The 72089-nt window shown below is 43.5% G+C and overlaps 2 protein-coding genes and 1 long non-coding RNA gene across 4 annotated transcripts in view; 2 read left to right on the top strand and 1 right to left on the bottom strand.

Annotated features, from left to right (window-relative positions):
- The window catches only part of loxl4 (lysyl oxidase-like 4), a 26535-nt gene extending 5037 nt beyond the window's left edge, over window positions 1–21498 (top strand). Inside the window, exons 5-15 of the mRNA XM_037122579.1 lie at window positions 6653–6691; window positions 7435–7648; window positions 7762–7939; window positions 12477–12631; window positions 12723–12890; window positions 13317–13479; window positions 13567–13810; window positions 14785–14900; window positions 15224–15360; window positions 18131–18242; window positions 18831–21498. Of these exons, the coding sequence (XP_036978474.1) occupies window positions 6653–6691; window positions 7435–7648; window positions 7762–7939; window positions 12477–12631; window positions 12723–12890; window positions 13317–13479; window positions 13567–13810; window positions 14785–14900; window positions 15224–15360; window positions 18131–18242; window positions 18831–18901 (1597 nt within the window). The 3' untranslated portion in view covers window positions 18902–21498. The remainder of the gene's footprint in view (window positions 1–6652; window positions 6692–7434; window positions 7649–7761; window positions 7940–12476; window positions 12632–12722; window positions 12891–13316; window positions 13480–13566; window positions 13811–14784; window positions 14901–15223; window positions 15361–18130; window positions 18243–18830) is intronic.
- Window positions 21499–38290: 16792 nt separating this feature from the next.
- On the top strand, window positions 38291–64140 carry crtac1b (cartilage acidic protein 1b). The gene is made up of 15 exons (XM_037122573.1): window positions 38291–38608; window positions 41552–41742; window positions 43824–44020; window positions 44420–44556; window positions 48897–49053; window positions 51149–51283; window positions 51379–51521; window positions 56458–56594; window positions 58833–58915; window positions 59184–59284; window positions 59375–59543; window positions 61558–61703; window positions 62205–62247; window positions 62339–62482; window positions 62770–64140. Exons 2-15 carry the CDS (start codon window positions 41558–41560, stop codon window positions 62895–62897), a joined length of 1905 nt encoding a protein of 634 aa, XP_036978468.1. The 5' UTR covers window positions 38291–38608; window positions 41552–41557; the 3' UTR covers window positions 62898–64140.
- LOC119033004 lies at window positions 60659–71777 on the bottom strand. Of its 2 annotated transcripts, XR_005079113.1 has the most exons (4): window positions 71650–71777; window positions 71476–71515; window positions 61555–61686; window positions 60659–61436 (listed from the first exon to the last, which is right to left on the bottom strand). It is a non-coding gene; the product is annotated as an uncharacterized LOC119033004 (long non-coding RNA). The 2 variants fall into 2 exon arrangements; XR_005079112.1 differs by having other exon boundaries at window positions 60659–61686.
- Between the last annotated feature and the right edge of the window lie 312 nt (window positions 71778–72089).

The raw sequence follows: 72089 nt of genomic DNA, 5'->3' as shown, positions 1-72089 counted from the left end.
GCCAATAGATCCCTCTAGCACTCTGGATCTTTAAGACCAAGTCATTGAAACAGAACTTTCCTAAATTAAGCCCACTTTAAGATTACCACCAATTATAGGATAAAGTTTGGTATTTTTGTCACCTTTTGATAGTCGACGCTAAAGACATGATTCAGTCATTACCTAAAGCAGTGGAAATTACTCAATTGCTTTCTTGCTAAGAGTTAAGTCAGAAAATACCATTCTGAAATCTGTATGGTAATTTAATCGCTGGAGCCATCAGCAGTTAGCTTAGCATAATGACTGACAACGGGGGAAACAGCTAGCCTGGCTCTGTCCAAATGTAACAAAATCCATCAAACAGAACCTGCAAAGCTAAGTAGACACAAATGAAATGTTATTATTTGTTAATCTGGTGGTGAAAAACAAATGGTAAAAACGCGTATTTGCTTGGCTACTTAACATGGGGTTTTGGTCAACTGGTTTTGTTACCTTTGATGGGAGTCAGGCTAGCTGTTTACAGTTTTTTATGCTAAGCTGGTATCAGTCTTCTTATTCAACCCCTGTCATAAAAGCAATTTTGTTTTGTTTCCCTAAAGTGTCAAAATGTTCCTTTTTAAAAGTGTTTAGATTAGATACTGAGGCCATGCATTATTCATAGGTGTCTCCATTTCCCCTTTTGACACATTGCTACACTGCCTCTCCTCCCGATAAAAATAAAACAGAAAAACACTGACAGCGGTTTTTTTTTTTTTTGGAAGGTTCTGCTCTTAAACCACAGTAGGACCACACATTAGCAGGGCATTACTACACTGCTATTATAAGACTGAATGGTGTCTGACCAGTTGGTACCCTGAGTGGAAGGGGGACCCAGTTGGATCGTGCTCCTGGAGAGGAGCCGACTGTAGGTGATTCACTGTTAAACTATTCCTTCCCTCTCCCGGCTGAGGTTACTCTGACTCAGTCGCAACATCTGCTCTGTACTGTAGGTGCTGGATTCCTCTTGTGACTGAAATGCTTTAACTTTTGAGTGGCTAACTTATTTGTTTTATAGACTTTTCTAACTTTTTATTGACTTTACAAATGGCCCGTATTGGAGCACACTCGCTCACTGGAAAGGTCTTGGCATTGCCCTTGAATTAAGCTATCTCCGCTGAACTCTGTTATTGGGAACACAGTGATGCTATAACTGGATTCTATTGTTGGAGGAGGGCATCATCAGGCATCATATCTTCAGTAATAAAAGGTCCTCAGAATGAGCTGTCGTAGAGCAGCCCCTGCCTGACTCTGTACACGATCTGTGCCGTATCATTTATTAGAGTACGGCTTCACCCGCATTGCAGGTGTGATGCTTTTCATGCCTCGCTTCAGTTTTCTATCACAGCACAGTTCCGCCACTTTATGCAAAGAAGGAGAGAGGCACAAGTAATAGTGAAGTGAGGAATAAGATGGGATAGGTTTGTATGACTGCAACATTAGAGATTTGGCTGCTTACCAAGAAGTGAGAAATATGCCAGAGGAGGACAGGGCTGCTGTAGCTTGAAGGACTTGGAGTGAAGCCTGCAGGGAATCAGCTCACTGACTGATTCAGGATGCTGTTTTAAGTCTCCCCCTAAGGTCGAGGAGCAGAAACTTGAGCAGTAGCATAGATGTGGTATTTTTGCCCAGCGTACTGTATTTGCTTCTAAATGCACAGTGATGAAGTCCCATTGTGTTGATTTTCTTTAATGTGGTGTAGCATAGATGACTCTGGCTTGGAAGCGGTCGTGACTGGCTACATCTTTGTGTGCCTGTCCCAGCTATGACCTGGTGTTTTTGCTGTAGCCTCAGGAGCTATACTGGTCCGAACCAACACGATGTGTTTGTTTCCAAATCTGTACCTGTTTTCTATCTCCACAGATGCATATTTGTTCTCTCTCAACATGTGTTTTTGACTTCAAAGTGGTTGTAGGTGTACACATGGCTCAGCGTCTTAGCGGCCAGTGATAGACTGAAGTTATTTTATAGTATTTGGTTTCTAAAAACAGGATGAAACCCCATCTTTGTTATTGTATAAGGATGTTTACAGAAGAATTCTTGAAATACAGGTAATGTTATTTCAGCCTTGACTTAAGGGTAATTGTTAGGATTGCACTCTGACTGGAAATGCCACTGTAATTATGATTACAAAATGTGAGCAGAGTCACAGAGGAACAATTGGGTTTGAAAACAATATAATGTTCAGTTTTCATGTAACATCTTCCACCAACGGCTGCCAGAAAAGCTCAGGATTGTGTTGCATGGCTTGACCAAATTTAGCCGGGGACACTCCCCCCTGTTTCTCCATCTTCACGTCTCTCAGGCCATTCTTAGAAATCCCGGACCGTGCCATGTCTCCCGGCCGCCTGTGTCTCTTGGATGAGACTCTGAAGATGCTGTAATTACAGGTTGGTCACGACCAAGGCTCTCTGGGGTTTCTGCTGAGAGTGAAAAAACACCCCCAATTATAGCTGTGTGTGTGAGCGAGAGTAAGGCAGAGTTAGCGAAGTAAGGGGGAAGAGAGTAACAGGAGAAAGAGGGGATGGAGAGAACGAGCGAGAGCTGCAGTCAGACAAGCCAGATTTTCGCTTGCTTGTGTGAAATATGTCCAATTACAGCTGTAGTTTGCAGCGCGGCCCGCTGTGTCAGCAGCTGTCTGTCTTCCTCTGTCACCGTAGTGATTTGGGGACTTAACTGGCATTTTATGTTTAATTATGTTTCAGCCAAAATGAGGGTATCATTTCAGGCTTTTTGGGTGACATTTTGTGTGACCGAGTCTGGTTTTCCTGTCTGATGTCTATGTGATCCTCCTCAATATCCTTGTCTTTAATTTAATTTTACCATCTTTTAATTTCTGTATGGATGCCGGTGGCTATTTTTATGGCCCGGAGCAGACTGTGGAAGCTGACTTTCAAAACTGAGTTGAAGCATAGTGATCTGTAACAGCTCACTCTGGTCAGTATGGAAATACTTAGCAGCTATTTGACATGCAAGATCCTTTTCATAGATACTTAATATAGGGAAAAACTAAATCCTCTAAAATATTTATGTTGGATTCAGTGTGCTCTATACCAGAAATAATAAGCTGCATCAAGGCCTTGTTTTTTTTTTCTTTTCTTTTTTTTTGGCTTAGCCTTAGGTCCACTATTAAGATAACTTCTTGTACTGCAAAAAATATTTTCAAGCACTTTAATGTCACCTAATGAGCTGAATAAGCACCATGTAAACCAATGTTTAATGATAATATATTTTAGCATGCCTAGTGTTGAATATAAACGGTCGATGCTGCAATTTTCGCAGGAGAATAGTTTTTATAGAGCAGATTAAAGTCAAAGATTAGACTAAATCTAAGGGTTATACCCATTGTTCCCAAACACCCAAAAGTTGCGTTGTTAGTACAAACGAATTACAAATTGAATTGCAGTAAAAAAGAAAAAAAAAACTTATTTATGTGATTTGTATTGTAGAACTTTGTGAATATTTTTACATTAACAAAAGATTCCAGTGAAGTTTTTGGAAATGAAAGCCAGTGAGCAGTGGGAGAGAGATGAAACCCAAACAGTGGTGTAATGCTTGTCTCCTAACAGGCGGGTGGGACTCCCTATCATTAGCCTCTGGCTCCACAACAAGTGCTGGATGCACCGTTTGGCTAAGCAAGGGTGATGAGTGCTTTTAAGGTGGAAAACAAACTAATACTGAGGCTGTCTTTTCATTGCATCAGCACACGGCTTGTGAAGAACTGCCTTTATTCCGGTCACACTGCCTATTGCAGTTACGTGCATTTTTAAAGAATTAGTTCCCTTCACAGCTAAGAGAAGGACCTCCCTCTCACTTATTTGATTTGATATATTAGAAAAGTGACATTTTTGCATTTTACACTCCTTGAATGAAGTTCCATCAACAAACAGTGCAGTCAAGTCAGTCAAATGAAAGACCTGATGGCATCATTTCTAGCCCGTGTAGTAGTCCTGTTGGTCTCTGAAGAGGGAAAATGGTTTGCTGATTGGTCTGTGGTGAGGTCACAAACAAGTCACAGACATGTTTGCCTCATGGGAAAATGTGTGTTTAAGGGTATGCTCCTCACTGTCTATCCCCGGGGAAATGCTGCTGCGGAGCCACATGGCAGACACATTTAAGATATTTTACAAGTGGAATTCAAGACACTGTAAAGACGAAGCGGTAAATTCTATACAACGTGTCGCAATTAACAGCAGGTCTCGTGACATAACACACAGCTTTATGCAGAGCCATGCACGTGATTTAAAGTTATGGGATTTTTTTGGCCATCAAGTCAAATGTTTGATATAGCTTTTGGAAGGCTATTTAAGCTATTCGGATTTCATTCACAGATGTTCACGATTTAAGTGCTTCATTGAGCTCCTCACGGTTGCATCTGTGCTTTAAGTGGGCCTGAGAAACGGCCTGAAGTCCATTTGAAGCTATTTAAAAATAACATCTAACCCTATGTCTCTTTTTGGTAAATGGTTGCTAAGATCAAAGTATACCAGTTTTACTAATATTTTTGATGAGAGTTCCCTTCTGGCTCATTTACCACTCACAGCATCAGGAAACAAGTTGTTATGTGCTTCTGGAAAACGGTCAGTCAGCAGTCCGTGACCAACTACATAACATCATGTCAATGACAATGCTCCTCTTGATTCCAACATCCTCGGTTTGTTTTGCAAAGGTTTTTTTTTCGCTTTACCTTTACGGGAATGTCTAGGGTTCATGTCAGAAATTCAAATATTGACCTGCCTGTGCTTTCATACAAACATCCTCAGACATGTTTGTTGCTGTTAAAGGTCATTTTTTACCTCCACCAAGAAGGTTATGTTTTCTCCCGTCTGTGTGTCAGGTGGTTGGTTTGTCAGCCGATTACACAAAAACTGCTGCATGGATTTCCACAAAACCTTGATGTAGAATGGGTGTCAGCCTAGAATAGACCCCATGCATGTGTACTGGTTCAGATAAAGGGACAGTTCCAGGATTTTTTTGCGTGGATCTTAATGAAAAAAATGCGAGTACAACTAAAAATCTGGATTTAGCAGATTTGAATATGTTTTATCTGATATTGGTTTGGCATGATTGAATTAAAGAGGGCTGTTGGGCCTTGGTGGAGGTATGTGGTCTTCTGAGCTCCCCTCTTGTTTTTAATGTGTTGAGCCACAAAGAATGAAAACGATTTTAGCTTCCCACTCTTGTGATGACATGTTGATGTACAGCTCCTCAGAGAGTAAACTTGAAAATGTGTTTGTGGATGTGCTTTCCTTTTTTCGGAGTTCCAGTTGTAAGTGTACAGTAACTACTGTACCCTGGATGTTGGTTGGATGATCCAGATGTTGTGCCACATCACAAACCACATCACAGTATCTATGATGTACTAGTCTTTGGTGATAATGAGCTAGCAGGGATATATGGCACAATTTCACCTACTGCCTAAGTGCATGGAGAAAAGCCTGAGGGGGTAAAAACTCGAGCAGCACTTGTTGTGAACAGACCAACTTCATTGTCAGATGTTTGAAACATCAGTCAGGCTTTAGCGTGTGTGTCCCTGAGTGTTTTGGTGTAATTGATGTGAATGTCGGTGATGGTGCATGCACTTTGCAGTGGTTTGAGGATGTCCTGGCACGGTCTGTGTGGCATGTCTGCTTTGCGTGTCTGCCAAGAGAACAGAAGGCTTTCCTCTCCACTGCTCCCTCGGGTAAGCCAGCCTACTTGCTGCATAAATCTTTATTTGGTTCTGGCCCTTCTTGGACGTGCAGCGCAGCGTAGTGCCAGAGTTTTTGTTTGTATATCGTGCTTGGTCAAACCCTGTTTTCCCAGAAACGTTGTACATCACTGGTGTTGAATGTCATGATTTTTTTGGATGGCATGCGGCTTTGGAGGTTAACAACACGGATCAAAATATATTGCGTTTTTTTGTCCTTTTATAGTTCTTACATCCTGTAGTCATGTACAAACATTGAAACAGGTCTTGGAGGCTTATGTTCAAAGGGTCTATGTTAGTCCTGAAGGCAAGTACATTTTATTTAATGTAAAGGTGGGTAATTTGGATTGGCAGCACATTCCTGTTGAGCACTTATCCTTATGTTGGTGACAGGAAATGTGTGTTGCCTTTCAGCTCAGGAACATATGATACACTGGCCACTCTTAACATAAACAGTAAATAGCAAGCTGCCCACATTCCAGATGGAAATATATACTACTGAACCTATAAAGCAAGAAAGAGGGATACACTTCCTGAGAGAGAACACGAACAGTGCATTCTTCTTTAAACTATATAAGTCATCACCATCAGTAAACCTATCTATACACTCACCACAAAGCCACATGCGCAAGTCATTCTGGGTTTATATACAAAAGTTCTATTTGGAGCTGCATGATTCATTTTTTCGATAAAGTCAGCGTCTGTGCTACAACTTTTTTTTGCTCCAGCAAGATGACTTTTCTTTATGTGCCTCAGCTCACTGGGGCAGAAACCTCTCCTGTGTGGCCAGGTTACATATTAAACAAACAGCAGATGCTGCAGTATATCCTACAGAGATCACCTCCATTACATAAGAAGTTGGTGGCTATGTGTGTGTGCTGGTAACCTCGACAAATATCCCGGTCTGGACGAACTAACATCCATCTCTGCTCTTTGATTTCACGACAGGAAAATATGGGACACCAAGGTTGCAGATCCTTCGACAAGGTAATTAAAAAAAAAAAAAAAAAAAATCATTCTATTCCTCATGTTGCCATATTTGACCTCACTCATCTTGCAACTCTGTGATACTGGAACACCTAACACGTTGAACTTCATTGAAGGCTGTGAAATTTTTAACCAATTCACCTATTTCATATGAGAAATGTCTGTTTTAGAGTTTCCATCCTTTCTTTTCTCGCTGAGTTGGAGTGGGCGGAGCTCTGTTGGAAAACAGCATTGTCATGTAAAATAATGAGGACATTTACTAACGTTGCGAGCAAAGTCAGTCAAATCTGATCAAACCAAATTTACACCGTCTTGATGAAGCAGATTAGCCAAGTTTTCAGAGTGTTTAACCCTCTTGACTATGATTACTGCCAAATAATAAAGGTGTTACTGATAATATTCACACACAACTTGTGGCATTCTGTCTCCTGCCATTGCATTCTGGTTACAAAAGCTCTGTTGTGTCTGCTCACGTGGTTGTCAGTTTGATGTAGCTGACAAGGCCAGTGCCAAGTGATTCCAACAGCGTTATACTACCTTGAGAGATAGACAAAACAAAACAATTTTGGCCATGACAAACATTGTAAAATTGTAAATTCACAACCACAATACTATTTTTATGGACAAGAGATGCATTATTCTGCACCATTCTACAAGCTCTTACATCTGTTATTTCTAAAAAGATGATCTGTCTACATAAAGATGTTATCAATATGACTTTTAAACACTTCTTTTCTTTATAGGTTGAGCCTCATGGCAAAGAAGAAGGGATTCTGGGTAGAAAAAATTCACTGTCTTGGAACTGAGAACACCCTGTCAGAGTGCCTTGCTCAGCTGTCGATCCCCCGTAGTCCCACCCCTTGTAAGAACGGGAGACATGCAGTGGTCAAGTGCATACCAGGACCTCAGTTTGCTCGCATCTCCTCAGGAAGACCCCAGGCCCCATATCCAGTTGTGGTAAGAATAACAAAGTGAGGCCCTCACTACGACGATTATACTGTAAGTTTATGGACTGAACATAAGCCGAGGTGTGTTCTCTTTTTTTTTTTTTTTTTTTTTGCCATATACAGCCTGTGCGACTGAAGGCTGGCCCCAGGCTGGGAGAGGGTCGCGTGGAGGTGCTCCGAGACGGTAAATGGGGGACCATAGTGGACCACATGTGGCAAAGAACTGCGGCCAGCGTGGTCTGCAGAGAACTGGGTTTCGGTACCGCCAAGGATGCCCTTGCTGGAGCCTTTATGGGTCAAGGTGAGAGAGAAAAGAGTTCAGAGCGAAGGCTTTCACACTGACTGGAAATTCTGAAAACTCCACTTTTAATCTAGTTGTTTGGAGTCTGCAATTTGGATGTTTGAATGTTTATCATGCGTCATGATATTCTAGAGAAGACAGAGACTTTTCCTGGGATTTGCTTATCTTTCGCTTATCTTAGACGCCGCACCCGTCTGCCCTGGCTGATCAGATAATGTATGGGCTTGTGTGTTTGTCTCTGTCTGTGTATGTTACCTTGTGAAGTTGCAAATGTGTTGATTGCAGTATCTCCAGCTGTGATTACACGGATCCTGTGCCAGGGCTGCCAGCTGCTCAAACACCACGCACATGTGCACACTCACACACAAGTTGAAATACTCTGCGGTGGTTAACATCAGCGTTCGGTAACTAAATCCACAGACATAATCTTCAAACTTCAGGAAAGGTTCTCATTCGCTCATTCGCTTATTCCCTCACTGAGTGCTGTGGTCTTTTTTCCTTCGATTTTAAATTTCCAGCTCTGGTGATCACAGATTCAGTCGGTATCCAGCTGCACCGGTGGCGTCCCCACCCTTCTGAAAATGTGAGAACAGCTTCACCACGTCTCAGGCTATGGTGTAGTCTCTAATCATGCTGATCGAGATGAAATGTGGGATGACAGCATGCTGGTGCAGTTGATTATACAAAGGATATTTTTGCATGTGTTGGATTAGCCCCTTTTGCTTTTTAACATCATACGTTGTGTTTTCTGCGGATGATGTCATTTACACTACCTTTCTTTTTGATGAGTCTAACAGAACTCATTTGGCTTAGTTGGCTCTTTGAAGGGGACTTGCATTGCAACCTGCTCCACACCCCTTGTCATCTGGTTTCAATCAGCACCTCTAGTTGTCAGGTCAGTGTTCAGGTCCATCATAGTTCCAGCAGTCTGAGGCAGGGGTGTTTAATTTGTCAGGAGGGGCTGAAAAAGCTTTCAGTTTTCCACCTAAAATAGTTTTTCCCTGATCCAGCCGCAAGACTACATTTATATATTCGCAAGCATGTAAGTGCTAGCTTGGATGTATTGCATGGTTGTGTGTGTGAATGTATGTCATAAAAATCAGTCTAGGAGTTCTAACTTCAAGACTTGGCTCTGTTTGGTTTGAAAAATGGCAGGTTTACCCTCTACTTTTACCTTTCTGTCTCACTCCTGGAAATATATGTTGGTGCCCAGCGGGTGCCCAGATGGGAGGTTAATATAAAGAAAGAGTTGTTGTTATTTTGGTGGAAATGTGTCTAAGATGTTGCACTGAGAATAGATGTCACTGAACCACATCTTTTCTCTGGCTCATTGTCTGACTCAGCTGCCACTGTGGTGGTTTCTCAACAACAGCAAACTAAATACTTCAAGCAAAGGCCCAGATGCTCGAAATACCAACAGTTTTTATGAAACACTCTCCAAATAGCCGCTGCTTTTAAATCTGCAACAGGATGCAATGCCATTATGCACGGCACACACTGTGTGTACCTTTGTTAAATTACGTGTGCACGACATCATGTGTTTCACATTCAGTGTTTAATTCTTGAACAAAAAAGCAAATGCTGCTTTGTCACATTTTAAGTCATCACGGAAACATTAACAACGTGAAATACAGTTTAAGTTTGACTGAAATAGAAACTGCTGCCATCATATAAAATGATTCACCAAACTATGAACTAATTGTTACCATTGATTGTTAAAAAAAACATACACAAACTATCTGCCTTTGGGTGCAGATTTGGGGTTGTGCTTCATCCAGACAACAAAATGATTTACTGGAGAAGCTTCTTTTCATTTTATTTGAGCTATAGCTGTCAAGTTTCATAACAATGAGACTAGTGCCGTGACTGCCTGAGAATGTATTTGTTATTGACCACACACTTCATATCTATATTCAACTTCACCTAGAAGCCTGTTTACACTTTGTACTGCTAAAAAAAAACATATTCTGCGGACCAAAGAACCACTTTGTGTTTGTCGTTGCAGATCTGCAATTAAAACGCATAGATGCATAGATGTACTTACTTTCTCTTTACTTGGAGCCCGTCAAACTCATGTTCATTCACTCACACGCACAATTGTGTGAGTTCAAAACTTTCAAAGTTTTGATGTGACACAGGACTCTCTCGACTTTTCTGTCTCTGTCTTTCAGTTACATACACACAGCCATTACTGAATGATTGGACTTCAAAGTCCTCTCGCAGCTTCCTTTCTATAACATTCAGCCTGTTAGGCATTTTACTGTGACATATAATTTTCTATGTGCTCCAAGGCCACATAAAGACAGGCCTATATGTCATTGGAAAAGGCCTAAATTAGACTCTTTGATAGAAAAAACCCTCAGTGAGAAAAGCCAACCTGAAAGGGTGGTTTATTTAAAATGCAGCTTAGTACTGCTTAAAATCATTACTTCTAAAAAGGCATCAACATTTTGACTCATCACATCGCGCTGCCTTTCATTCAGGTGCACTTGCTCTCTGTTCACATAGGAGAAAGAAACTCCAATCTTTCAGTCAGCAGTCTGTAGCGTCAGGACCCCACAAGAGGTTGTGAATTATTTATGATGAACAAGTGCGATAATGTGATAAAGGTTTTGGTCGAATGGCTGGTTGGCTACAAAGAGTGGCAGACCGCGATCAAATGTGGTCTCTTGAGGCTCTTGCTTGCACATATTAACTTGCCTGCAACTGTGATACACAGGCGCACACAGTGCACAGTATCACAAGTTTTCTCATAAGTTAAGTGTCACCATATAACTTGTTGGCCAGCTTTGAAATCCTGTTGACAAAGTGAAAACGTGACTTTGATGCTGGTTGGTTTCTACCATCGGAAAAGCCCACAGGCAGACAGAGCTATTTACGAACTCGCATGATTTTAGCACTTGGCTAAGAAACAGATCTGTCCGGTGACAGACAGGTTTTGTTAGAAAGAGACGTCCCGTGGAAAGAAAAACACTACAAGCACTCCATTAATGTGCCCTAAACAGAGTGTAATTTCAGAGAGGAAAAGAACAGGGTTTCCCTTGTAACCACTAACCAACTATTTGTGCTATTCTCAACAAGAATGTGACCGATGTTAGCCTATTTCCATCCCTTAAAGTAATTTAATTTTGTAATCTGTCCAAGTGATCTCTGCCAATTCTAATTATATGGTAATTGAGCTTAACCGTTCTCTTGTAAATTCTGAATTGAAGCTACCGCGTTTATATTATGCCGCAGTTTTGCTCTTATAGCTGCAACTGCTGTCAGTCTTAGACATTTAATGTTGAAGTTCTTGGAAATTGATTTCAGGGAGAATGAAAGCGAAGAAAAGCTCGACCAGCCCTCTGACTGCCTTCATCATCACATTTATCATCACCATCAGTGATTTAAATTACAGAGACAGGGTTTCTCTTTCCTTTCTTGACCAACGTTGTTATTTTACTGTGTAATTTTGCCTGTGAACTACATATACATACAGTGTACCATATGTACATAAGGGAGTAAATCACCCTGAATGTCTGTGTGTATGTGTGCATACTTGTGTGTGGCCACTTTCATGGAATTTATTTTGGGTTTCCATGGCTTCCCCAAACTATGGCTCCTCATTTTGAGGATTGCTCCAGTTGGCCCCATGTTCGTCACGTAACTTAAACAGTGGGAGTTTGGATGTAGTTTGTGGCCTTTACCATTCAGATAGAGGCGGAAGTGGTTCAGATGTGTCATTTTCATACGTGTGAACCCACGCTCGGTGACCAGCATGGAGGCAGGCCTGCAATCTGCCAAAACCAACACAGAGACAGTTTGGGTTTGGTCGCATTCTCGTCTCTACCATTTTGTTCATCTTCCTTTTCGCCCCTTTTTTTTTGTTGGTTTTTCTTGCTTTCCCCCCAGTTTGTGTGGTTTTGGTTGTGTTTATTTCAGTGAAACCTCATTTCCAAGTCTGCAGCTTGAGCCTTTTGTTTTAAGAAGCACGGAAGCCGTTGTTTGGTCTGTTTTCATATGCTCCCATCATTACAACAGCGGCAGCTGCTTACTTTAACAACATCTAAAGCTTTCCTTCCACCATCTCTCGTGTTGTTTAGAGATTATCTGGTTTTAAACTACAAACGAACACAAGTGAAAGTCTCTCTCTTTTGTTGATACAGATTTGGTCTTGTTTGTTCACCCAGGGTGGCGCACTACACGCAGTGTTGTTGTTGTTGTGCCTAAAGCAGCAGAATAGTGGTAATGAGGTGTGACAGATCCCCAGAGTAGATGGTGGTAGGTGGTTCTTCTGCTTGGCTTGCAGGAGCATTTTGTCATGACAGCATTTCATTGTTGGTTTGAAGATTAAGTGGAGAAAGAACATTTGAAAGGAAACACGGAGCCTTGTATGTGTGTGTGCTCCTTTGCGTGATAAAGTCTGCTAATCTCATTGTGTCTGTATTGGGTGGGCACAAGCAGAGCACAAGAAATATTGCCACTAAGTTATGTCCATGCCCTTTTGGTTTCTGCAGCATTGTCTTTAAATCTACCATGTCTCCTCCTCCCTCTGCAGGCACGGGGCCTATCCACATGAACAGTGTCCAGTGTATGGGCTCAGAGCGCTCCATCCTGGACTGCTACTTCCAGGAAGTTCAACCATGGACATTTAAACACACCCAGGATGCCTCCGTGCGCTGTAACGTTCCTAAGACTGGCATAGAGAAAACGGTATCAAAGTTACATTATCACAAGACATTCACTCAGCTTTCACTGATAACAAATCACCCAATTCGATCCCTTTGATCCAATGGATTTACAGGTGAGGCTTGCTGGTGGTAGAGTCCCATCAGAAGGCCGTGTGGAGGTGTTGATGGAGGTTGGTGGACGCAAGCGATGGGGCGCCGTCTGTAGTGAGAACTGGGGCATCAACGAGGCCATGGTGGTATGCAGACAGCTCGGCCTGGGCTTCGCTGCCAGCGCTCATCAGGTAATAACTGATCGACATGACATTCGTGACTGACAAAGTGGAGTGAAGAATGTCATTTTCATCTCTGAGTCTAGTGCCAAGGTTAATGACACCAACATACACACAGCAACTTTTCAGATCATCAGTGTTTAAAATTAAGGCTATGATGTCCCGAATAAACAAAGTGGCGCTCCCACCTCTAAACCAATCAGTGTAATTTTAAAAACAATGTCACCATTCCAAAAACAGATTTGTCAAAATCCCATCACTGCTGTCTGAATTATTGATGAAATAACAAACAAAAGATGTTTAAACAAATGAACACGTGGCGGCCAATCCATAGTCTCAGCCCTTGTATTCATTGTGGTGGACAGTGAGCTATGATACTGCTCACTGATTAAAAAAAAACAAAAACTTGTGCCTTTTGACCCCACCCCCCTTTGACAGGAGACTTGGTACTGGTCTGGTGACCCAAATGCAGCTGAAGTGATTCTCAGCGGCACTCACTGCGTGGGCACAGAGCTTTCGGTTCAACAGTGTCGTCGCAACAACCATGTCCATTGTCCTCGAGGAGGAGGAAATAAGGCTGCTGGTGTCAGCTGCTCAGAAAGTAAGTCGAGCCATCTTCCTCTCGCCCCATCTTCTCCTCGACTAAAGTCTAGAGTCCTAACATAACCTCTCATCTGACCTCCCTCAGCGGCACCTGACCTTGTTTTGGATGCACAGCTGGTCCAGGAGACAGCCTACCTGGAAGACCGACCCCTGCACCTGCTGACCTGTGCCAATGAGGAGAATTGTCTGTCCTCGTCCGCTGCCAGGATGAACTGGCCTTACGGCCACCGCCGGCTGCTGCGCTTCTCCTCCCGCATCATGAACATGGGCCGGTCCGATTTCAGACCCAAAGCAACAAAAGAGAGCTGGACGTGGCACCAGTGTCACAGGTAGAGAGAATTTTTATGGAGGTGTTACATCGCTTGTGTGTTGGTTGTTGCAATAGAAGATTATTGAAATACTTACTATTCGTGGGATGTTGCGGTTGCCCTCTTAGTTTAAAGTGTCCTGGACATGATTTAACTGTGGTTTTTAGAGGCTGTCGGAAATATTCCAACAACACCTGCTCCTCATATGAAATTGCTTGTGCGTGCATTAATGACAGCTCCCTCCAGGTAATTTGAGTTATATTTGATTTAATTACATTCAATTGCTACCAGGAAAGAAAACATGCTTAAGTGTGATCTCTGTGCCAGTGCACATGCGGTTTGATGAGGGGCTCTGCAGGTAGCATGCAACATTAAACATAAGAGCCTTTGTTGGTCAGCAGCATTTTGTCCATTAGCTGTCCTCAGGTCTCACATTCCACTCGACCTCTCAGTTTGTTCCCCTCAGTAAGCTGTCAGATGACGAGAGCGCTCTCAGGCCGGTCGCCACGAGAGAAGAAGGAGCCGTTTGAAAGCCACAGTATTGGCTGTGTGAAATGTGTCCCAGTAAGTTACGGGTGGCCTGAAGCGGTGTTGTCATCGCTCCAGATTCATTAGCCGCCCAGCAGCACGTGTCTGTGGAAATGACGGTTAAACCGATCCAGTTACCGCAGGTTGGGTGTAATACAAAGGACAGGGTTAGCCAAGCCCGGTCAGGTCCGCCCCAGTTTGTTACAACAACACATCAGCGCTATGGTGTGTATGTTTCAAAGCCCTCCATTCACTCAGAATGAGTAAACAGCTCGACCAAGCCGGCGCTAAAACAAGCCTCTGTGAGAGGTGTTACGGTGACACCCACGCTCGTGTTCAAGCGGTGAGGTCACTAGGCTGCGAGCCATAGGGAGCCAGTGTTCAGTTTGTGTAAATGCACACACTCATAGATGTGCAGACACGCACATACACACTCTCACCTGGACTTTCCCTTTCTGTCCTCCCAGGCACTATCACAGCATCGAGGTGTTCACACATTATGACCTGCTGACTCTGAATGGCACAAGGATTGCAGAGGGACACAAGGCCAGTTTCTGTCTGGAGGACACGTACTGCCCCGATGGTAATGTTCACCACTATTCATGAGCCCCAGTAAGATACTGTTTCCCATTAGTGACAGGAAATTAATATCAATATTTCAGCTACAGCTATTTAGATTTTTACTTTGTGGTTAATGTATTAGATCACTGCTGTTGTTGTTTGTTCACTCTCCATTTACTTGTTATATCATGGATGAAATAACTCACGAAGCAGCAGCATTCATATGTAGTCTAACATAATGCAGGAAGCTAAAGGCTCTTAAAAATACCAGGGAGTGCTGAGCATTAAATGAGCTTTGATGTTGTGATTGATAATGTTGTTGGTGTGCGTGTACGTGTGTGTTAGGACTCCAGAAGCGCTTCTCCTGCTATAACATGGGTGATCAGGGTATCTCCGTGGGCTGCTGGGATACGTATCGCCACGATATCGACTGTCAGTGGGTTGATGTGACGGATGTGCGCCCAGGAGACTACATCTTCCAGGTTAAAAATCATTTTATATTTCTCACATTTCCCCCTTCGCACTTCTGGTCGTGTCGAGAAAATCAAACGCCATTAAAAACCCCTTCAACACTGGACACAAAAACTAAAAGTGACATCTGGCTTTTGTCCTCAGTAGGAAAGGGTAACATCTGCATTCATCCCCGGGTCAAATGACTCTGCATTAAACATCAAATCTACCCCCAAACATATTTCAACCTTAGAGGCTCCCAACCAATGCACGTTGTCATCTCAGCCACAAATTCCATCTCCAACCCGCTTTGTACTGTTCCCTGTTCTTACACTTTGTTGACACTGCATGTGACACACCGGAAAGATTAAACGGAAAGGTGAGCCACTGGTGGGTTTGCTGGTATTGAATAAAAGGTTTACATGTCTAATTTTGTCATGAAACTTTATGGAACTTTATGTGTAAAGGAGCATTTTCACTTTAAGGGAATTGCTTTTTTGCCAGAAGATATGTGCCACTCTCGTGTCTGAAAGATAAACTAACTGGCTGCTGGCTGTTGCTTCATATTCAGCGTACAGGTATGAGATTGGTATCAATGTTCTCATCTATCTCTAGGCAGGAATTTAGACAAAATATTTCCCCAGATGCCTAGTCCTACCTCTCTAAGGTCCAAGACTTGGTGAACGAGACACAAGTTCACAGGCTCTGGAGGTGGACGTCCACGTGATTTCTTCGTCTATTTCAGTAAAACATCCCAACCCACCTCAACAAAGTCATCACCTCAACCATTCCATGTTATTACTTCGACCAGGGTCAATCAGTCGAGTCATTGTGGCTGGTGCGCGAAAACACATCAAGGACTCCATCTCCTATTATCCTCCATTTCCAGTTCAGACTACTGATCCCACCATGGTGTGCAGCAGTTCTCAGATCCCATGCTGCCAATTACCCCCCAGCTGTGGAAGACTGGTTGCAGTGTAACTCACTGATAATTACCAACGCTGACTGTGAGGTCGCATGCAATCTTTGTAATTACACTTCTCTACTCTCTATTGAAGATGGATTTCATTTAATGTACTCGTTATAGATGTAACACCAACATATATGCGCCGACGGTATTTTCGGCATGCCGAGCAGGGTGTAATTATAAAGTAGTGCATTGCTGCAGCACAATGTGGGGGCGGAAATTGGAAATGAATGATGGAGGAGGACAGAAATGTAGAATTGGTAGAACTACTGAAAGTGAAAAGGCCAGGGTCATTTGAGGAGACCAGCACTTTGGGGACTTGCAAATTAAACTGAGAAGAACGGGAGAGGAAAAAACTGAAAACACTGAGTAAGCTGAGCACGGAGTGAGTTATTCACCAAGGCTGCGGAATTGGACAAATACAAACATCTTTTACAGCAGCTCCCCTTCACTGCTGTGTTCTTTCATTTATCTAGTAAAGTGCAGATGATGCCTGACTTTTCTGATCCCGGGCTTTACAGAAGGTTCAGCAGGCCTTCCCTTGAACCACCCACTGCTAATGAAACACACCAATTACCCAAATTAACTATTGCCTCCCTTTGGTCAAACAGCAGCTAGTCCCCCCTTCCATTAGGAACGGCTAATTTGCCACCAAGGAATTCCTCCTGCCCTGTTTTTATTTTTATTGCCACTTTCTCACTGAGCAATACATTCTGCCGCTGAACCAGACCTCTGCAAAGGCCTCGTACACTCCGGTCCAACACTGTAATTTACCCTGAAAAATTGAGAGAGGCGAGTTATTGTGCATTCACAAAGTTTTTTAAAGTTTGTTTTTTTTGTGTGTGTGTGTGTAACTTGCCTTCTTTCTCCCTGTAGCTGTTTGTAACATGTACTTAAAGTGGGTGTAGCAGTTTACAGAGCAGCTATTAGAGTAAATGGCTTCTCAGTATTATCACGAGACCAGATTAAGAGAATGGTTGTATCAGCAGTTATAGAGCTGCTCTGCAAATGACAGACTATTAGTACAGTGCATGGCAGCACTCAGAATAAGACTGACTTCAGACACATAAACATGCCTATACATAACTACTCTATGGCAACACATCAATTCCAGCGCTTATTATTGCATACCTGTGCTGGTATGAGGAGTGGAGCAGATTGCTGATCTGCAGGAGCTGGGGGCAACACCGTGGTATTACCACATTCCATCAACGTCAGCCCCAAAGTTGCATAACCTCTTCTCCAGCTAGTTATCCTGTTTTGTGTGGGCAGAAGTGTCTTTGTTCATACATGTAATAAATTCTTTTACGATGGGCTTTCCCTGAAAATCTACCGCTATGTTTTCGTGCTTTGCAAAAGTGTTTTTCAGTCCATATGTTTAGCTGCAGGCTGCTAAGTGAACATCTCTCCAACTTCAAGCCCATGAGAACGTAGCGTATAGCGTGTTTGTCTTTCCAAATAGGAATACTGTATGGAAAAGTAATCCAGCTTTTTATAGATGAGAAAGGGACTGACTATAAAAAACAATACCAGCCACGAGCGCTGTTTAATAACAGGCCCTCTAACAATTTTACATCCAACTGCTCTTTATTGAAATGGCTTTCGCAGTGTGTAGAGAGAGGAGACTTGCTCCTTGTTTGACCATGTGCCTGGCCTGCTGGAGATAGTGTTACTGTAGATGAAAATGAGAACAACAAAGTGATAAACTCCCCCTGTTTACTAATAAACGTTTGTCGCAGTGATGAGGTACACCGCTGCAGGTCACCGGGTCAGAGACATGATTCGATGATGACCGATTCGCAGCAGAGGTTGAGTATGACTGTGTCTGTTTGCAGGTGGAAGTCAACCCCTCGATGGACATGGCGGAGTCTGACTTTATGAACAATGTCATGAGATGTCGGTGCAAATACGACGGCAGCAGAGTGTACATGTATGGATGTCATGCAGGTGAGGACAAAAAAAACGTTTACCGCTACCTCACTTTATTTTCTTACCTTCTTACCTTTCCTCACTGACTATGTTTAACTGAACACTAACATTTACACCAGTATTCTGATACTCTGAGTTATGTGGGATATGCCAGTGTTATTCAGGTTTTTAGGAGCATTCTTTGGACATGCATACAGCATGTTTAGCGCATGCGTCTAAGTTGGGTTGCATCACACTCTCCCAACTGTCTATGGTCAGCTCTGTGCGATGCCTAGCCAGCAGTTTGTAAGGATGGGTTAGACAGACATGCACAAAACAGAAGCACACATTTGTGGTCGGAGGGCAGCACACACCTACGTTTAAACATAATGAAAGACTTGGATATCAGCAGGTTTTTGGATTTGCACAAATATGGCAAAAAAAAAAAAAAAAACATATTCAAGAAGTTAGTTAACTGAGTGCGATCATTATTCAAAGCATTTACGGCTGCATATAAACTGGATTATGAGTGGAATATTCATTTTCAGCTTTGGAAAATTGTTACCACAGGAATAATTTGCACATTTTAACGTAGGTGCTTGTTTTTATGTTATTTTCTCCTCATAGGTGATGCATACAGCGCAGAGACTGAAGACCTGTTCGAACACCAGAGGCAAATCACCAACAACTTTATCTAGCCCAACCCAGCGCCCAGTACGAAGGCCTTCCAGTGGGGCCCAGAGACTACTCAGGGTGGGTTGAGGTCGATGGCCCCTGGCCCTTGGGACCTTAGGACCCACAATAACAGAGAACACACAAAATGGCGCCTGTTCATCTTCTTGACAGATGTGGATAAAACACTCACAGCAGCGACCATTACAGAGACTCCACTGACAGACAAGAGTGGAACAGGTGCCAGTCGGCTCAACATGTTTTTTTACTCTAGTTAAGTAAGAAGATATTGGATATTAATTCAAACTATACTGAGTTTTGTGAATGTGGATGACTAGTAACTTAAGTTGGTTATTCAAAACGTATACACACGAATGACCTTATTGTCCCTATAACTTATCCGTCACCAAGACAAGAGGGAAGCCGATGCTTTTGGGAAATCTTATCCCTAAGTTAGGAGATGAAAAAAGAAAAAAGAATTTGATTTCTTGCAAAAAGTACTTTACTGTTGCATTACTTCAATATTGGTGCTCTTTAACAAAACTGTATCTTGTTATATTGACCTCACTATGTTTCAGGCAAACAGTGTTCTACACTGCATTTTTGGTAGTTTAACATCACATTTAATTAGCTACTATTGCTTTGGTTTTAATAAAAATCGTTGTTTTATAAAGGTTTAGTCATGCTACAAAGTTTTGCCTCTCATCTAGAGTAGGTAAGAAGAGGTCAAATCATTTCTATGGAACAAAGCACTTTATCTTTTAAACATCAGTATTCTAGTTTGGCCCCCGTACTTTTTGAACTAGCCACCAAATTGACTTATTTGCATTTGTTTTCTAAAAATTACTATCTCGTGTTTTACACTTCAGAAAGTGAAATATAAGGTTTGTGTTTACTTTTCATATACAATGTACTATTTATGCTGTAACTTTATTTATTCATGGACTTCACACATACACAGCATGCTCAGTTTGTTAGCTAGTGCTTCATTAACAATATGGAATATTTTGTTTTTCTGACATAATTAACGAGGGAGGAAAAAACGATCCCATGCAGTAGTTGCATGACACAGTATGAGACCTTCCCATGATGCAGATGAATAATTGTTGATTCATTTTACTTTAGTTATTAAAACAACTGTAACTGTACAGTTTCACTCTTCCAGTCACTCTGATGGGAGGGAGAACCAGTCCGACAAAACCGCAGTAGTGTGGTAGGCAGGCAGGCAAGCAGGCTGGGTTTTGAGAGCATATAAAAAGCCTTTTAATTACGTATGTTTGGGTTAGACTTAAGGTTATGGTTAAGGTTAAAGCTATAGCATGTGCTTTAAAGAGACACTATGGAATTGTTACTTATGGAAGGAGCGAGAATCTCGACCTACCACCTTACGCAATGTACAAGAGAGATTCTGAGTATCTGAGAGATTTGATCAGGGAGATTGAAAGATTGAAAGAAAGACTGAGAAAGTAAAATAGAGAGAGAGAGAGAGAGAGAGAGAGAGAGAGAGAAAGAGTGAGAGAGAGAGAGAGAAAGAGAGAGAGGTAAGACATTTTCTAGACAGACTTATGCAGACATACAATTTTTACTACCAGATCTGCCTTTTTGTAGGCAGCCATACAGAGACCGCAAGCTGGCATTTTCAGCTCCCCAACGAGAACAACATGTTTGGCTGAGAGAGAAAAATAAACTCCTCAATTCATGCTTCCACTCAGTAAACAGTGGCCTTATTTGTACCAAAGCCGGGCCTGCTGAAACATAATGCGTCTCTCTACACTCTCTTTGCTAATGTTTTAGCTCCTCACCAAACAGTGATGCCTCCAAATCCATTCATTACATTACTTTACAACGTGGAACTTGTGTTACAACCGTGTTGTTGTACCCCATTAATGTGTTTCATGTGTTTTGCTTATGGTCTGAGTGGTTAAACCTAAGATGGGTTTTCTAATGGACAAATTGTGGAAAGGACACGTCACTCATTAAGAGACAATTGTCGACTTGGTTGATGTCTTCAGCAGACTGTCTTCCTCCTCACTGGGCCTTCGTGAATTCAACTCAGCAGAGAAGGCTGAGGAAGAATTTGTGGATCGGTAGAATAATCTTTCATAATCAGGGTCAGCCATTTTATTACAAACTGTTGGAGATGCAACTGTTAGAAGATAGAGCTGAGAGTCTCAAATGAGTGTTTGCTGATATGCTTTTCTGTTGTTTTGTGCTTGTGTACAGTTGCTCTTGACATATAAACATGGTCCGCTCTGTGTGTTATTTAAAATTATATATCAACCCATAGCTCAAGGTGGTTCACATTCACCACTCTCGTCACATTACTGTATTTGTGACCCATGCTGTATGCAGACTGGGACATTTTTTTTATTTTCATGGCCAGTCATGTTTCTATTTTGTCTTTAAAGCTGAGAGTGTGAGCTACATGGTGCTTATCTACGGTCACATTCATAGAAAAGCTGTGCTCTCAGGGACTTTGAACTCATCTAAAGAGTAAAAGAAAAATAACATGTCGTTTTGATGTGATTTAGCTTGCTTTTAGCTGTGATGCATACATGATGACACCAAATGAACTGGAGCTGTTTTTTGTTTTTTTTTTCGTTTTTCAGCGCTCTTACGAACAGTACTCTGTACCCACATGTTTATTTCACAGGTAAAAAATGTAAGGTATGAAGGTGATAAACATGTTTTTTTCCTTGAGGAAAGTTTGGATAACTGTGGATAGACACTGGCTGAGTCAGAGGCAAATTTCAGTTACAGCACGAATCAAAAGCCATTCATTCATCATTACTGTGAATCAATAAAACTTCATCACATACTAAAAATGTCCTCTGCTTCCTGCCTCCTTCTTGCTGTTAATTCATGACACTGCAGAATTTTTGTTGATGAGAAAATGCCTCGAATTGTATGTTTCCTCCGCCTCAAGAAGCAGCAGTTTCCCTCCACTTGCTCTGATATATGTCAGCTATTTTGTGGGAATATCTGATCTGTCCAGGCTGGCTAAGGAGAACTATTGAGCTTTTTTCGTTTTTTTTTTTTCCTTTCCTTCAGTATTTTATAATAGGTTATTGTACGTTTTATTGTATTGTAGGTTCATGTAAAAGATCTTGGAAATTGAAAAGGCCAAAGACCCCGGCAACAGAAACGCCTCTCTCCCACAGAAAACCCTGTTTCTGAAACGCCTCGTGAGAAGTCCTGCCTTTAAATCTGTGACACTGTGACATCGTGCTACGTCACCGTGTCACACATTTGCATAATATATACCTAGGAGGTAAAACAGATTGTTTCAGCAAATGTAAAAGCATGTAAATCTATTCTGGTAGTAAACAGTGTTGGGCAATTTACTTTGAAAATGCAATATATTACATATTACTAGTTACCCGTTACTGGTTACCAATCACTGACAGAATTCAATTAAACATCTTACTGATTACTTTTGTAAAGCCCTAAACCAAATCCTGCTAACAGTCTCACGGTCCAGACTGAAAACAAAGGGGGATTGTGCTTTTATGATTCTCATTCCAACACTATGGAAAAAAAAACTCCCACTAAACTTCAGAGCAGCTGTGTCAGTGCCACATTTAAAAAAAAAAAACAAACAAAAAAACCCCACACCTGTACAGACAAGCGTTTTCATTTGCATACTGTATTTTTCTTGTCTTAATCATGTCATGTCCTGATCTGGCTCTTTTATGCTCTGTCTTATCTATTTGCTTAATTTGTCTTTCTTGTGCTGTATGATATCATATTCTGTGAAGCACCTATTAACTTTGGTTTTGAAAGGTGTATTATTATCATTATTATTACCTTTATTTCAAAGGAATGAATTACATTACAATATTAATGTCTGTGTACATTAATACATTACTTATTACGCTACTTTTTAGTCACAAAATGCTCAAATAACCTATATTGAACAATTAAATAGCCTCTTTTTAAATAAACAAATGGACACAGTGATGAGCAGGCAGATAAAAGGAACACAGTCTGATATATTATGAGACTGGAACCGATATTCTTAATTGTAGGCCCAGTCATATGACACACAATAGACCTTCTATAATGTAGCCTGTAATGACATGACAAGACAAACAGCCCTCTCTCTCTTCTTTTATTTTAGTCCATAGAACAAGGCGTGCCTGTTCATGTGTGATTCAGGAACCTAAACTGAAGTGTGCTCGGAGGATGAGGCTTCATCGTTTGGCCTCCAAAATACAGCTCATTTCAAGCACATAAAGACTGAACAAATAACTTAAAGGCTCAGATATATTAAACTCTCAGAGCCTATATTGATATGGTCATGTTGGTGTGGATGGATCACTTTGGTCGGTAACGCAGATTGTAACATGACATAACTGTGGTAATTTATGACTAAAATGTAATCTATTTGATCTGTCACCGCTACAGTTAATATAATACTGCAGTGTGTTACTTCTGTAACTGGTAGCAAACAAACATTAAACGATGAGCCTGAAAATAAGCACGATATGTCTCCTTTAAGCGCTCTGGCTTCTTTATTTGCAGACACTTAAAAGTTTAGTGGAATACTGTAACTTCTTTTCACAAGGTTTCCCCTAAAATGACTCAGCTACCCAAAGATAACCCTTTCAGGCTGTCAGATTTTCTGTGACTAAATCCTTCGCAAATACCGCCCCTCATGTGGGAAACGAGAAATCAGCTATTTCAGCGAGAAAAACACGCTCGAGTGTCCAGGAATTAATGGCTAAACCCGAGCATATCAGATCTGGAAGCGGTGGGTGGAGTAATCAGCCGCGTCTGGAAAGGGGAAATTTACCCTTAACAAAAGTCTGATTTGATCGCGACTGACAAGTCCACCCAGAAAGAAAACACCGGGGCTGTGAAGTGGTCACTCGCTGGGATGAAACAGCTGCTGGGCAAACAGGAAAGCAACTCTTGAAAGCGGAGCACCTGGGTTCAGTCACACACATTCGGCGTGCTTTCCCGCCCTGTCAGCACACTTCATTCCTGCAAACACACACACGCTCACATGCGCCTGTTGATTAGCTCTGAAAATCCTGCTTTGTGGCACGCGTCTTCATCTTTCCCCTTTGTGTTCCGCTGAGCTGTTTGCCCTTTCAAAATGCAAGTTAGAGATAAAACCACCTGCTCCTCAGTGTAGTTTCACTTGTTCAGTGGAAACATGTCACTACCGTGGAAACAGATCAAATTATCTCATCACACCGCCAGACACTAGATACTAGTGTCTGGAACTTGCTTTAAGAGGCTTTGTCAGTCAGAGATTACATCTGTTGGGAGGCTCGTTCTTGTGAAGTGCGGACATGTGTGGACCGACTTAAACCCAAGCAGGCCGAGTCCCTCCGTCAAGATGAATCGGGACAGAGGTGGGGAGCTATGACCGCTTGCCATTCACGAACACTCGTCCGTGCGCAGGGACTCGTTTTCTACTCACAGTGCCCCGCTTCCTGTTTGCTGCACGTGTTTTTCCTCGGGAGGCCCCCTTTCTGCCACCCCACCCTGAACCCGACGGGGACCACAGACGGCTCCACAATGGAGGACTGTGTGCGCTCTCTGAATGACAGACCTGTCCATACAAGCTGCTTGGAACCCCTCACCCCCCACCCCACGCGGCACAAACAACTAGACTGCATTACAGGGCTTTTTTTTTTCTCTCTTTTTGGGAGCAGTGTTCCATGGTTTACGCGGCAGACAGACATGACGAAGGATTTAAGTGATCGGACTTCAGATTATTGGGCAGGAATGTCTTGACGTGGCAGCTCTGATAAAAGTGTCTGGTTTTACCCTCATGATGACCTGCTTTTTATCACGTCCGGGGGGGGGGGGTGAGCTGTGTAATCAGAAGAGCTGTTGAGAATGCTCATTACGGCTCGCCTCTGCCCGTAATTGATTCACCTGTTTTCATTACTGTGTATTTTTCACAGTACATGAGTGTGTTTCCGGTGAGCTCGTGGACGGCCGGGCGCACGTGGCCCTCGCTCGTCACCTGGGATTGTAAATATTTGCAGATAAGGACGGCGCTCTCCTGAGTAATGAATGCATTTGCATAATTGTCCCATCCCGTTGAGTGAAAAAAAACACATTATGAGACGCGTTCAACTTCCACGTCTGGCCCATTGAGAGTGTAAATGAATAGGCCGTGCGATATAAGAGCGCTTACAAATTAGCACAATGACGTTTCTTAGGCGCTTGGGCAATTTTATCTCCTTCTCTATGTGCCTGAGTATTGTTTAAGCATTGTTTATAACTGGATGTGTCTTTATGTGCGTGCAAGTGCTTTCGTGCACGTACACATACGTCCATCCACCACCTTTCCCCACCCCGATCCTCTCCCTCCGCTACTAGATTTATTGCAAAGCAGCCCTGTGAGAGAGTACACATGCTCTGCCCAGTCCCCGTACTGCACCCTGACAATTACTGCTATATATACCACTCCAAATGAGAGCCATGAACCGGCGTGATTACAGGGTGGAGCAGAGGCAGAAAAGAGGGAGAGGGGGGGAACGAAAGAGTGAGGCGAGCCAGAGAGAGAAAGGGGAGGAAAGGAGGAAAGAGAGGAGATACAAGAGGAAGTGAAAGAAGTCTGCTCTAAATTGTATTGTGCATCCTTCATAAATCACAGTGCATAAGACAAGCTGTGTTTTAGTCTGAAAGGCTTCCTTCTCCAAACAGCGGAAGTTGAGATTAAAGGGACTAGAAGCATGTAGGGAATGAGCTGGAAAGGTCTAGATGATGACCTCTGTCTGCATACCTCTCCTCCATAGATTACACAGCAGAGCGTGAAGCAGGGGGATGCTGTGTGTGGCAGGGGTTAGAATAACATTTGGTAAAGAAGTGCTGCCCTCTCCTGGAAGTGAGGAAAACCAAATATATGGAATGTGAATGAGACAAAAAAAAAAGAAAGTGACGAGACCAGAACAGACTGAAATCACTGGGTGCACTGTCCCTATCTCGGACTTACCGTCCAAGGTTCCAGACAGAGAGACATTTCTGGAAGCCTGCCGCAAAGACACAAAATGAGAGAACAGCATCTGACACAACCATCCTGCTAGGTGAGGAAGCTCCCACGGGCCACAAACAGTCAGCCCCCCACCTCCTCTACATCCATCTCTCACTTTCCCGGTGGCTCTCCAACGCCGAGCCTGTCACTTCATCTGCTGTCAGTCACGGGGCTGCCCCCGACTGTGCCGTCACCTCCGCCCCGGCTGTCTGCTGACATCAGGCTGCTTAAAAAGAGGCACCTGAGGAAAAACTGATAGCACAGGAACTGATGTCACAGCGAAAAAAAATAAAAAATAAAAAATCCTCACACATGACGCATGGAGCTGCTGGATGTAATAGATGCAGTCTCATGTCCCCAATGTTTAAACCATTTACCGCATAGCCTTCCCTATGAGGTCATGAAACTGTGGTGAACTGGAGAGTGTTGAGTATAGAAATGGCTGTTCTTTTAATCAAGCCCCCCCCCCCTCCTCCTCCTCAATGAGCGGAAACCCTGTGGGGGGGAAAAGCGGAGGGATCACATTACCTGTCGACCAGTTTTCATCGCACACAAACCCACGCTCTGCCTCACTCCAGCGGCTCGCATAATTGGAAGCATCTTGGCATGAAGATAGAGTCAAGGTGGCATATCAATGGGCGCGTACTCCAAGGGCATGCAGATAAGGAGAGGCTGCTTCGCTTAACAGGTCGTGTCCATGATAGGGTCACTGGCCCTCCCTAAAGAAGACAGCAGACGGGGTGTTGACTCACATACAAATGGCTATAGCTGATCAGCGGCGCGGAGCCTTGTAGTACAACTCACTCCTCGAGGTGCTCATCCCGAACACCAACACGAAACCGTTTTTTTCCGTCGCCAAGCCCCGTCTGATTTGGTATGCAAGCACGGCGGTGGAAATCCTGCGGCTCGGCGTGAAGACACCAGGCGAACATGCTGATGAAGGCTCCCAGTCGTCCAGGTCGTGGTAATTCTAAGTGCTGACTGCTACGCGTCAGCGCGCAGAAACACCAAGTGAAGTTTTTTCATGCAAAATAGATTCAAACTGCCTTGTGACTTTACTGCCCTTTGTCATTTGAGTATTTTTTTTTTTTTTGACTGTCATGTCAATTGCAGAGAAACATAGGTGGGAACATTTTGAAATCAATATCACAATATAAATGTGGTCCCTGTGAGTTTAGAGATAGCCACAATAAAATATAGTGACTTGCAATGGACAGATTCCAAAAAATGGTCAAAAATCAATGCAGCAGAGAACAAGATTAACAAAATTACTGTTGGTCCTTCGTATGGGTTAGCTTTGAAATCCACTCAATCCCACGTTTCCCACAATGCTCCTCAACAGCATGTTTCATGAGCAGTTTTGTCCATTTTCTCAGACTCCACAAACCTCCCTTTCTCATCCGCGGAACTTTCCCCCTTTACCTGCATCCACACTGCGGGAGAGTGGTGCTTTCCAAAGATCCAGGGAGTTTCTGGGTTTTGGTTTCGATCGCAGCCCTGATAACACCAACTGGTCAAGTAACCTTTAATTTTCTGCAGCATTGTACGACCACAACTGCAAACACACTTTAGGTTAGCAGCTCATTGTGCTGTGACCAACAACAACCAGAATGGAGCAGCAGGAGAGATTTCTACGACTGCTGATGGAGTCCAGACTTTGTTGCTGGGTACGACAACCAGATGAAAATTTGACACGGCGACCCACAGCGAGGCAATTTCCCCGAAAGACACTGTGTAGCAATGATTTGTGAACTTTTATTATGTGTAACATTGGTGGAGCGTGTTACATATATTATGGTGAAACAGATGCACGATCTTATAATACTCAAACTGTATTCCACAGTTTTGTACCACACCAGGTAGAAGTTTTCAACCGTAAAACGTAAAATTTCACGAACATCGTCGCCTCTCATGTCAACTGATTTTGTAAAACAACAAAATCGCAGCAAATGATCAGCTGTTTTAAATTCTAAGTCCAACATCGATCCAATCCTGCGTAACGCTTCTCAGCTGGTCGTGATATAACTGGTCAGTTCTTCTCTCTCCCGCTCACTTGTTCTGTCTTCTGCTGAGCACCCCCCCACCCCATCGCACCGCTGCTTCTCGTCCTGCAACAGTATCCGCTCGGCTCAACTCCTCTCCAGAACGGGGGGGACTTCTCCGCCTCCGCACAAATAAAACTGCGTGCCAAGCCGCATTAACCCTGCATCCTTATCGCCTTTTTCTGACTTGAGACATTTTATGAGCGGGAGTTGTCAGCCCCCCCGACTCCAACAACAAGAAGAGGCAGGCTTTATGCACTGCTGCGTCATTGTTTACTAGACACCATTATCATTTAACGGCATGTACACTACGAAAGGTCACATTTTGAACTTCAATTTATCACACCTCATTATATGATATATTTATAAACATAACGTAGCTTTAAAGCTCTTCTTTAGCTGAGGGCAGGTGAAACTGAGCAAAGCTGCGGTGAGGTTGCACACAAACACAGTTAGTTATGTGTACACACCTAGCTGAGGTAAAAGACCTGCTGTGGCCTCTGCTGCCGGCTCAAACCAGCTCTCTGGACTCTCTTAAACTTTCTGCCCACACAAACACTGACCGCACTGGCCCTCGCTGTCTCTGAAATAGGCGTTTATGCTTGCTGAGGAGAAAATGACTCAACAGTGTGCCGGGAATGTGTGCATATTTCTGCAAAAATATCTAAATAAGTGTGAAATAATGGGAACGTATCTAATTTTAAAACAGTGGCATGTTGTATATTGGTCAACATGCTCCACCAGGATAAATCCATTTCATGCTCCTAAGTTTACAATTTAAGATGTTTGGTTTGATTGCCTCTCAGTATGCATCCGCCGTTGCCTGAATCAACATTTCAGCAACACCGCCACGGCTTTGCGCTCGACGACAGCATTAGTGTATGCAAAGCCTCGTAATCATGCTGTGGCTTTGGCCCCTTGTGGTTTCTTTAGCAGTGACTTAATTCTGCTCCACTAATCATAATAATTATAGATATTACAGTGGCGTTGGTAATTACTGTAGTGCACTGGCTCCTATCCTTTAATGGATGCTTAAACAAACAGATTTCAGATAAGTTTGGGAAGAAAACTAATTTATGGCCTCTGAGGGGAGATCAATCAGGTGACGGGGTCGGGGCTGGGAGGATGTAATAGGGTGGGGTTGGGTAATTAATACAGAATGCAGTAAGAGATGGAACCTGGCTCTTCCTTTTTTTTCTCTTCAATTCTGCGTCCCTTTCATCCCCACATCCCTCCTTCTCTCCGAGCCCGTGCCACATTATTTATCTCCGCTGTCACACCATTGTTGTGATTATGGATGTCATGCAGCCGTAAAGCGCTCCACGATCAATAGGCCTGAAATTAAACCAAAAAATGAATTTCCGCAGTGTCGGCCACATGCACTCCTGAGCAGGAATTACCTTGCAGGAGAGCGGCTGATTATCCCGCTGAGGAGACAGCAGCAGAAACACTGGAGGAGGCGAGAGCGCTTGACTGAGGCTGGCAGTCGGTGCGGAGTTTTACAGCTACAGACCGCAGAACACATGGCAGAGATGGTAAAACTTTGTTTAACGAAGCCCTCAAATGACCGTTTTAATTCCACAACACAGCAGAGTTGTCGTATTTGGTTAATCTGACTATATGTCACCACAGACCTGATTGGGAGGGACTGATCCGTGTAGCTACTTAGCATTTGGCTGTAATGTAAGTCCAGGTTGTTAATGATGACACAAGCCAGCTAAGGAGATGATGTAGTCATTTCTTCCAGGCTGGGATCGATACACTATTAGGCATGATGAGATGAAAACATTACTCTGTTCATAAGGTTGAGAAACCTGCAGACAGGGGAAGTCTGGTCGACAAGCAAGACCTCCACTGGTGAAAAACACAGTAATTAAATAAAAATGAGTTTAGAACCATGGAGGGAAAACTGGAAAGGGAAAAGAGAACAGGTTTGTTAGAAAGTTGCGGTAAATATGTCAATTCTCTGAAAAAGTGTTGGGAAAAGTAGCCAAAAGTCACTCTTGAGTAAAACTGAGGATATTGTGTTAAATTTTACATTCGCTAAGCTGATATCTGGCAATAGATATACATCTTTTTTGCTTTCACTTAACATTCTGAAGTGCAGCTTGCACAATGTAATAGCTGGAGAAAAATGACATCATCTGCATAGAGATTGGTTCCTTATAAAGCTCACTTTCACTGTGTCAAAGTCTGCTCTCCTGCTGATCTCTTGACTTGAGATTGTTCAAAACCTGCATTCTGTCTTCCAGATCATAAGGTAATACAATCGTCTTACTTATTAATGGAAATGGATGTTTTAATCAGCCGTTGTCATAGCAAACATCGGGTGTCTTTCTCACCTGATTTTTTTGTATATCCTGTTGCTAAATCAAAGTCAGTATGGTGCTAAATAAGCTATGCATCTGAGAATATCATTATTTGTTTTCAGGGTTGTGATTGTTTGATATGCCTTTATGAATATGCATAACCCTCTTCAGCTGCCAGATTATGCAAAACGATTTTCAGTGTAAAGTAGTATTGTATTGCATCACATCGATCGTATTGCATCGCATCGATCGTATCGCATCGTATCAAATTGCATTGTATTGTATCGCATTGCATCGATCGTATCGCATCGTATCAAATTGCATTGTATTGTATCGCATTGCATCGATCGTATCGCATCGTATCATATTGCATTGTATCATATCGCATTGCATCGCATTACATCGTATCGTATCATATCGTTTTGAATCTTATTGTATCGGGCTTCATCACATCACATTGTAATCATAATGTTGTGTTGTCCCAGCTGATAATCAGATCCAACACTCCACAATTGTCTTGTTATCAAAATCAGCATTTTCTTTTCCACTCTTGGCGACAAAATAAATTGATAATAAATACAGCTGAGTAACAGGTACAATATCTGCTACTATCATGCAGTGGAGTGATAGTATAAAGTAGCAGAACATTTAAATACTCAAGTAAAGCACAAGTATCAAAACTGTACGCACAATACTTGAATAAATGTACTTTGTTATGTTCCATCCATGCTGTGATCTTACATTATCGTCAATTTTATGCACAAGCACAATATCGAACCTGCAGCCACCTTTGTTTTAGTACTGTCGCTGTCCACACCAGCAGTTGTTATTTATCCCCAGCACCTGGCATGGGGCTGGAGAGAGAAGATGGGGGTGTCATGTGAAATGTTTCCATGCTTTTGAGAGACCGTGTGGAGGGCTCTAAAACCAGCCTACCTTCCGGCGTCTTCGCCTCTGCACATCCCTCCACCGGAGATGGACGCATCCTTTTGTTTCTCACTTGTTTCCCTTGTCCCTCATTTGGAATCGATTTTGCTATTAATGCCGGAGCATCTCAGAGGGAGGGTGACGAGGGGTCGAGGTGGCTGCAGCCGCTTGACAGGCTTCTTCATCTCCGAACAGGAAGTTTGGTTTACATCAGCCATGGGGCGGGAACTGTCATCAGGAGACCTCAGGGCTAATGGGCTGGATTTATGCGCTCCTCTCCTCCTCTCGGCGTGGACCGTGTTGGAAGACGCTCACTGATCTGAGCTCTTTTAATGCTTTCTTTCACAGGTTACGACTAAGGTTGTTCTTCTGATGGAATCCGAGCTTAAACTCAAGCACTCTTGTGACTTTAATGCATTTATATAACATGGTCAAGCACTTAACCTACAGTCATTTCTTTCCTTTCCCCCTAACTTGACATGTCAAGACAAATTTCATTCATCACACCGAGGAGCCTGGTGCTGGGCAATAACCACAGTTTGGTTTTCAAATCAATTTGACAAATCCTCTGAGAATTGTAAAGCAGTCTCAGAGCAAATAATGGCCTGACACTCCGCATTAGCAGAATGGATGTGACTCAAGACTGACGGCTTACCATGTGGCTCCTGGGTTTACAGAGAAACGTGGCGTTCTGTCACTTGTGACATTGTGGTAAGACGCGTCGAACACATGAAGTACTGCGATACCTGGGAGCAAAGTGCATTATAGCTCAATACAGCCACCAGCTTCATTTAAACACGATGAAAACATCATGTGACTGGTGACCCCATTTTAATGTTAAAGTCGACGGACACAAAAAGATGGAAGTTAGATTAAGTAAGTCGTCCGTGCGTTTGAACCGAATTAAGAATCAGATGTGACAACATGCATATGGTAATCAACTGCTGTATCATTCTGTCTGTATTGCTGTCTCTTCTCTCCTCCTCGCCCCGTCTCTCTCTCTTTCACATCCTCGTGAGCATCGCAGTGACTGTACTCATTCTCAACTATTTATTTTCTTTATTTCCTGAGATCAGCTATAAAGAACAAACACTATTAAGCCAGCCAATCAATAAGGGAACATCAGCGCTGTTATCCCCCCCTCCTCCCTCTCCCTCCGCAAAATAGATTTATATCTTCTGCCCGAGCAACATAAATCACATATTCATACATTAAATTAAAAATGTGATTGATAGCAACGCGGAGAGTGTGTACAAAAGCTCATGATGTAAAAGAAAAAAAAAACAAGTATTAGTTGGGGACTGTGGAGGGTGAAGAGAAAACAAACACTGCTCTCCAAGTGTAATTCTTCACAGTCTTGTGAGGACGTCCAAGTTCAGCAGATGAGTTAAGGGGAAACTGACACTCGGCAAAGCTGGAGCTACAGAAGCAGATCATGGAAATAATCAGCAGCGTCAAATAAACTCAAACTGTGCAAAGCTGTGAGAATGTCTGACTCAAGAGCCCGAGAGACATTTATCTGGAATTCGAAGGAGCTGGTCAGCCTCCAGCCTCTGTCCTCTGCATGTCGTTCAGTGTGCGGAGAAACAGGTTCATTCACAAAGTGACACTTAATGGGAACTATACAGATTGTGTCATGCATTACAGGGCCCAGTGGTTATGGGAGCATTCCAGAGAAGAGCGAGGCAGAGAAATATGGCAGCATCCATCAGGGACTCGGCCAGAGAGAAAAAAGGTGCAGGAACAGAGAGGGAACGAGAGCAGGGGGTTGGGGGGCTGCCAAGGACATTTAAGAGAGCTGTCAGGGGAGGCTGATCTATGAAGGACCCTGTTGGCTAAACCTATATCCCATGTGAGTCTGTGTGGATGAGTGTGTGTGTGTGTGTGTGTGTGTGTGCGAGCTGGGAAAAGACATATGTGCAGTCACACCAACGCATGCAGCAACACACGCTGCACTCACACCCTGGAGGGCTTGAATACAGTAGAGGAGGCTCGGTGCACAGGTTCAAAGATCAGAGCTGGAGCTCATCCACACAGAAAATCAAATGTGTTCTAATGTGTACCCTGAGCATGAAATGACACAGGGAATAAAACACAAACAAGTGTGAAATTGTTCAACAAAGTGCAAAACAAAACAAAAGAAATGTTTTCTGGGATAAAAAAGAGAAAAAAAAAAAGCAATGTAAAACAATTACCAGATACAACCATATACAGAAAACCGCACATTTTGGGACGTGGCAGACCTGAATATGAGACAGAAAATGGGGCTTGCTCTCCACTTCTCCTGCAGCAGACAGCTCACACAATCTATTTTCCTCCAATATATTTTTCAATCTGCCAGCCTGAATAGCTGGGGAGAGGAACATACAATGTCAACATTTCACACAGATACAGGACTCAAAAATGAGCGAGAGCCTGATTTTGTGTGAGCTTCATACAAAGAGCCCTAAGATAACTCTCTAGGTATAGCTGTTTGTAGAACACAGTGAAAACAGTACTGTTACTTCACAGTAAATTATTCACAAATGATTATAACTACAATATTGTATTGCTTAATTGCTGTATGGCGTTGTGGCCTAATCACAATATTTTCTTTCTATGTAGACTTCAGACTGCCACATAAATTCAAATTCACAGCAGTATACTGTAATATCACCAAAACATTTCCCATCTTGCATTGCAAAAGCATAACTCCTGTTTGTTAACAATGTACTGTATAGTTAGGGATATAGGCTGGGATATGTATGTGCAAGTATATGAATATATATGAGCATATGTTCACTACGCAGTGCATGCATGTTTTGTCACAAACATGCGCAGGATGTGATTAAAAATTCCCCTGTGGTGTGATGAAGATTAAAGACTAAAATGGGTCAAAGGGAGTTCGACTCCGTCTGTGTTGTGTCTGGAAGCGCAGCGCTCAATCGCTGGAAGACTCTTCTAATACATTATTAACTAGTGTATCTACAAAGGATCATATCTGTACGCATTTCTTTTTTGTTCTGTCAAACAAGTGCTCGAGCTGCTCATCATAAATGTCAACATTTGTTTCAGTTTCGTGCGCTTTTGACAGAACAGATGTTCAAAATAACAAAAACTGAAAAACTGCTCTTTTTTTTTAGGGGGGGGTGGGCAACAAAAGCTTAAAGTGTGATATTAAATTGATGAGAATACTTTCTGGAGCAGCCTCACTAAACACTGCTCCATGATGCTCACCCTTCCTCAGCAGCAGCAGCAGCAGTAAAGCAGTAAAGCAGTGGGAATCTGTAGGTAGCCAGCAGGCCTGTTAGCCAGAGGAGTGAACGTCAGGCAACCCTGCCAGAGGGGACGCAGCATTGGGACCATTACTAAAGCTTAATGATATGAGAAGTGTTCTCCTATCCACCGCGGAGGGGATTCATCATGATGCTGTAGCACTATACATCTTTCAACAGCCCTTAAAGAGGAACGGGGACATTTTGTCATGCTGTAGTAAAAGCCCCTCCCTTCCCCACTCTTCCCCTGAGCTTTCTACACTCCTCATCTTCACTTAAAGGAGCTCTATTTTAAGATCATTGCGTCTAAGGAGGAAGGAAGTGGGGGGGGGGGCACGACCTTGGCAAAGAGCGTGGGTGAACTTAGGTGGCGAGAAGCGGTGGATGAGCGCGGGTAGGCGACGGACACGGACGCAAACCACAACATCTCGTCTGGGATTTGTCCCAGTGCGCCCCTGGGGAGGGAATACAATTCACTTTCCGCCTCAAAGTCACACTATACACTGTCACTGGCTTCAGCTGAGTGCTGATAGATGTCTCTTTGTCCCCCTCGTAAATAAAAACACTCTGGTCTCCGCTGCGCGAGACTGTAGATCAGGGATAAATAGCTGAAGGTATCATGCGACGCAGCGGTACGTCAAGGCTGGCAGATTTTCCCCTTCCTTCTTCTAAACCCCTTCACATTTTGCGAGCGTGTCAGCGAACTCCTGCAACCTGTAAATCAAATGGGCCAGATAAACCGCAACACCGGCGCAATCGCAATAAGCAAAAGCAGTGTTGACTTTGGGTCTTTAAGTTGATTTTATAGCCTGGAGCCAATATGCAGTAATCAAAGCATGGAAAAGCTTCAGGTTTCTGTCGCGGTATTTGCATTGTTTGAGTCACAGCCACCTGCCTGCAGATTTACACCAGCAGATCACAGACAATAACAGTAAAGACAGAAGTGCACTGGTTTATGACTTCAGCACTTTCAGTTTGAAGTCTTCCAGCACCAGTGAGTTTAAATTATGGTGGGAGACGTCCTTGGGATGTGAACATCTCATTTCACCAGGCTGTGCGCAACCACACACACACGCACACACACACCACCACACACACACAACTCATTTCATTGGGGGTCTCTGGGAGGCTGGAGTCAGTGGAGCATGACATAAGAATTATACATCTGGCAGCAGTAAACCTGCAAACTCTCACACACACGCACCCCTCTCTCACTCACTCACTCACACACACACGCACACACACTTGTGATTGTTATGAGACAGAACGCTAACTTTTTAGTTCATCACTCCAAAAGAGGGAATTATTCATTATTTCTGAGGATCACTGTAACGCCGCCTCATGCTAATGCGATGCTGTTGTTTTGTACCTTTTATTCCTCAAAGAGCGCTGAAGCAGCTCTCTGGTTCTCCTTAGATAATGTCGAGAAGGCAGTTTAAGAACCCACAGCTTCATCTGTAGGTGAAGTGCGCATTTAATTGCTTTAATTACCTTCTTTTGTTCAGTCGGGTTATTGATACGTCAAAGTCCAACCCTTAAAGGACCATTTAGTGGATTTCCTTTTGTCCATATAATCGGGAAATTCACACGCATAGGATTGAAGGTTTTGACTTGTGGGAGATGATAATGAAAATGTTTGCCTGAATGAAACATTGTTATTGAAAACATTGCTCTTTTTAATGCTTTGTGAACAGGCTGCTGTGTGTGTGTAGGGTGGGGCCAAAGTTCAGCAGATATGAGTGCACAGAGTTTTATTGAGCATAGCCTATAAACAACACTGGTAGACAAACATTTTCATGCTGCCCGAAACCAGGTTGAGACCACACCAACTGCACATGCGTCAACATTTTGCCCCAGGAAACCTGTGTGAGTTTTGACCACAGGTTATAATGAACCCATAGAACCACACCTATGATAAGGTTACATATCATATACTTGTAATAATAATCATGATACTGATTTGTGTGTGATTAGTTCACACTTAGAGGATAAGAAAGGATAGAATTCAGTTGTTATCTGCTCACCCTCATGCTGAAGTGAAGTCAAATGACATTCAGATTCAGATTACCTTACTGTCTTTTCCCCGAGTGCACAAAATGAAACAAAATACCATTTCTGCCAGCCCCACAATGTATCAGGGCTTCCGACTCTGATAAACATCTCTATAAAAAGATTAAAATAAAAAAAAAAAAAGCCAAAACACATTTAGAGAAGGAAAAAAAGGACAACAGTATTGGGCACAGAATGGCAGCAATTGTAGAGTTCTCTTTAACAGCTGAAGTAGATGGAGATTTATTTTAAAATGTCAAAAACATAAAAAAATGAAAATGGCTCCACAGGGTTCATCTGGCTCAATCCAAGTCTCTACAACTCCCGAGATCCCAAATTGATTTTGAAATGACGATATTTTCACTCTTGATGCACGGTCAAGCTGGAGACCATGGACGTTATATACTGTATATATAAATCTGGACACAGACTTGAAGGCGGATCCTCATTCATGCCTATGAAATCTACTCAGTGGTGTTTTGCAGACAAAAGGCTCGACGTGCCAGGTATGTAGGTGCAGGTAGGTGCCAAGCCAGCTAACTTCCTGTTAAGCGCCTGGCTAACTTGACTGGGGATAAAAGAATTTAATCGTGCGGCTCTTCTAGACTTTCCAAATCTTATTGGACCGAATGGCTCAAATTATGACAGCGAACAAGTCATTTAGCAGTGGGGTTGTAATGCTAAAAAAAAAATGTATCCACTCTTTTGCAGATGCTTCTTTTAACAGTGTAAGCTTGTTAAAATTGTGAATTGAAAAGGTCTTTTTGGACTGCAGTGCAATCATGTGACAATGTGATAACACAGATTGGCTACTTTGAAAACTGGCTTGAAAGCCTGGTGCCCTTTCTGGGGGTTTGGCTTGAGATGGGTGGTATGCTAATGTTTTTAGCTTAGCAGCCACAGTGAAGATTTTAGCTTGAAAAAAGTGCTTTAAAAACACCTTTTCAGGCCAATTTGGGATATCCAGGCTTTCAAAAACTTACGTTACTCAGTTGTTGAGGAAGAAAGCTTTAGCCCCGGTGAAGCCCCATAATTGTGTTGTGGACTACGAAAGTTCACCTGATTTTCTACCTGCGAGTGAGTGTGCAGATGTGACGGAAATTTGATTTCTGTTCAAACTTTTAATAGAGACCTTTAATAGATAACTAGCTGAGTTATGTTGATTCATAATCACTTCATATCAAGTCAGCTGGATGTCAGTCAAATAAAAGGTTATGTAACGGTGTTTATGTATATTTATGTCTCATGTAAAAGTTGGATTTCATTTTCTATGAAAATTTCAAACTAATTTGGCAACTTATAGTAAGAATTTCTTAAATATATCATTTTTTTTTACCTCATTTTAAATTGTTACCAAAAGATGGACCTCCTAAATGGTATAAATCCATCATTTCTTACATCTCTGTCATCTGTTGCTCAGCTGCATTCTATTTGTCATCCATTATTCCTTACTGAGGTAAAAAAGAAAAAAAAGAGGAAGAAAAAGAAGAAACAAAACAGCAAAAAAAAAAAAAAAAAAAAAAAGAGTAAACAAAACATGGATGGGCAGGAGTCAGAGCATCCCAGCTGGGCCGAGGAGGCCCCGCATCCCCCCGCATCTCCATCCCAGCTGCGCCCCGCTGCCGTCTCATGATGGACACCTGGGGACACGCCCACCCGCTGCTTCCCAGCTCTCCTATTGGTTGCGCGTTTAAAATACCTCGCGAGCCGCCCGGCGATTGGCTCAAATATCACACAAGTGATTTCATAAAGCAAATCTTTTTGAAGTTGTGTAAAGGGGATAAGTGGGAAAAACCCTTGAGATAACCGCTGGTGTCCACGGCACAATTAGCTGACTGTCTATCTCATCTTTTTTTTTTTTTCTTTCACCTTTCCCTCTCTCTCTCTCTCGCTCTCTCTCTCCTTCTTCCTGCCCGCTGTCAGCCGCTGGAGGATTTTTGTCGGGAGTTTCCGAGCGTCTCTGCATCTGTGAGTACCGACCCGCCTGTGAGTTCTCCCGCAGCTGGAGCCTCCTCCGGGTCCGGGATGGCCGTAACGGAGCGCTCCGCTGGGACGTGCTGCAGCCTGAGCCGGTAGAAAGTTGATCTCCGCGCGGCTTTGAACGCAACTTTCCTGTCAGAGCAAATCACAAGTCCAACGAGTGAGACGCGTTCTGGTCAGTTTCCAGTCAGGTTAGCTCTCGGGAGAGTGTTTTATCGTCACCTGCAGTCAGTGCAAAGGATTTAAAGCCGCTTCACACAAAGTGGATTCATTAATTAAAAGAGACTAAACTGCCGATGAGCAGGAAAACACGACCGCAGGCGTCTTTGTTGTTGCTTAGACTCTTTCTTGCAGCAAAGATCCCTTGTTTAAAACGATTTTTGTCATGTTTGCACTTTCCTTCAGGTCATTTACCAACAGTTACTTAGTTTTTAATGAGTTGCTTTTGCTTTTGTAGCTACTTGTTATACTCATTTAAAGATGTGCAATTTTATTTAATTCTATCTTTTAATTTAAAAATATGGAGCGATGCTATTATTATTATTATTATTATTATTATTATTATTATTATTATTATTATTATAAGACATTGTCATATTGTTTGTTGTTCAATATTATGCATCAGTTGGCTGTTCAAGTTAAAGTGAGTAACTTTCTACAAATGATGTTCGGCTCATGACATAAAACATGTTTTACACTGGTGTGTTGCTGTGGAGCAGATGAGGCGTTGCAGTGAGTTGTGTTTCTGCTGGACTGAAGGCGTTTTATTGTCTCATGCTCCCCCAGTGTTTAATGATGGATGAATTGGAGCTTAACATTAATGGCAATTGTTGATTGTTCAAAGTGATTGTTCAAGTGTAATTCATTGGCCCTGGTACAGCTATGGGTGTGTGTGTGTGTGTGTGTGTGTGTGTGTGTGTTCTGCAGTGAGGGCGTCCTTCACACAGAAGAGCTTCTGGAAGCGTGCGTTTGAGACTGAAGATGTTGCCCGTGCTCTTTGTCGCAGTGTTATCAGGATCAGAGCCGGGCTTGAACGCTCCACGAGGCACATGCTGATGTTGCACGCTGTGGTAATGGCCTCTTAATGCCAACATAAATAACCACATCGGAGAAAAAAAACCCAACAAAAACCATTTCTCTGCTTCAAACAGCATGTTTTTTTTCTCTCTCTCTCTCCTTCCAAGCCATTTCATGGTCTTTGACTGTTTTATTACGAACAACTTCATTTGATGTTTGGTGTTCTTGTAGGAGAGCGGCGTGTTGTTGACCCTGCAGACGATGAGTGCTTTGTGAGTCCTTACTTGTAGAAGAAGTCACATTGGAACTTCACTTGGCGACTCAAAGTGGGGAGTCTTTACCGCAGTGAACAGTGCGTCCTTGACTGGATAATGTAATGCTCCACCATTTTTATCAGAATGGTCCCCAATGGTTTCAAGCACTCGTCTGTCCTTTTCCCCCCACAGCCTTCTTTACGTTGTTATCGCTGAATTATTCGGGAATACTTGACTTTTTTCTGGGTTTTTCTGGGCTGGTGATGAGCTGACGTTAGCCCGCTGTCCTGCTGCAGTACGACAGGAAGCAGCCCTGTCTTGTGTTGTGTTACTTGTGTTGGTTATTGAGGTAAAGTAGCTGAATCAACTAAAAGTACACCCTGTGTCTCCAGTTGTCGAATTTAAAAAGAATTCCCCACATTAAAGATATTCCTGTGCCCTTTTCCAACACTTTCAGGTTTTCTTATCGTCCTCTCTTTTATTTATTGCTCGCTACCCCTATCAGACAGGCAGTATATGAGCCGCCTCGTGTTGTCTCAAACAGCTGAGCTCATTTGTCATTACATCCCACACTAATGGGGGAGAAAACGCCTCATCTTGAGCCCCCGGTATTGTTAATTAACCCCTCTTGCTAACAGCCACAGTCTAACGGCGGTGCTGGCCAGCCGTTATCGCCGCGCCGCCCGCCAGGAGGGCTAGCATTAGCCCGGGCCATATTTCTGCAGGTGTCAGCCGAGGTGCATCCTCTCCCTGCCGCTGTGCTTTTGAGAGTATTACTCAAACAGCAGTGCGTTTCTTTTTTTCTTTTTTTCTTTTTTTTATCTGAAATTGAATTGTTGTGGGAGATGTTAAAGAGCCATACATCACCTGGACACTCGCAGCAGTAAAAAGGGAGAATCTGCAGCAGTGTGTGGGAACGGCTCGGTGGCAGCGCAGGTGCAATGATGACGGAGGCTGCATTCATAAATCCGCGGCTAGAGCAAATCAAGTTGTCAGCTTGTAAACGCCATCCCGCGCTCGTGCATTGTGTGTATGTGTGTGTGTGTGTGTGTGTGTGTCAAGTTTTGCAGTGCTGTTGAGGATGGGCCCCTTTACTGTTGCCGTAAAGGAGGTGACCTTCCTCTTTTCCTTTCTCCTCTCAGGCGTGTTTCCCTTCTGTGTTTTCAGTAACAGCACCTCCACCTGCCAGCACTTAAGTTTATTGGATGGATTCCTTCATGTTCACCTTTAATCTACTGACACTAGAACGACGCGTGCACTTCACACAGCCCCTCAAAAGAACTTCCCTAATTTAGAGCTGGTCCCCGTCTCTGAGGAAACGGCAGCACATGTCTGTTATATCGGGTCATATTGGTTTCCTCTGTGCTCACTTGGCCTCTGGCTAATGCCCTGGCTCCACGTATGGATTTTCTGTCCTTTATTTCCTCAGCCTGTCGGCCTGTGATGGGTTGTTCAGATCTAACCCCGCAGAACGCTGCTGATTGCGGTGCTATATCTTCATCTTTATGTCTGAGTATAGCAGAAAGCTCTGCCAACGATCTGCTGATGTTTGCCGCGCGATGGATCGGGAGTGTTAGCAACAAGGGCATGTGTTGCACTTTCCAAGTGTATGACTTACAGATTTTATTTGATTCCCCTCCGAGTCGGCTGCCAGCACCAATCTGTGTCGCGGTCCGGTCGAAGAGTGTTGCATGTGAATTTCTTTTGACTTGCTGCGCTTTTGCTCAGCACATGAAATCTTCTGGAGCCTCCTTTCAAAAAGAAGAAAGTGCGAGGGGCCTTTGAAGCTGCGCGGAGACGAACAGCATGACGGCAGCCTTCCTCACACTGTGTGTTTCTCCCTTTAGGTGAGGATGTTGTTGTGGCTGGCTTTGTTCCTGCCCGCCGTCTCCTCGGCTCAGCGATCGGAGCCCATGTTCTCGGCTGTAACCAAGACTGTCCTTCCTCCCGACTACGACAACAACCCCACCCAGCTCAACTACGGCGTGGCCGTCACTGATGTGGACGGGGACGGAGACCTGGAGATGTTTGTAGCCGGGTGAGACAAAGAGGGGGGGAGGCAGGCACTTAAAGTTACCTTAATTCAAGCTTTGTGAACCCTAAATCTCTTACGTCCCCTCGCTCTTTATAGAGCGTTACAAGCACTCCAATTCTTTTTTCATTACACACAATTAGAGCAGTTAATTAACCGCTGAGTAATATCAAACTCTAAAGTGGAGGCTAAAATGGAAGTGCACTGTCATTTTCCAAGCTAAAGGTTGAAGACAAAGGCAAAAGAGTCCAAGCTGAGAGATGAGTGAGGGCGCCATGAGGCTCAGTCAGCTGATGAATATGGATGTGATTGGATAGAGCGCCCGTGATGGGAACAGTTTGGCAAGCCTGCCTATATCCAGTGAGGCAGTAATGAATTTCCCATCGCTTAACAGAATATAGATGGACCAAAATGACCCTGCTTAATAAATGTCATTTAAGCCAAGACATCCTATTCAGCAGGTATCGCGGACAGGAGGGCATCACTAAACCTTACAGAGGATGTCATTTGGCTTTTTTTATAGCGTTTCATATTGCACTGATGTGGTTTACCGCATGGCCACGATGACGGTCAGAACAGATCGGAGTGTTTGAGGCGCTGATCAGGTTTTTGTCCTTGTGGCCTCGTTTCTGTGTCACTTTCATTGTCCCTAACAGACTACCGATGTCAAAAATATGTCAAAAGCATTTACAATGTAAATCCAAATGTGCAAAGTTACGAAGAGGCATTTGGAGTTTTAATATTTAGCCAAAATTTGATTTTGACTACAGGCCGTTGCTTCACCCTTCCCTGGTGCAGTAAGAGGATGACTAATTTAATTGACATCCTGAGGAAAGTGGGATTATAGATTATAAATTATAAAAACCCACGCTGACTTTAAAGTCCCTGAAAAGTTTATTTCCTAAATGCTGTGCTCCTCCATGAACAAAACATTTTAACTGCAATGTTTTTAAAAAAAAATGTGTTTTGTTTTGTTTTTGTAATTCTTGTCCATGCTCTTCTCACTGGGCTTCTGGCTCACCTATAAGATGATGTCAATCAGGATTTGAGCCACATTTGAATCCAGATCTGATGACTGGTGGTTATTTTTGCGTATGAGGCCAAACCAGCTGTCAAACCAATAAACATGATCGAGCCACACCCACACAGTCCTGATGTAGTGGAAAAGCAGCGTCATATTCTTAGTTCAGAATTTTTGATTGTTGCATATTCAATCGCAAATGTTTACATAATGATTATAACATTAGTTTAAAGAGTACTGACTTAGTTTTTAATACTTTGGTCATGTAAAGGAAGAAATTACATGAAGTAAAGAAAAACACGTTACGATGCTAAAAATTTGGCATTTTCACAGTTTTGTCAGTGTCAAAGTGTGCACCTCTTTTGTGCGAATGTCCTTTTAAAACCACGCCACTCAGAAAAGTGACTTGGTGGAGAACCACAACTCACTTTGTTTCACCTTTTTTTTGTCAGGTTTTCTACCTTGAACTACTATAATATTGTCAGAAAGTTTGACGTTTTCTTTGAGATCCTGCAAATCCAGAGATGTGGTCTCGAAGATCCTGCTGCCTACATTTCCCACCTTGCAAGTTGACCGCTGAGCGTTTGTAGTTTTTAATTTGTGGGGTGGTTATGCTAGGAGCAGCTGTTGTAGTCGAGCAAATAGGTATTAAGAGCGGGCAACAAGGGCCTGGTTAGCTCAGCTCTTTCTTACTCCACATTTTACTTGTTTTTTTTAAAAAAAACTTGTCAACTTCTGCTCCAACAAATGTCTTGGTCTTTCGGTTACACATGTAGTAGTACATACAGACAACAAACAGGTGTTCTCCGTTAAGCTTCGGCACTTTCGCACAGTTCTCAGGGGCTTCAAAAAACCCAGTTTTCCAGTATTCTGCACACCAGAATCCAGAGTAACTTTATCTACAAATGAAGCAACATACACATTGTTTTGGGAATTTGTTGGCTGCACTAGAAAGTTACCAGTCATGAATTGTTGAACAAAGTGCCGCACTTCTCTCCAAATTCCTGCTGTCAGTCTGATGAAATGAAGGTGTAACAGCTTTCCCTCTCCGGCGCTCCGTCGACAGCTACAACGGCCCGAACCTGGTGCTGAAGTACGACAAGGAGAAGAAGAGGCTTGTCAACATCGCCGTTGACAACCGCAGCTCCCCTTTCTACGCCCTGAGAGACCGGCACGGCAACGCCATCGGGGTGACGGCGTGCGACATCGACGGGGACGGCCGGGAGGAGATTTATGTCCTCAACACCAACAACGCCTTCTCTGGTACGGTACAGTCTGTTACAGTAATGCTTTCATTAAAGAATAAACAAAAAAAAAAAAACACACTCACACAGGGGCTGTATGTCTTTTCTGCACAGAGGCAAAGCAGGAGTATCAGTAAGCAGATATTAAGCTTATCTCATCTGAGTCCTCGTCAGATAACAGATAAGCTTTGCGCTGCTATTAATCAACCTGAGAGCCTCGGAGCGCGCGCTGCCCGCACGGCAACACCTCCCCTCCATCATCTTTGTAAAAAATGAGAGGGGTCACCCGCAGCCACGGCAGCCCCCTTGCTCTCCCTGTTTCCAGTCACCCACGGTTCTTGTGTTGCGTAACGCCTCTTTACTTCTCAGCACAGTTCTTCGCCTCTGCTGAACTCTGCGTCTCTCTCCCCGCATCAAGGTCGGGCGACATATTCTGACAAGCTGTTTAAGTTCCGTAATGGACGCTTTGAAGATCTGCTGAACGACGACATTAACGAACACAGAGATGTTGCCAACCGTATGGCTGGGCGCTCAGTGGCCTGTGTGGACAGAAAGGTACTGCACACACACACACACACACACACACACACACACACACAGAGTAGGGTATGCAGATATGCACACACACACACACACACACACACACACACACACACACACACACACAGACACAAACTCCCCTGAGTGTCTTTTGCGTGCATGCATGGGTGCTTCTGTTTGTTTACCAGTGATAACTCATGCCCTGCCTACGCCGCCCTTCTCAGCATGTGCTATGACAGTTCATTTGGGGGAATGGTGTGCCATTTTCTCTCTTCTGTCCATCGCACCACTGTAATTACAGAAGCCAGGGCTCGTTTGTTTTATAGAACATCGTACGAGGGGAGGAGTGATGACTGCACACTACTGCTTTCTGCCCGTAGCGTCTTCTCCCTCTCTCCCTCAGTCCCTTTCCCATTGTTTTCTTCCTTTCTCTCCACCTCCTTTACTTCCCCCCCTTTTTTTTTTTCTGTCTCTGACTGACACGCTCACATTCCTTCTTTGTCTCTTATCTCGCACACACGCGTAGAGTTCTCACTTCCAATCAGGGGACGGGGTAAAGAAAGTAATAGTAGGGAGAGAGGACAGTAGGGATTACAATGGCTTTTTTTTTTTTTTTTTTTTTAACCACAGTCCCATCTCACTGAGCACTGATAGGCTGTGCAGCTGCCAAACTGATTGGAGAGATATCTGCTTTTTTTAATGGCATAATGCTTTTCAGAGGAAGCCAAAAACCCAGACGCGCGTTCTTCCGCGCTAGTTCCAGCAGACTGACGGGGAAAAAAAAAAAACAGAGCGATCGCACTTCCCCACCGCCGAGCAAGTTTTATTAGAACAGATTGGAGCAATGAAAGAAGGTTACGCGGGCCAAAATCAAAGCGTGCTAGGAGGCTAACGCGTCCGGTCCCGTTCGCTCGTAAATAAAGTGTTATCACTCAGAGGAAAAGAGGGATAATTAGTCATCCGAGGGCTTCATCCCTCCCAGTCTCCTTGAAAGTGACGTCTCATCATTAGTCTCTTCCCAAACTGATGAAGGTGACATATTGAGGGGTCTCACGCTGAACTGATGGATCGCTTCACTTTCAGGCAGGACAGAGCTTCCGGGGAATAAGTGGATTTCGAAAGCCAGAATAATTGAAATGCGGTTGATAAAAAAAATAAATAAATAAATAAATAAAAAAAGCACAATATACATTTCAAATTAGATTGGGCTCCTCCGCGATGGCTGTGGAGACGGGCGTAAAGGCCACGCCGTCACCAGCACGCAGGCATGCATGTCACACTATTCACGAGGCCAATCCCGGTGACAGAAATTAGCCTTGGGTGAGGACTTATTGAAAAATCGTTGACTTTTAAGTTTGTTAAGTAACTGCCAGTGGCCTTCAGGTCTTTCACCGCAGTTCATTCTCGACATGTCTGAGTGTGTCTGAGTGTGTGTGTGTGTGTGTGTGTGTGTGTGTGTGCGTGCGTGAGTGCGACCCACTCCTCCTCCCGCCTCAGCAGGCCATGTGACGCCTCATGACATTTACATCAACGAGTCTCATTTGCTTCTCGTGTCTCGTGAAAATACAGTAAAGTTAACACCACGGTGGCGGAATGGCGTTCGCGGTTCTTTTGTGTGCGCTGTGTTTTTGCATGTGTGCACGTGTTTGTATTGATTGAAATATGTTAGGCCTGGTGGGAAAGCTCATTGGAACCGAGTGTGTAGTCTATTAGTGTGGTTCCGTCTGTGAGTTTGTGTCTGCAGGGACTCTGACTGATAATGGAGTGTGAAATTAATCTCCAAAGGGAGGCAGAGGAAAGAGTCAGGGGAGAGGCTGAGGGAGAGGGGGTAAAGGGTAGGAAACAAGGTAAAAGGAGATAAAGGGGGAGAGAAGAGATTTGATCGGGAGAAGGTGAGACTGTGCATTTAAAAAAAACAAAAAAAAACTGTTACACTACTATTACAAATAGTGTGTGTAATTCGGTGAAAGAAACTGGGAGAACAACAAGAAATACCAGAAATAAGGAGCATCCTGCTCTCTGTCCCGCCTCTTTATGGGCTCTGTCCTGATTGGATAAAGAGGGCGAGGATACCAGAAGATGGATTTTCACTTTAACTGCATGACAGGAGGAGGAGGAGAGACACTGGTTACCATCCAAACACTCTATACTAGTGGTTGTTTAGAATAATATTTAATAACATAAAAAATATTCTAAAAAGCCCTATTATTTAGTTAGTTAACCATAGTTTAGTAGTTAGCCATTTTTTTTTAAAAAAAAAAAGATCTGATCCACTCAAATGCAAAGGAGGTGAATTTAATTTTGTCAGTGCTCTTCACAACAATTAAAGATTAAAAACAATCAGCAGCAATGTGTCCTTCCAGAGTTCCCCTGAAGATATATGTGGGAATCCTGTATCAAAATGTCTAAAAATGACCATTTCATTGTAACATATTTTGTTGAGTTGTGTACTTACATTATCCCGAGGATGTCACAGTATCGCCTTCGTCAACTGCGAGGAACCTGGCCGTAATCCTCGACGACAGACTGTCCTGCACCCTACAACATCCGCAGACTTCGGCCTTTCCTCACAAAGGATGAAACGTAGCTCCTGGTCCAAGAACTGGTCATCTTCCACCTGGACTACTGCAACTTGCTCTTGGCTGGACTCCCAGCATCTGTGACTAAACTGTTGCAGCATGTCCAGAACGCTGTGACGCGCCCCGTTTTCAATCTGCCTGAATTCTCCCATGTGACGCCCCTGCTCAGTGACCTCCACTGGCTTCCTGTAGCGGCCTGCATCTGATTCCTTCACGGCATTCAATGTAACTGCATCCGTCTACCGACAAAAAAAACGGTCAGATCACACACCCCAGTGTGAGCATTTTGCTCCACTATATCAGCTGGCCGGCTGGTTTCCGCATTGCTGAGAGAAAACAAAGCTCGATCAGGGAAGTCGCGACTCTTCCCTGTCCTAGCACCTCAGTGGTGGAAGAAAGTTCCGACCAATGACAGGACAGCAGAATCACTCGCCATCTTCCGCAGAAGACTCAGGACTCATTTGTTCGGACTTCACCTCGACCCAGCATGGCATGACTCAAACTAACTGTGCCTTTCATTAGGTCGCCGTCGCTACTTCTGGGATAGGGAAGCAAACGAGACTAAGCTTTACATGAATACAATGTCAAAACATCATTCATTTAGCCTGGGTTTCTTCAGACACATTTTCATACACCACAGTGGTTGTTCAGTGCTGTATTCACCTGAGTTTGACTGCAGGAGCAAGTATGTGTATTTGCCTTACTCATGCAGCTTTTATCTGCTGCACACAGCCAACTACACACACTTTACTACATTAGCTCTGAGCTAACATTAGCCAACAACGGCACACAAAGAGAGTGTCTGAGTTAATATTCAGGTGAACTCTCGCTATTCAGCACCAGACACTCCGGTTCGTTCCTCTTCTTCACCCCTCTCCTCTGTGATGTATCCATGAAATAAAGCACATTTCCCATCCAGCTCCAGTCAGCAGTCAACATTTATTACCGTAGGACGACAGAAACACAGATAAAAGAGGTCAGCTCTATGGATCACTGCTTCAGGCAGGCCAGGTCGATAGACAGGAGTGAAGACAAATCAATTTTTTTGATCCCAAAATTTTAAACAGTAATCTCTGCGCTCTCCAGCTGTCAGTAAACAGCTCCAGATCAGAGCAGAATCTGATGTGACTGGTTTCGCCCGAGACACTCCAGTCGCTGCGACTCCTCTCAACAAGTAGAGCCCCCCTAACAGCGGAACTTCATATAGTCCGTTTAAAAGAAGAAAGGCGGCTGTTAACTTTTAAGTTTAAACACTATTCATAAATACTGAGAACACCAATTATTTTATGTCTTTTCTGTAAAATGGGTGAGCTAACTGTTTAAGAGTTCTGCTGAATCATCAAATGATTTATGAAGCTACACATGCCCATTCCGTTTCTAATTATATTAAAGATATAACCACAGTACATTAAAACTGCAGTTAGTTAGGGACTTAAACATATGAATGAACAGCCATTACATTCAAACCCTCGCCGAACGAGTTCACACAATGCTGATTAAACCCGTCGCCGCCAGATAAATCTCTCCGTGATTTGAGCCTTGAGTTTTTAAACATTGACTCTGGTCAGCAGACCGACTTTGGTAGTGATGCATTTTACATCAAACAGAAAAGACTGGTTTTTCAGAGCATCAACAGTGTTTGTGTAAGAGACAGGCACTAACAGAGTGTTTCGGGTGGAGAAAGTATATACTTCAGGAAAAATGCAGCCCTGTCAACAAGCATAATACGTCTCCTTTAATAAATGTTAACCATATTTGTGCTTTTTTTCCCCCCAGGGCACAGGACGTTATGCTATCTACATAGCTAACTATGCCAGTGGCAACGTGGGTCCTCATGCTCTCATTGAAATGGATGAGGCAGCGAGTGACCTTTCACAGGGCGTCATCGCCCTCTCCAACGTGGCAGAGCAGGCCGGAGTCAACAAGTTCACCGGTAGGTGCACAGAAATGATGTGTGTGACGTACACCCTCAGCACAAGAACCTGCAGCACCACTGGACCTTCAGCCTGATTTACACAGACGTCCGCAGAGGAGCATGAGCTTGTTGTTCTTGTACCCGGAGAGTCTGAAATATAGGACGTGGGTCCGGAGCGCGATCTTGATGGGGAGGCTCGTCAGGGAGAGTTGGAGGAGTGCCAGAAAGTAAAAAAAAAAAAAAAAAAAAGAGTGAGAGAAAGAGGGAGAACATGACGAGCGTAAGCGTGGGAGAAGGAAGGGATGACTGGAGAGAGAGGCAGAAGTGTTCGTGGGCTCTTTCGGCCCTGTCAGCTGTTTACTACAGTCAAAGTCAGAGGACGCGAAGGGCGACACACGCATACATCAGGGCAGCTCAGCGGCCCAGAGATGACATCCGTCACAGCCTGCTGTGGTTCTACAAGACTTCTGAAGCTGCGTATTTACTGTAAGAACACGGACGCGTTAGAGTCAGTGTTGCTTTAGATGCAAGAAAGGAGATGGCTTAAACTATTGTGATACCCTCCTACAAGCTGGCGGTTTAAGTGTGCAAGGCAACATTGTCAGGGTGGCCGGTAAAATCACGGATGATTCCTGGTCGCACACTTCAGTTGACAAATCACCCAAGAACCCTCTGAGCGTCGTATGACCTAAAATCTTCTTTTTAAGGAAGGCACATGTTTCTGAAAATGTGGTGTAAGAGGTTCAAAGTCACTTTTTTACTTCACAGACTTTCAGTTGCCAGCAGTAGTGCTTCTTTGTTGCAATTTTTATGTGTGCGTTGTGTTTACCATTTTTATGCCTCCTATTTCTCTCAACTTTGAATGTGTTTTTATTGATTTTTTATTTTTTTTTTCTTTCCCCTGCCTTGCTTGCCACAATAGCTCTTCCTCTGCAGGGACAATAAATATCTGAACAGAAGCGGGCAAAGGAATTACTCTGATTAAAGAATCCGAAACTGAATGGATGACCTTGAGATTATTTATATCAAAAATAGCAGTGGAGTTTATCGCCTCACCTCGGCTCACTTCCCCTCGCTTGGATCAACACTTCACTTAACCCTGTGATGGATACCTGCTACGCTGCGGGAGAGGAGGACAATAAATGCCAAAATGAACGATTTCATCATGATTTGTTTCTTTGATGATAGAGATCATCATGGGTAAAAAAAAAAAAAAAACCTGCCTTGATGATACTTTATTGTAACCGCCGAGAAGTCCTTGACGCTCCTGTCCGAGGAAGTTTTAGGAAACGGGACACGACTTTGTGTTTGAGCGTAACAGAATCAATCTTCATCACGCGCCGATCCTTCTGCATGCAGGATGTCATCCAAGCCATTTGAGGGGCAGAGTGGGCTGGACCAGAATGACTGTGAGTGATGTACGGTGGATGGCTTTGTCATCAAACCGCCGTTAATCAGAGCAGAGGGACAGTCAGTGAAGTTGTATATCTAATGGTTACATATCTCCGGAGAGACATTAGTGGTTTATGGCCATAGGGGGCGAGTGATATTTGTCTGGGCTGATGGAGCGGGCCAGTAAATCAGCAGCGAGTCCTGACTCACAGCACTGACTCTGCACACTGGAAGGGCAATCAAAGCCCCGTTCAACTCCATAATTAGACTCCGCTGGTCTCAGATGAGACACTTCAGCGAGACACTCCACTTTATCGAATGTCATTGGAACATCCTGCGGTGATACTGAGAGAGTGTTGAACAGTCACCGAGATCTGTTCGTGAGGAGAAAATCACTGTTAGTTTTTGGTTAATGCAAAAGATTCCCAGCGTGTGTCGCGTCTTTGTCTTTCTGTGTTTGTCCGCGCTTGTGCTTGAGTTGTGTTTGTGTGTGTGTGTGTGTGTGTGTGGCCCATCAGAGTCGGAGTCTGTGTCAGCAGAAAGACCTGCTCTGCTCAGGGGGAAATGGCCTGGAAAAACAGTAATGATCTCTCGTCGTTCACTTTTGTTATGAAGCTGATTTCTCTCCCTCACCGATCCTGCTTCCTTTTCCCCTCATACTCGCCGTTCAATCTCTTTTCTCACCGGCTAATTCTCCGTCTCTGTTTCTCCATTTGTGCAGGAGGGCGAGGTGTCGTGGTGGGGCCCATTGTCAGTCAGAGCATGTCCGACGTCTTTTGCGACAACGAGTACGGACCCAACTTCCTGTTCAGGAACAACGGAGACGGAACTTTTACTGATGTGGCGCAGCAGGCTGGTGAGAGCGGCGCGCGCAGTTTAACACATCATTGCCTTGTGGATCGGTTCGTGTGAACCTGGTGTACAACAGAGTGTATTACCATATCCCTGTAGGTGTGGAGGACCCCATGCAGCACGGCAGAGGGGTCGCTCTGGCAGACTTCAACCGTGACGGCAAGACAGACATCGTCTACGGGAACTGGAATGGGCCTCATCGCCTGTACATGCAGATGAATAACCGCAAACAGAAGTTCAAGGTGGGACAGAGGTTGTTTCTTGGTTAGACAAATCCCGATACTTATATAAAGAAGTTTAGCAGTGTTGGATGGAAAGTATCATTAAGCTTCGAACGATGGTTTGATGTGCAAAATGTATACCTGTTCCAGTGTGGGGGGACACACAGTGATGAAGTATTCAGCTACTTACTTAAGTAAAAGTACTGACACCACACTGTAACGCCACCGTTTCAAGTAAAGATCCTGCATTCAAAATGTGACTTACTGGTACGTAAAAGTATGTAATTACAATCAGGAAAATGTATTTTGGGCATTACAGAAGATAAAGAAGAATCTTTATTCATGTCACACATCATACAATGCACAACACAGTAGGACTGGTATTCTGTATTTAACCCATCCCATGGAAGCAGGGAGCAGTGTATGCGTCCTGGGACAAACTCCAGATCTTAGCCAGTGCCTTGGTCAGGGGCACTGGAGAAATCATCCAGTGTCGATGTTGGTTGTCAGCACAGTAAAATGTCCCCCGTGACTGTTATATCATATCATTGTATTAATATTACTCAGGATTAGGATTTTACTGTTGTAGCTGGTTGAGGTGGAGCTCATTTTGATGAACGATTTTCTCCAGGACTGCCTCGCTATGGTATGGGTACTCACGCCTGATCACGAGCACAAGCACAAGCATGGGTACGCTAAATGGACACTTATATGTACAAGAGGTTGCCATGCTCAGGCCTGACTGGGGCTGGAACAATGTGAGTGTAGGCCAGCAGGGCACTGGGAGGGTGGGACAATTGTGCTCTGGCACGGTATGGAGCAACCGGGCCAAGAGTGAGTGCACCATTAGTTTGTTTTTATATATATTGGATTACAAGACACCATCACCTTATTATAGTAGGGTAATAAATATAAGAGCAGAACAGAACTAAATGAATGAATAGACTACCACAAAGCATTACTACTGTAAATTATAAAACACAGACTTTTGGAAATCTGAAAAACAGCGTTTTTCTCATCTCCCACGCTATCTCCTGGTATAAAAGTAACCAATGCATTATCTAAATCTGTCAGATAAATGTAATGAAAGCAAAAATAAAATATTTCCCCCTGAATCATAGCGGGTTAGAAGGTGAAGCTGGAATAAAAAGAAAAGAAAGTAAAGTATCTTAAATCAGTCCTTCAGTACTTACTACAGTAAAGCTCTTAAGTTACATCCCATCACTGCACTTTCAGTTGTACACACAAAATAACACCCTCTCATACCTAAATGACAGTTATCAGCATGTGTTACTACAGTAAGAAAGAGTCCTCGTTTGTGTTTTAACAATGTTTTCCTTCTGAGTTATTGATTTTTTTCCACTGGACATCAAGGCCAAAGTGTGGGCCGGCGTGAAATTTCCACCCTGCTCACTACGTTACCAAGTTAAAAGAGCTCTGGTTTCAATCTGGACACGGACAGCGCTCTCCTGAATTGAAGACCTGTGCTTTTTTTAACCCACCCTCCCATCCCTGCGCCATACAGACTTTTGATGCTTTATAATTTTACTCCTCACCTCCTCCTTTGCAGCTGTAAGAACTACCACAGCTGCTAGAGGTTGCTGTCAGACAAATATGGATTGCGATGAGCTGCTTTCGTATTTGACTTTTTCTGATGAGGACAGGCTCGTGCAAAAAAGTGACAGAAGTATTTGCAAGAAGTGTTAAAAAAAAAAAAAGAGTTTCACACCTCTGCATGACTGACCAGTGGCTGCAGGATGTGGACACGATAGTCTGATTATTGGTTTTGTGACCAGGAATCATCTGATGCAGTCAGATTAAGCCCTCCCATGTTCCGCCACCATGAATGTTTCATACAGAGCGCAATTAGTCTAACAAGCACTTTGTTTGAAGCACACTGAGGCTTTAATTTATTGATCAAAGTTTTAGTCGACCCACATTACAAAACAAACTGAATAAGCACTCACGCATCTGAAGTAGCAGCCCTGAAGTTTGGTTGGGACCAGATTCTACAGTCTTTGTGTTGAGGGACTCCCTCATCAGTAGATCAGGTACGCTGATGATGCAGGTGAGTTTTCGAGTGAGACTGTGGCTCTCTCTACTTAACTCTCACCTCAGAATCAGTGACTAATGAACAGGCAACACTCAAACAGCAAATCTCCCCCATTCACTCTGTGACTCACAGTTATCTATGCTAACGGACAGCTGGTGAATTAGCACTCGTCGGCGGGGGAACACTTTGAGATTGAGCGGGACTTAAAGACGGACGCGCAGTGATTTACCGAATCAGCGACTCTAAAGACTGCCGCCGCGAGGCAGCGGCGCACGCGTGTATGTGTATTACAGTAAAGAGCGGGCAGGGACGGAGACGAGCCCTGGTGCTTGTAAATCTGCGGAGGTTTTCGTGCTCGGTGATCTATCTGTCAGCACCTACGGCTGCATCTTTTACCGAAGAGATAAACGTCACAGTAGACATGTTTATAGGGGTCAGATAAGGGGTTAATGTGTGATGCTTAGCCCCGGAGACAGTTCCATCAGTGGGACACACACGCGAGCGCGCACGAACACGCATGGAAGACAAATTGAATTAGCTGCCTGATGTTTTTTTCTTTCTTTTTTCTTTTTTTTTTTTAAACCAAGATTGTTAAATCACGAGCCCACAACACATTCAAGACCCCTTCCCTCCACACAAGCTGACACTCCTACTCGCCGTGTTGACCTTTGGCATGCATAATGAAGCCGTTGTATCACTCCAGTAAACCGCTAATTAAATTGGGCTGAAACAGCAGCTTGCCCGGGGAGTGGAAAGTGCCGATTAGGCCTGTTTGTGCTTTAATTAAAATCTATTGCCCAGGTTTTTCCTTGCAAAAGGTTTAACACTTCGACACAAAAGCACACCCACACATATTAAAAATGCATTTCAAGAGAAGGAAAACATAACTAGGGGTTTCTCTTAATGATGTTCTGAAATCGGAGCAATTCTTACACTAAATTAGTGTACAGTACACAAGTTGTTGTCATAAAACAGTGCAGTGAAATAGTACACAGTGCACACAATTAAATATCTACACTTTCGGAATATTATAAAAAAAAAAAAAGATTAATATATAAAACAGTGAATTCCTTGTCATAACACATTTACAAAAGTTGAGAATAATTACCTTCCCTTTTAAGTTTCATAATAGAAAATCACAGAGCACTTTTCAAACAAACTTTCTCCCCTCTACTTCTGTAGATCTCATGCTTCTATGCTCCATATTTGTTTTGGTGGGACTCCCTTTCTTTTTTTCTGATGGCACATCTATTCATCCACCTAGTAATATAGTAAATTAAGAACTGTCCCTCCCTCCCCTCGCGGCCTCAGTTGGCCATCCCCTCTCCTTCACCTGAGAAGCAGAAGGTCACTGTTCGCCCTCCCCCCACCGGCTTTATGAGCCTTATAATTAAAACAGGGAGTAAATACTGGAGGGAGTGAAGGGCCGCTCTATAACTCTTCCCCGACTTATCACCGTGTCACTGAAGCGAGGAGATATCCGTTACTTTCTCGTGCAAAAACTCCTTCGCTGAGGGGACTTTTTTATTTTTTTTTCAGGCAGGAGAGCTGCAGTCTACTTTTCAGATGCCAGCGGATGTAAAACGGGCCTTTGTTCTTATCTTTCGGCTTTCGACGAAACTGCTAGCAGGGGTGATTGTGGGATGACAGATCAGTGTCTAACTCAAGGACTGGATTATTGATGGACATGCTGTCTGTTGTGGAGGTTGAACTTGTGACCTTCGTGTTATTTAGCAGACTTTCGAGCGATCAGCTCAGCTCGCACCACCGGTTGGTTGGAACGTTGTGTTGTCGGACCGAACACATACAGGATGTAAGCCGTAGTAACAACAGGTTCTCCTGCAAAATGTTGGTATTTAAGGTCATTTCATTTTCCAATTTCTACACCTAAATCTACTTTTCCAGTTTTGAAAACAGTTACATGAGGTGGTGGTTGAAATCTCTTACTATGACCGAGACCCTTCAATACCCTCAAACGCCATCAGTTGTTGTGCAAGGCATTTATCCAGACAGACACTGCAAGACATTTCCAATCTGCAGTCGTCAACTGTGTTGATTTCTGTGTCACTTTTGCCATCTCAAAGGAGATCGAAAAGCATGGACGCTCACTATTCCACTATATAGCAGTAACATTGAACATTTGCTAGCTAGCTACCGAGACAATGGCAAACCAGTAGTGATTGTTTTAGACTTAGACAGCAGCAAGCATTTACATAAAAAAATTGTAAACATAAATACTATATAAAATATAAATTGCACAATCAAGTGGCCCAGAGTGGGTGAGTGTATTTTCTTAAATACAGAACTATATCCGCCAAATGGGATGTAAACATCACTGGCATCCACTTTAGCTGAGCTGTAACTTTAGACAGCCTCTCGCTGAAATTCGTCCTCAGCACTCCACCAGGAAAAATTATTTGGATTTTCAGAATCCGACCCAGTGGAAAGAATAAGGAATAACCATAAAGAATTAAACAAATTTTCGCCGATTGTCCTGTTTGGGTATGTTGGTCATACTGAGTCATCACTAATTAACTGAGACTGTTTCATAACCAGTTCTTTGAAAGGTTAAAATAAAATGGAACTCACACAAAAAAGAAAATATAAGAAAACAGACTTATATGAAGTGTATGAAAGACAACCAAGAGGTTAAAGTGTAATGTGTACGAATAGAAGACGAGCATGGCAAAGATATATTTTGTGTATCAATACATCAGCAGTACAGGCCAAGTCTGTCTGTGTTTAAAATTTTGTGTTCTGTGATTGCTGCTGCTTTTTTTTTTTTTTTTTTTTTGTAGCTTTTACTGCTGAAAAGGCATTTCACCCCACAGGGAAAAAAAATGCCTCATGCATACAATTGCGGGTGTGTGTGACTGATGTTCCATGTGTTTGCTTTCTTCTCAGGACATAGCGTCCCAGAAGTTTTCCATGCCATCCCCGGTTCGCACCGTCATCGCTGCAGACTTTGACAATGACAACGAGCTGGAGGTCTTCTTCAATAACATCGCCTACAGGGGTCCATCTGCCAACAGGCTCTTTAGGTACACACTCCATAATCACATGCACACAAGTATGGTAGTGAGTTTTAAAAGCAGTTAGGTGATGAGCTTAATGAACTACTCTTGTGTCTTGATTTAATATTCTAAAACCGAGCTCGGAGGAAGCTGAGAAGAATTTAAAATTACCAGCCAAGGATACTTATCTAGTCTGGCATCCCGCCTCCTCCTCCACACATGAATGAGTCTTTCATTAAGACAGTTTTAGGTCTCTTTTTGGCTCACGGTTTGGCTTCCTCTCTAGATAATATTAATGAGCTGAGCTCTCAAATGCAATACATGATACATATCAATTGTTAGGGCTTAATAGTAGAATAAACCCATGCTGTCTGAATAAAGGATCTGATCTGGCATGTCTTTCTTAACAGGATGCAGAAGTCATGATGAATGTGGCCATGAGCTAGTGGGTCAATTCATGCTGAATATCAATAATCAGTGTAAGCCCCAGAGGTTTCCTGGATCAGAATAGTCCTGCCAGGTCGCTGGAGGAGAATTTGTCTTTCTGGACACGCTGAGGGTCTGAGAGGGTCACTGCTCCACAGCCCGCGGCTCTGCCATTGTCTAGTATGAAGATGAATCAGCTAATTTAACTCCGCTCCCTGCCACTGGAAAAAAGAAAAACAAGCTCAAACTATTGTGCCCGAGCTAATTAATTAAATTCTGCTAATCAATATTTAGCTGAGCTGAGGGCTTTAACAGCCAGGATCAGCACATTAGTGCATTGGGAAATAAAATTATAACTTGAAGAAACTTGGATATGGAAATGCTCTGTCATTAAAGGTGCATTGCAGGTAGCTATGTGCATGATTTGTCACATCAGGCCAAATAATTCACAAGGCATACTCTAAAACAAATATTCACAGAAAGATGAAAATCACATAAAACCAAAGAAATTATGATGAAAATCAGCAAGTGAATATAAAAAATCAATAAGGGTAATTCATTATTAAATGTTACTAATGTTGTATGTAGCGTGTTGCATTAAACAAATGAAGACCAAGTTATTCATTCATGACTGCACCATTCACGACTGCACCATATATAATTTCAGCACTGACACTGCATTGTGTGCATGCACAGTAGTCAAACTGCAGGACGTAGAGTACGGCAAATGAGCTCAAACATGTGAGGTCAAGTTTTTTGTTGCTTGCGACAAAAGCAGAACTCACAAGTTTGTCATGGCTGTGATTAATCTACAGGAGAATTCTGCCTACTGAGTCAGCGTGAGAGAGACAGACATGCAGGCGCTGCATACACAGCAACCACCAATCACAGTCATCCTTGATTAATTTACCCAAACCAAACAGGGGCCTACTCTGGGTCTTTGATGAAATTAATGTGTTTTTTATTTGCTTTATTTTATCACAGAAAACCACAATATTGCAATGTCATGTCAGTTTTTTCTCTCCACTGTCCTGCAGCTCTGCTTACTATTTGCAAATACTGAATGTCATGTGAGATGACATTTGAGTCTTAAAGGAGAAGAAGTATGAAGATCCATATTTAAAGCAGCAACATCAGACTGCAAAGTTCTGCAGTCTCAATTTATGATTCTGCACAAATAAAAGTAAACAATTACTCATCACTATCATATTTCATTAGCTGATTATAGCTGGGGAATACTTAAAATAAACTTAATTAAAGTGCACATTTCTAGTTAATTCATCTTCAGTTAATAGCTACTTCACTTTAAACAAACAAGAAAATGCTTTATTAACCATCCATTAAGCAATTTTTTATCGCAAAGTTGCAGCTACATGTTGTATAATACTTGGCGAATTGTTAACAAATACCGTGTAGCTCATCTATGAAAATCCTTTGGATGGCCGTCATATTGTAGCAACTGATGTTCAGAAAGCTTTACATTGGTTATAAGTGGTTTATAAAGCATTTCTTTGTAAACAGCGAAAGATAACTAAAGTAAAATTACGCAAAATTAAGTTTATTAATGATGGTATTATCAAGTGTTCACCGTATATGTGTATGTAAAATCTCAATCTGTAGAGTAGTTTTAATGGCCAAATACAAATCGGTACATGTACTATAGTTTTTCCACATTTTCACAAGCGTAACAGTGTAAAAATATGAAAAAAAAAAAAAAATGTATGTACTCAAGTACAAGCACCTCCAAAATGTTTGTTTGTTTCTTCTATATACAATGTGGCCATAGTACTGAGGTTTTATTTGATTCCATGGGTAACTGCTGTGATGCTGATGTGACAGGGTGAGCAGGAGAGAACATGGAGACCCCCAGATAGAAGAGCTGAACGTCGGGGAGGCGTCAGAGCCTGAAGGACGTGGAACTGGTGAGCGCTTTCACCTTTCACCGGTCACCTCAGCATCAACAGTGACAAGTATCTGCTATTCCAATGTCTTACCATTAGGTGGCACCAGTGTTCCACTGGAGATGTCTTCCTTCATGTGCTTTGTAGAAGAAATAAAGACTTGTTCCACATAGTTAGTTCTGTGACTGCTGCAACATTATGTCCATGTTTCCCTGCATTAGGATGATAACTGTTATGCAAGCTGTTTCCTGAAGTGTTTAGCTGCATCATCAGTGTAATGGCTCTCCAGGTGCTGTAGCCACAGACTTTGACGGTGACGGGCGTCTGGAGCTGCTGGTGTCTCACGGGGAAAGTGCAGCACAGCCGCTCTCTGTCTACAGAGTCATCCAGGTGAGTGTTTGGAAGGCCTCGGCATCACTTTGACAGTTTTATCTTGAGCCAAACGGTCCATTCTCTTTTCTTATTCTGTCTGTGTCTCAGGGAACCACCAACTCCTGGCTGCGAGTAATTCCCCGCACCAAATTCGGTGCTTTTGCCCGAGGAGCTAAAGTGGTGGTGTACACCAAAAAGAGTGGCCCACACACACGGATAATCGATGGTGGCTCAGGGTACCTGTGTGAGATGGAGCCTGTTGCTCACTTTGGCCTTGGTAAGGTTTTATTTCAACAGTTACACTAATACTGGTATTGCACCTGTTAGCGCTAACTGGCTCTCTGATTATGGAGATTTTTTAGCTTCTTAACACTTCTCAGAGCTCAAGTCAGTGTCTTCATGTTACATAGCCTGACAATTACATCAAAGGTCCCATATTATACTGTTTTTCATCACTGTCACACAGCTGTCAGAGGTCCAACAACACTATATTCAAAATGCATTGCCCCAAACCCATCCGTGGTCCTGAATTTCAGCTGTCTAAAAGTCGCTCAAGTGAGCTCTACTGAGAGCAGGCTGTTTCTGTGCCTGCACCTTTAAATGCTAATGAGCTCCATCTGTCAATGCCTACTTGCCTGCTACACACCCCTCTCAGGGAAACGATGCCTCTTACGCTAGTGGTAGCATGCGCTAATGTTTTACTGTGGATGTATCGCTTTGGCTCGCCGAAATGCTATCATTCAACCAAACCAGTTTGACTTAGAAGGAGAGGCTCCTGAAGAAATACAGACTCTGCGGCTGCAGTGGAACGTTTCAGAATGGTTAGTGTGTCTGAATAATGTTAGTTTGTTCGTATGAGTTGTTATTATGATGTAGCTAATGGCTAACAGCTATTTTACTGTGACAACCAAGCTCCCTTGTAATATTATTAACATTAAACTTGCTTCAAACGCCATTGCTTAGCTGACCTTACCGGAGCTAACTAGTTAGCCAGTTTCCAGCTGACTTCACCATACTCATAGGCAACTGTAAATACTATCAAAAAGTGGCGACTCTTACCTGTGGCTCAGGTGCAGTTGCTGGGTCTGGTATGGCTGGGACCAGCTTTGTACTTAAGCGGTCCGATGTGAAGTGGTCCGCACATACACACAAACTTACACGAACCGCAGCCGGCACACTGTTGTTAAAAATGAAACGTCTCTTCTGTTGTTCTGTAGCTGGGACAGAATATAGGCAGTTGATTTTTACAACCAACAACAGAGCAATTTGCGTGTCTAGCCCTGAGCGACAACATTGGGAAACACTGCTATCTTACTGCTGGACACACCGAACTTCACTTCGGGGATGAACGCCCCCCTATTGGACTGGGGGGTTCAGGGAGGACCAGTTTATGTATGTAGAGACCTGAGAAATGTGTCTTTCATATTATGGGACCTTTAAATTGGTAAAAAGCAGCACATTCTCAAATATGATAAATACTTGATGTTCATTTAGTCTCTGTTGATTGATTAACTGCTTAGTTGACTTCCCATTTTTAGCGCCACTGCTTGGGACAGATGGGTAAGGGATAGACAGACAGAGAGAAATGGGTGACAGAATCAGCTCTACAGAGCGTAGCAGCGAGAAGGATAATGACAGCCCCATGTGGAAAGCATTGTTTTATTATACCTCCAGCTTGATTGGACACCCATGGGAGAGTAAAGAGAGATGGGGGGACAGGTGTTGCCGCTGGAAGCCAGACTGGAACCAGCTCCTTCTGGCCCCATGGGACCGTCAGCTGCTGGTCATCCAGCCCGGCTACCTGGGAACGGCTCCAAGCACAGATCATCTCTGGAGGCCCTTGATTTTACTGCCTTATTACTCATCACACACTCCAAGAGCTAATCTTCCACTCCATCGTGGCCTCAGAGCAGACTGGTAGACATGTGATACAACCCCCACCACTAAACAAGAGGGCGCCGTGCAGTTCAGAGCAGGTGAAATATTCTTTGGCTCTCAGGGCAGCACACCTGCTGAGCAGATCACTGCCTGGCAAGGTAACTCAAGATCTGTTTATATTGGAAATGCCACTTTAATTAAGTGCTGCAGAGGCCCTCTGGAGAGGGGCTTTCTCTCTGCCTGATAAAAAATGGTTAATGGAGAGAGAAGTGAAGACGGTGCCACTCCCTATCTGAAAGAGAGGAAGAGAAAGGCCACGTGAGACTACAGCATCTCCTGAAAATCACACAATGATGCATGCATGTTCCTCTGAGTGTTCGTATGTGCTGTGACTGTGCTGTACGTCTGACCAGGTAAGGATGTTGCCACGAACGTCGAGGTGTACTGGCCAGACGGCCGCTCGGTGGCTCGACCCCTGGAACCCTCAGACGTCAACACAGTGCTGGAGATCCACTATCCGAGAGAGGAGGAGGAGGTCACTCCTACCGTGGAGATAGAGGTACAGGATTTGACTGGGATTTTCAAATGTTTTTTCTACAAACAAACCTTACAGCATCACAATTAAATTAAATCTGTTCTTATTGAAATACATTGACGAGAGCATGGCTACAGCCACCATAAAGTGTCTCAGTGAGACGTTTGGCCTCTACAAGCCTCCAGAACAGTTTCAGCCATCACTGGTATGGATGATCCAGGTCTGAGGGAGAACTGAACAGCATTCTTCCAAATAGTTCATTATGGCATAAAGGGGATCACTGGGAATGACCCAGTCTTGAGAAGCAATTAGCATTCTCGCTAAGGTCGCAAGTTCATACGAGGCATGGCAACAAAATGGCTCAATCAGTGAGAAAGCTTCTATATTAGTTGTGTTTCTCCACTCATTTATCAGCTCTTACTTCATTTGTCACCTCTCTGTATAATTGTTTCAAACCTTCCACACTTAAAAGGATTTTCATTCCAACCCATTCTTGTCTCTAATCAGACTGACCGTGTCTTACAGTGCGGTCATGGGTTTGCCCTGAATGAGAACGGCCGTTGCACAGGTAAGCTGAATAAACACCCGTCTGTTCTTTTTCCAAAATCAAGACAAAAAGTGTGTTTCCTTTCCCTTGCCTTACCATCCTCCTCCCTCAGATGAAGATGAGTGTACCCAGTTCCCCTCTGTGTGCCCCTCTGACCGCCCTATCTGCACCAACACCTACGGCAGCTATAAGTGCCGCGCCAAGAGGAGATGCAACCAGGGCTTTGAGCCCAACGATGATGGTTCAGCCTGTGTGGGTGAGTGGTCCTGGCAGAGTCAGGGTAGACTTAGCTGGATTACTAAAATCGGGAGAACAAAGGAAGCACTGCCAGAGAACGAGATGCCTTAAGCCGCCTTAATTACTCTGGTTTGGAGTAAAGGCTTAGAGGTGCTAACATTCCTCCGACCGTGTCCCCTCTCTGCACCCCGCTGTCTTGCACGACTAACTCCCCCATGTGAATGAGCTCTCTTTCAGCCGTAAAGACGCAGATGCCGCCTAACTTTTCCCCTGCCCTCTGTTTCGCCTCTCTCTCTCTCTCTGCAGCCCAGGTCGCCTACTTTGGGGGTACGCGGTCGTCTGGGGAACGCAGGTGGTCGGGCATTTCTATCTGGCTGCTCTCCGTCTCTGTGCTACCACTCGTCTCCTCCCACCTCCAGACTGGACTCCTGTAGCTGTCGCTGTCTTTTCCCCTTCGCAACTCTCTCCACTGCTTCCTGGGGATGTACAGAAAACTCTCAAAGCAAACTTTTCACTGAAACATCTCTCCCTCCTTCTCCTCTGTGGATCTCTGCTATCTTTTTTCCCGACGGTTATTCACAGCCTTCGCCCACCGCTCTCCGCTGGTATGTGTCGCCTCTTGGCTCCCGGCCCCCTCTGGACTGTAAAGAAGCACATAGGGAGCATGCACGCTGGGAGCTACGGGGTTCACAAGTAACTGTGTCACACCCCGCAGAGCCCTCACGTCATCACCTGGCACTTATCTTAGTGGGACCTGAACCGAAGCCAAGTCAATAAGTCGAGCTGCAGCACATAAAGCACTGCGCACACTGTACAGCAGACAGATCTACTGAGTCCACACACCACATTCATTAGAGACACGCTGAGGCCCCATCTGTATCTCCACAGTGCCACTATATTAATCCTTACAATGTCACTCTCAGTCTTATTATAGGCTTAATGGGATGCTGAGGAGCACCAGGTCTCCAAGCTTTAGGTTTTCTGTGTGTGTGTGTGTGTGTGTGTGTGTGTGTGTGTCCGAAGAGACAGCTGGGTAGAGAAACATATGCCAGACCATCTGTCTCGAATGGTAGCTTACATTTTGTTACCTATGAATAACACAACAGCACAGTGGAGAACATAAATGCGTGTGTGTGTGTGTGTGTGTGTGTGTGTGTGTGTGTGTGTGTGTGAGCACAAGAGTTGGCAGGAGTAAATTGAATTTGATTGAGTACAGTAGCCTGAAGGTGTACTTGAGTCATAATGCAATTTTTTTTAATGATCAGCCACTTAAATTAAAACTCCAGCCTTCAATATTCACTGCTAAAATTATAATTTTTTAAATTGTTCTCATAGAAGAGGAAAGTGGAAACAGTCGATCCTCCATCAGTGATTCCAAGTGGTGTTACTGCCTGTGCCGCTGTCGCAAAGACGACCAGGTTGCTTTTGGCTTGCCACGGGGAAGCAGCTACCAGCAGCACAGGACAAAATATCTATGTAACAAAGATGTGAACCAATTAGAAGAGGTGGCCAGACTGCCAGACTGACTCGATAACCAGTCAGTCCTCGTCCTCTTGGGAGATTTCCTGCCAAGAGAACTGCACAGCGAAATGGAGGTTTAAAGGAGAGCCGATCTAAATGCTCGTGTCATTATTCCAGAGCTATTTACATTGTGCAGTCACGTTTATAGCAAAAAAATGTCAGTTGCCAGTTTAGTAATTGCTTATTTTCCCATTTAAGATTAGAATAATGGGCAGTTGACGAGAACATGAAGACAAAAGGAAAGTGATCTCGATGTTATGGACCATGATGCACTCTGGAATGAATGATTGTTCTGGAAACAAAACTCACCAGTCTGTTTAATGTAGCGCTGGCGATGCTCCACATTGAGCTCAATATAGTGCAGTAAAGTAGTCTGTTTAAAAAAAGTTTTAACGTCACTTTGATGGCATTTCAACGTTCCAGCCCAGTTCGCAACTTAATGTAAAACTACAGTATAAAGGACAATCCTGGTGATATTCTATATTTTGGTTGTTGTCAACAAGTCAATAAAGTATAATAAAGTCCCTTAATAAATTGTCACCTCCCAACCCTGCCTGTGGGATTCTGACTGCATGTTGAAACTGTAGCTTTTAGAAAAAGGGGCTCGCACAGGAGTAAATGATGCAAGTTTGTTGGGCATGCTATTTGTTGCTGCAGCGAGGTGTGCTAAAAGTGAAATTTGTCTCCACGATGACCAGTTTCGGTCTGCAATGCTAACATTTTATGACTGAGATGGAGCCGCCTCGGAGCTTTAGGTCATGTGCAGATTTGATATTTGAAATATAAACTGTCAGACACAGAGGAAGCAAGAGCTGATCACTGGGAGTCAGCAGCGCCGTCAGTCTGTACATTAAGCACAGTCTAAAATGTAGTCTCACCTAACTCCCTTTACTCTATTGCCTGTGCTGCACAACACACATACTCGTAGCTGTAATAGGTGGTAAATGAACTCGCCAGTGACACATTGATTTAAAATGAAAGCGTCTGTCCCTGCCACTGCTGAGGAACATGTCACTCAGTGCAACGGTGTGGCTCATTTATTAGTTTAATCATGTTTGAAGCACAATGGAGCTGCATGGCACAGAGAAAACCGAGCATACAGTAGGTCTGGAAACACAGGCGATGCTTGTTAGCAGGGTCAATTCATCATGGATTTTGGTATTTTTAAGGGATTTGTTGACAGTAGGAAAAATCTAAAATATCACCAGACTTATGAATGCGAAGATTAAGTAAACATTACATCACAGTATTTAATCATATCTTGACCCAACTTCGACCATTTAAAGACAAAAATATACAAAACACAAAGTCAGAAGTGAGAAGGTGTGGGTATCTGGAGGCTGTGATTCTCTGACAATAAACTAAAACAAACCCCACTTTCCTCATCATGTGTCTGAAGTGATTCTTCTGACTTTGAACCCTCAGTATATGTATGTAACGCTCCTTCGCCACATGTCTCTTGACACTTTTTAGGAAATGAATGCACGTTTTGGCAGAAAAGATGAGAACATGCCCCCCCCCCACACACAAGATGTTGACAGCTTCCACATTTCTGTGAAGGGGAGCATCAGTTCTCCTCTCAGCAGTCGCAGTGCAGAAACTACGCAGCGCAACTCCCAACTCATCCAGTTTTAGACCACAATCACTGTCATAGCAGGGGATCGATTTATCATCAACTGCTGGCCTGTGCGGTCCTCCAGAGGAGTGAGTGTGTGTGTGTGTGTGTGTGTTCGTGAGTCTGTGCGTGATTCAGAGACTTCTCCCTATCCACTCGCTGAGGCAAGTGTTATATAAATTTTTGGACATTTTTTAGCCGAAAACCTCACACATTCCACCAAACTCGTGGCCCTTGACATCAGTCCCTGAGCCCGCTAATGAGTTGGACCCAGACCACAGATGCCACCTGTAAATATCAAACATTTCAGCTGAGATTTAGACACTGCACTTACTTCTCTCTGAGACATTTTTAATGAAAAACCAAGAGGCATCGGAGCATGAAAAACTAATAAGCAAACGATGATGGATGTGTTAAAGCAATTAAAATTACTCATGGCGGATCTCTGTTGGACCCGCGCTGCCGATGTTGTCATGCTCTCTGTGAAAGCCAAAGAATCTGTGGAGAGTGAGAGTTACCGAGGGTTCAGCGAAAGCGCTCCAGTCAAATCTTCGAATATGTTTGCTCGGAAAACAGAAATGTTAATGAGGTTCAACTGAGGTTGCCGTGGAAGTGTTATCATGAGGAGCGGAGTGGAAACGTTTTGTAGTTTGGCTCACACTCTCGGGTCAGCCTCGAACTGTATCTGATGTGTAAGCTCATAGTTTGCATGAAGAATAAGATCCACACGCTGCACGCTTTAAGAGGACACTCCGTTGTTTTAACCCCTCACATTCTCCTACGCAGTCCTAATAACGATGTAGTCATTTGTTGTCAGACATGGTCGTGTGAATCCAGTTTGTATTTTTTCCTATAAATGTGTTGAAATGTGTTGTGGCATTTCAGCTGATTCTGACGTTTGTGAAGAGAGAAAGGACACCACAGAAGATTGTTAGCAATGTGTACATGCAATGTGCCACTAAACATACTATGAACACTATCGAACAGTAAAATCACAATTCTCGCAGTTACACAAGACTCATTTCAGATATGAAGCTTGTCTGTGCCCAGTCAAACTGGAGTATATTCAAGGTATGAGGTGTTGCTGAAAGAAATAAACGAAAAATACAGTATTTACAGTGATGGATTACTTTACTCAAGCACTTTGGACACACATAGAAGTAGATTTACATTTTTTTAGGACAGAAAGATAGAGAAATGACATGTTATCAGTAATAAGAACGACAGGAAAGACTCAGGCTGAGGAAAAGGTAAGCTTTAAAGAGGTCATATTTTGGAAAATTTCAGGTTCATACTTTTATTTGGCCTCTGTTCAATCTTTGATCTTTGAGAGTTGCACATGTACATTACTTAACGGGCAGGATGTAGCCAATCAGAGGCAAGGTAGGGTGGGTGATGCCAAGCAAGACAGTGTGAACTAATAGCATGGCTGCTGTATATTTAATAATATGTATATAATCATATTTTGTTACATAGTGACATACACAAGTTTGGAAGTAAAGACTCAGCTCCAAACAACGTGTTTCAGGCAGCGCAGGAGCAGTGTGTTCTGTGGGAGAGAATAACTCTCTTTGGCGTGGACTTTTTCACTTTGCAGACCTTTTTACATCACAAAAATGCTACACAACACAATAGAGGAAAGATGAAACTCCAGAAAGCATAATATGACCTCTTTAAAAGAAATTAAACCATGTAATGTAGCTGAACAGTGTCAATGAATGATGTCCAACGACCTGCAGGAAACATGGTGTGTGTGTGTGTGTGTGTGTGTGTGTGTGTGTGTGTGTGTGTGTGTGTGTGTGTGTGTGTGTGTGTGCGCGCGAGTGTGTCTGGCATGGGCACGGCATTGTTTTGTGTCCCAGAAGCTCCAGCTGCAAGTGGAGATGTCCTTGTGAAAAATAAAACCTGGAACACACTGCTCAGTGTGTGTGTGTGTGTGTGTGTGTGTGTGTGTGTGTGTTTCAGCAGAGTGTGGTCCTGTGTGTGTGTGTGTGTGTGTGTGTGTGTGTGCAGCCTGTTTGCGTGTGGGCATGTGCTCCATGTGGAAAAACAATCCAAATGCCTTTTTACGTGTGTGTGTTCGCTTCAGACCGCTAATCATGAAATATCCCTCGAACAGCATTTGCACAAAGTACACACGCCATGAAGCGGCCACAGAGACTGACATGAGATCAGATACAGAGGGACATGTTAAGGAAATGTTTGCACTTCTCGGAAATGACCAGAAAAATAGAGGCGGAAGGAAGGAGGGGAGAAGAAAAAGATCTGTAGATGTGGATGTATACACTGTGGCGGCCATTTGTGTAGCTGAGGCTAGTTTTTCCTTTAGTTGCTGAAAGCGAGCTTGCCCCTGAACAACACGGCGCGTTTTTCAGCTTCATGAGCAGAGTAATGCCCCGTACAGACATCTCATCCCCTGTGTTTTTGGGCCAGGCAGTGCAGGACTAATCCCAGGGGCAACCTGAGGTTAAAAATTAACGCTTCATCATTCATGTCTATAATTGATTCCAATTTATTTGACTAATTTCACCGTGCCTGAACATTAAAGCGAGTCAGTGACATTACAGATAAAGCTACTTGAGCAACCACTTGAGCAAGAATGGCATTACACACAACAGCTGGCTCTTAAGTGGGCTGCAGGTTATTGTGATTACGGCTAATTTCGAGCCATTATCTGAACACGTCAAAGATAATTAAATAAGTGATAACACATTATAAAATCCACTGTCCTTCTACAAGAGGCCGGAACTGTTCTCAGTACAGAACGGTTAGAAAGCATGCGGTTAAAGGAAAGCAGTGCCGACTACCATTTCTAACCTGGGGGCATTGCAGCAACAAAGTCTGAAGGGGCAAGAAACATGATTCAGAGAGGTGCTGAAGTCGACAACAGATTATCTTGACTGTTCAAAATGTTGTAACAGTCCCTCATTGCACAAAAAAACAGTACGCAGGAAGTGCACTCACTACTTTGCAGTTTGCCATCAACTTCTCTTCCAAATAAATTGTGTTATTCAAAGTGATTGTTTCAATCCTGTGTGGTCGTCTGAGTCCTCGTGCTTCTTTTCCCGTTCGGCCTCCATTCAGAGATGCTGTTTCCAGATCACAGCAACGAACTAAAGTACCACGTTATAACTGATTATTACTTGTACAGATTATTTCCTCTGTTAGAATAAAGATAAGAATTCTGCCATCGCCCCGATTTACAAAGACATCACCATGCAGCCCTCGGAGGGGTCCGTCTCCAGGGATCAGTCTTGACGTGAGGCAGCAGATCTAACCACTAAAGGAATCAATATCTTTGCTGCCTGTGTTAAAAATCTGATTGCAGATCTGTTTTTTAAAAACACTTCCCATACTTTCAGTACTTTTGAATGGCAGTGTTGAACAAGTTACTTAAAAATGCAATATATTACATATTACCAGTTACCTTCATTTTAAAGTAATGCATTACATCACAATATTACTGGCTGTGTAGAGTGATAAATTACTTATAACACTACGTTTTAGTCACTGAAAAAAAACAGTCTGATATATTATGAGATTGGAAAAAATATGTTTGACTGCAGGCTCAGATATATGAAAAATAATAGACCTTTGCCTTCTATAACGCTGCCAATGACATGACATGACAAGAGGAAAATCTCTCTTTCTTTGCCTTTTTAGTTTAGTCCACAGAACAAGGAATGCTTCTTTATGTGTGACTACAAAATACAGCTAATTTCTGTCACACAGAGACTGAACAAAAAACTTGCTTGGCTATGTTAAACACACACAGAGCCTATATCAATACGGTCATGTTGGTGTGGATGGATTCTTAAAAAAACAAGAAATGCTTCACTGCGGTCTGTAATGTGACTACTTCCTGCAGTCAAAGGTGCAGTAGTCTATTGAACATATAAACTTGTGCATATACATTTACATGTACCATACACAAGCATGTACTAACACTGTCATATGGACACTGTCCCACATGTAGTCTCAGTGGGGCTTGTCCAGTAGGTGTGCTCTCTAATTGGTGCATCTTTTGTTGCTTATCCCCGTCTTTGGCCTTGAGTGTGTCGCTGGGTGTAGCAAAACTGAGAAGACATTTCAACGCTCTCTTCCGCAGCCTCAATCCCCGTTTCATCCCTGTTTCTGTTCAACATTTAAACGCAGCGCGGGGAGCAGTGACTGACACAGCCCCATTTATTCGCCTTCAGCCTGAGATCCGAGGAGAACGACACACAATAACCCCTGTCTCACAATTACCCGAAGTGATCAGAAGTGACATTTTTAACCAGAACCACACGTCTCCACCCTCAGACTCTTAACATTGTGTTTTTATGCAGCATTCTGGGCTGCACTTGGGGGCGGTCCAGAGGCAAACACAACACAAGGGCTGTCAATCACACGGAGGTTAAGTAAACTGAGCGGATGTTGATGCCAAAGCCAACAGGCAGGGCAGCGGTATAGCGGGGGGGTGTGGGGGGGAGAATCGATTTAGCTAAGGGAGGGTCTCCAAAACTAAAGCTAAGCACAATAAACCAAGTGTGGCCAAAACAGGGAGAGGCAAATCCTGCAGTTTCCACCGTGTTTGAGCTCTTCAAAGAGCCTCTCAGCTCTGCGGGTTTCACGGCAGAATTTCAAAAACAAATGTTAAACATCAGATACAACCTCCACGTTCAACCAGAGAGCCAGAAGGCTCTGTGTGTGGGAGGGGGTTCTGTGTACACGATGTCTGGGAGCAGTAGCGCTGAATCTCCCTCGTTTGTTGCAACAATGCGCAATTGTTGGTTTTAATGCACAATCACAACTCAGCGTGATCCTGAATTTGGGCAGATGTTGATAAATGTTTGGCGGGCTTGAGTGAGCACAGCTCTGAGCTCAGAGTTCTGATGCCTCGGGAGACTCTATGTTAGACCGCCGGAGCTCACAAATTATTTTGTTTGACTGGATTCCGGATGTGTCGATGTTTTTTTTTTTTTTTTTTTTCTTTTTGTTCAGGGAACGGAAAATAAATGTGTATTTGTGGGTAATTCCGGTCACAGATGAGCGGCTAGGAGCAGGATGTAGGAGCAAACACCTTCCTCTTATGTCACTACAGGCCTGATTTGGCTCTGACGCCAAGAGCTTCTCCGGAGGGACCACATGTCCGATGCATCACATGCAATCACACAACCGTAAACTTCACTATGATGGCTGCTCAGCGTTTGCCAGGCACCGCTGCCAGTCAAAAAATGTTGGGAACACGAGGCTGCGGTAGGGTACTGATTCTTCGTCGGAATAAACATTTTAACCGATCAATAGCAGAAAGTGACTTTTATCCCCTCTAGCCCTAAGTGACTCAGGCAGAAAAGAAACTGTGGAAAAGGTAAAGCGGGCCAATTTTTCCCCTGTTTAGAGAAGAAGAAATGAAAGAGCAGGAAAGGCGTGCAGGAAGTCGAGTAGACAGAGAAAGCGCCATGCGGCCAAAAGAATGGAGAATATTAAAAACTTGGAAACTCAAAACAATTGCAGCAACAAACTGTAGCAAAAGGTGGGTGGGTGGGGGGGATTTTAAGGAACAAAGAAGGTCTGTGTAGGGGGGAGAGAGTGGCCTGTTAGTGCAGGCGTGACCTTTCCACACAGGTGTTGAGATGTTTCTTCACTCCTCTGCTGTCTTTGAGTAAATATCAGTTCGCCCTCACCGCTCCTCCTCTGTCTTTACCCCTGTGATCTTCACTAAGCCTCAATATCTGCCAGGACGTTATCACTCATTTCTTTTAGCCTTATTAGCAGGCTATGATGGATCTACTGTACACCTCTCGCACACACATGCTCACACATACACACGCAAAAATTAGCTGCAAGGAAGGTTCAGTGAAACAAGTTGGTCCAGAACTCCTTCACAGGCCTACCTGAAATGATTTGTTGGCCACTTGATGGCAGTGCAACAAGCTGGGAAAAAAAAAAAAAAAGGTGATGAGGTGACAGTGTCGGCAAAAATGGGTAACTAACATTACCCGGATCGCGACCGACTCCTGAGGGAAATATCTGGCTCTTTAATCTGCTAAATGCTCCAGCACGCTCACCGTCTAATCTCCCCAGGAGGTCTGGGACGCTTGAAGGAAAGGGGAACGGAGGGCGAGGTGTGAGTCATGGGCCGCAGCAGGGTAGAAATCATACTGTTTCACTGAGTCATAACCCAGTCAAATCTGAAACCACACAGACATGCTAAGTTCAGTGGGAAACGCTCTCTTCAAGTGAATATCCAATAATGTGGCTGGAAAAAAGGGCATTCTTTAGAACATAAGAACTTGCCTGAGAATCATCACGTTTTAAGTATCCGTGGTATCAAAGTGATCAGTCAGCACACCACAAACAGGAACTGCTAATAGCTGAAAAAAAAAAAAAAATACTTGTTAGAGTGGCTCTGAGAGGGAGAGCTTCACCCATTTTTCGTCATAGCTGACCTATTAAGCCATGAAACAGTTGTGCTGTGTGTGCTCCACTCTACTTTATTAAAAAAGAC

The sequence above is a fragment of the Acanthopagrus latus genome, chromosome 15, assembly GCF_904848185.1.
Source record: "Acanthopagrus latus isolate v.2019 chromosome 15, fAcaLat1.1, whole genome shotgun sequence".
NCBI classification, from domain to species: domain Eukaryota; kingdom Metazoa; phylum Chordata; class Actinopteri; order Spariformes; family Sparidae; genus Acanthopagrus; species Acanthopagrus latus.
This window is presented reverse-complemented; position numbering and strand designations above follow the sequence as displayed.

Excerpts from the sequence above, each read along its gene's own strand:
- crtac1b (XM_037122573.1), top strand. The coding sequence starts at position 41,558 with ATGTTGTTGTGGCTGGCTTTGTTCCTGCCCGCCGTCTCCTCGGCTCAG. Across the intron at positions 44,021-44,419 it reads CACCAACAACGCCTTCTCTG|GTCGGGCGACATATTCTGAC; the intron begins GTACGGTACAGT and ends CCCCGCATCAAG. Across the intron at positions 59,544-61,557 it reads TGTTGCTCACTTTGGCCTTG|GTAAGGATGTTGCCACGAAC; the intron begins GTAAGGTTTTAT and ends ACGTCTGACCAG.